This window comes from Mustela erminea, chromosome 15, assembly GCF_009829155.1.
Source record: "Mustela erminea isolate mMusErm1 chromosome 15, mMusErm1.Pri, whole genome shotgun sequence".
In the NCBI taxonomy this organism is placed as follows: domain Eukaryota; kingdom Metazoa; phylum Chordata; class Mammalia; order Carnivora; family Mustelidae; genus Mustela; species Mustela erminea.
The window spans coordinates 13,139,428-13,200,375 of record NC_045628.1 but is presented as its reverse complement, the minus strand read 5'-3'; the positions used below and the strand labels follow the sequence as shown (position 1 = coordinate 13,200,375).

The following is a 60,948-nucleotide window of genomic DNA, read 5'->3' as shown; positions in this document are numbered from 1 at the left end:
TGGGCCTGGCTTCCGCGGACTCGCCTTCGCCGCCTCGGGAAGTGGGCAGAAGGGACCGTGCAACGCCTCCCTCAATATTCTGATGCTGGAAACAAAAATTCGCCTTACTGTGTTTATGTTCGTTCCCTCAAAAAAGCTTCTCATTATGTTTATGCAAGATAAAACCAAAACTCGGGAGTACTGAGAGACTGCGTAGTGTGTCAAGCAAAATCCCTCACCGAGACCTCCTTCTGGGCCTCGCCCGTTAAGACTGCTCTGGCCCCGCTAGCATCTTGTCTCCCCCAGATGCCGAACGTGGGACTCTCAAGTTGACCAGGTTCCGGGCTCAGGCAAACGAACTGCGCATGCTCAGTACGCAGGCCTTGGGGTTCGACGGGGCGTGCGGGGTAGGCTGTTGCTGGGTGGCAGAGGAGGTTGTTTATCTAAGTGCGAGCGGAGGCTTCCGCGCGGCGCAGTCTCCCGGGAGCGCGCGCGGCCGGTCGCCTAGACGACAGGGAGCAGGGGCGGGGCTGCGCCGCGGAGCCCCGCCTCCTGCCGCCGGGCCCCGCCCCCGGCAGCGCTGCGGCTCTCGCTCGGGCGCGCGCTCCGGCACCCGAGGAAGCGGCGGTGGCCGTGGCGGCGGCGGCCGCGGGCGGGGAGCTGGGCGTGGAGGCGCGAGGGGCGGGGCGGGCGGGCGGCACTGCGGGCCCGCGGCTCGGGCGGCTCCGGCGGCTCCGGCGGCTCCGGCGGCTCCCGCTCGCTGCTCGTGCTCAGTGCCTGCCGGCGCCCGCGGGCCGCATTGCCGCCCGGCTCGGCCCATGCCCAGGGCTGCTGCTCCCTCCGCCGGCGCCCGGGGGGCCGCGGCGGCCGGGAGGTGGGGGCGGCCGCGGGAGGCGGCGGGGCCGGCGGCCGACGCAGGGTCCGGGGGCGCAGCGCGGCGGGCGTAGGTCTATGTCGCGGGCGGCGGCGGCGGCGGCGGCCGCGGAGGGACGATGCGCGAGTACAAAGTGGTGGTGCTGGGCTCGGGCGGGGTCGGCAAATCCGCCCTGACCGTGCAGTTCGTGACCGGCACCTTCATCGAGAAATACGACCCCACCATCGAGGACTTCTACCGCAAAGAGATCGAGGTGGACTCGTCGCCGTCGGTGCTGGAGATCCTGGACACGGCGGGCACCGAGCAGTTCGCGTCCATGCGGGACCTGTACATCAAGAACGGCCAGGGCTTCATCCTGGTCTATAGCCTCGTCAACCAGCAGAGCTTCCAGGACATCAAGCCCATGCGGGACCAGATCATCCGAGTGAAGCGGTGAGCGGGCCGTGGGGGAGCGGGCAGGGCGCTTCGCGGTGCTGCCGGCGGCCGACGTCCCGGGGCCAGAACTCCCCGTGCTCTGGGTGGCCGTGGGCAGGGGGAGCAGTCTGGGGAGATGGCTCTGGGGTCTCGTGCGCTGTAATCTTTTTTTTTTTTTTTTTTTTTTGCCGGCATCACCACCATCATCCTCTTGAATCTCAAATTTGAGTGCTTTGTTTCACAACTCAAATTTGGCATCCCGTGAACCTACAGAACAGCTCTTTGTCTCTTGGATATTATTAGTAGCACTTGTGCAGAACCCCAAAGGAAACAAAGTTTAAAACTTGCAGTGGGGGAGAGGGTACATGGGTAGGTTTGTGTTGGGGAGAGGGGAGCTGTGCAGGCATAGGGGAGACATTTTTAGATTGAACAACAGCAAAAAATCTACCTTGGCAATATTTGACAGCAAAACTTGCTCACATGTATATGGTAAAAAGGTCAAGTCCAGAGGAAAGAGACCTTTCTCCTCTCTTAAAAGATTGAGTGGTGCCAGGCGTTTTACAAAAATGAATTGTGCCATTAAGACGAAAGTTTAAAGACATTATTATTTGAAGACATCCTAATAGTTCCCTGAGATTGAGAGAGTTATAAGCATAGAGGAGCACTGATATTCCATCTGCATTAAAGAATGTGGCTTAACTTTTTTTTTAATCCAACTGCCTTACCCCTTAAAAAAAAGAAAGAAAGAAGGAAAGGGGAAAAAGCGTTCCTGGAAACAACAGAAGTTTTTTCAAATGTGTAACCAAAGTACTAGCTAATTTAAAGTTAATGCAAACAAGCTGTTTCCTAATATGAACTTTTTTTTAATGTGTATTTTGCAAATACAGCTAGTAGCTTAAATGGCTTAAAATGCTTGTTTTCTCTTAAATTAACTGAGTTTATATTTTCCTATAATTTCAGGCATCAGAAATGTAATATCTTAGTTCAAAGTTTTAGCAAATTTGTCTAATTACTACACATTGTTCTGTATGATTCTTATTATTAGCTAATAATTGCTAGTAATTTTGATTTAGTATAATTTTTTTCTTACCTCATATTAGCTTTAGCCCTAAATTTGAAGACATTTACTGAAAACATTTACTGAAAGATAGTTGTTAGTGAACTGTAGACACAAGCACATTGTAAGTCAGAGTCACTCATGTTAAAGAGCAAAGACCAAAGTCACGTGTACTCAGTAGGTACTCAAAAATTCATTACAAGAGGTGGATTTTTAAAGCAACATATGAGATCAAAGGCCCTGTCCCCATCCCCTTTTAACTCATTGCACATGTATTTTAATAGCTAAGCTAAGGTTTTGTATATTATTTCTTGTTAAATTTCAAACGAGAATGAAGTGAATATTTTCATGGTCTCTGTTGCTGTTCCAAGATCTGTAAATTTGATTGATAGCTTTTTACTTCTCCAGTCTCATTTTCTTACAAAGTTAATTGCTGTGGATTAAAAAAAAAAAGAGCAGTTTTTGTGCTAAATTTAAAAATGTGTACTTAAGGGGCTACATCGAAGTAACTCAAATCCTTAATTAGTATGTCCATACCACTAAAAAAAAAATATATACATATATATATATATATATATATATATATATATATACACACACACAGAACAGGGCAATCTAATACATTATCACATGTCAATCTTAGGCCATATACATATATCAAATAATAAAGTGAATGCTCCAACTACTCCATACTTTATTTACATTTATATGTATACATATAATTCAAACATTGATAAAAGGCACACTTCTTGACAAAAGCCTAGGGGATAGAATATAGCAAAATAGCCTCAGATAGCTGAGTCCACATGATTTTGTAGTCTTTTATGATTTAGTGGAGATTACTAATAGTGGGCTAGTCTGAACTTGGAATGCTGGAAAAATGTATTTGTTTGCACCACGACCCAGAGAGAAAAAAAAAAAGTAAAATTCTACTTTCCCAGGTGTCATTTTATTCACTAGTCTCAATTCTTGATGTAAAATAAAAAAACATGGATCTACTGAAGTCAAGTTCATAAACTCTTTTCGTTGGAATTCATCCATTGTGTGGATAAAGGACCCCTTGAGCCCTTCTGTGTCCTGACATTTGATTTCTCACCCAAATTTTATCAGCTGGCCTCCCAGCCTATAACATATTATAAATAACTTGCATAGAAAGAAAGGATCTGTGTATATTATGTATATTACAAGATAGTAGATAATGCATATATGATACTAAAGTGGCCATTAAATGTGCTAGTAATTTCACTCCTCCCACTTAAGGAGAATAAAACATGATTTTCAAATAAGTAAGTTTTCTACTCTTTTTGGGACTCAATTTTTAAATGAACCAGTTGCTCTAGGAAGTATCAAGTAATTATTCCCTCCCTCTGCACACTAGCTGCTTTACATATGACAACAGTTGTTTGGGGATATTTAATATCACCAGAATGTCAATGACAAAAGTGAAGTGCAGAGAGGTTTGGTATTTTACCCAAGACTGGCCACTGATGGAAGGATTTAAACCAAGATCTGTTACACTCCATGTACTCTTCTATACCAGGCTGCCTTTGAACTTGTTATTACTGGCAAATTCAGTACCCAGTTTTTGGTCTAGGATGGCATTGTTCAATACAAGTATAATGTGAGCCACACATGTAATTTAAAAATTTCTAGTAGTTTATTTTTTTAATTACAGCAGATAAAGTTTATAATGCACTTTTTAATGCACTATATAAGATACTGCCATTTTAACATGCAAGCAGTATTCAGAAATTGAGATACCTTACTTTCCTTTTTATTCTAAATTTTCAAAATCTGATGTGTCATTTACACTCAGCACATCTTAATTCAAACATATTTTCAGGTGCTCAGAAGGCACATGTGGCTGCAGGCTACCATATTGGGCACTACAGGTCTGAAATGGGTGTATTGCAGGGAAACAGTAGGCCTCAGTTTCCTTATCTGTGAAAGAGATGCACCTTTCAAAGTCTTTAGTAGGATTAAATGAGATATTTTGTTTTAAGGTGTCCAACACAATACCTTGAACGCAGAAATTACTCAAACATTCCAGCTGTCCTTTTATTAATAACCTTGTCACCCTACCTTTTTTAAAAATTTTATCCTTGAGATAAATATAATTTTAGAGGAGATAAATTTGTGACTGCCTTTTTGGAATTCATTACCTGGTGTAGACAAGATGAGAATAAAAAGCAACGGGGATTAAAACAACCCTTAGGAAAATTTCACTCGTATATTCTCAAAATATTTTCCCTTATTAAGGGCCTTATGGGAAAGGGGAGGAGACTGAAGATTTAACTTCAAGTATAGCACCAATTCATGGCCAGACAGCAGGCTGTCCAAGGCCTATTGTTCTCATAATAAAGCCCAGAAATCTGCATGACCTTCCCAGGCCCAACAGGCTCCTGCTCCTCTCTGCCTTTCCGGCCTTACCTTTTGCAATCTTCCTCCTCCCTTAGGTTCCAGCACCCACTCCTGCTTTTAGTTCCTTGAAAGTACCTGTCTGGGCTTTACTTGTACATGGAGCAGTCATTTACCTTTTGCACTCCATCCCTACTCTGTCTCCCCTACTTACAATATTTCCTCCTCAGGGAAGCCTTCTTCTCTTCCCAAACTGAGTTAGTTAACTTCTTCCTGTCTTCCCACACTAGATCAACATCATCCCTCAGCCCTTCCCTGAAGCATGCATACCCCAGACATCTTGCCACCCTGTACTCCCTTGTCTTGTAGCACACACCGAATTTGAATGACTTGTGTGATGATAGACGTGCAGTCCGTCTTTGTCATTAAACTCTAGTCATATGTCACTAGCACAGCTCCTGGCACAGAGGAAATGCTCAAGAAAAATGTGTTGAAAGAAAACTAGTGTTTGGAAAGCTAACTATTTGTATTGTCCTTTGGCCTCAGTTTCCCCAGACATCCGATTTTATAGAGGGAGAGATGATTCTTCCAAGTCCCTTTTGCACATGGAGTAGATGGTGTGTCATAGTACTTGTACCCAGTTAGGGTAACAAGGGAAAGGGTGACGTTTAGTAAGAGTTTACAAGGTCTTCCAGATGGAGGAAGTGGCATGGGAAGCTCGTAGAGTGTGTTTGTTGGCTGTTCAATAGACCAGATTGGCTAAACTAGGAATTCATTTAGAAGTTTGAGAGAAGGGAGGCCAGGCTAAGAAATTGTAAAGCTAAGAAGGTTACATTTTGATCTTGTAGTAAAGGACCATGATCAAAATGGGTATAGAAATGGTAACGTGGAGGTGATGTGATAGAAGGGTTAGTGGCACAGACAAGAGTCAGGGGGAATAATCATGCAATATTGTGATCATCTATCTAGTTTCCAGGTGAAGTAGAACGATTCTGAATTAGCACGGTGTCTGTAGGAACAGAAAGGAAAGGAGGGATGCGATAATATTGTAAATTACTGTCAAAATAATACTGTAAAGAATGAACTAAACTTAGTTGAAGAGGGAGGGGGAAGGGTCAAAAGTAACCTTGGACACTTTGAACCTGAGTGAGCAGGATTATGAAGAAATAGCAGGGGTAGGGGGCATTATTTCTGCCTTGGCAGTGGTCATCATGCACATAGATGCGTGTAATAAGTAATTAGAATATTTGAATAAAGCCTGAACAGTCACTTTCATTGAATGTAAGGGCTCAGGATCATCCCCAGAGTTCAGATGTGGAGAGTAGATGAGACCTCATGGGTACGTTATGTAGCGAGAAATGAATGGATATGGCCAGAAATTGTAGATGAATATGGATGGCCAAGGAGAAACTTGAGAGTTGTAAGATACATAGAGGAGGCTTCACACATTACTGTATGGGCTAGAAGGCCTGGGGCATTTCAAGATTGGGAAAAAGAGAATGGGAAGAGGCAGCTGATTTGACTACACAAAGCGAAATTAGTAACTTTTTTTTCCACTTTTATTACTAATTTTTCTGTATCATTTAAGTGATCACTTTTAAGTGACCAAACTGATCATTTGCACTTTTACTCCTCACGATAAGTCGCCATAAAAACCTTCTCTAAAATAGAGGCAGGTGGCCAGTTACCACACATAGATCTTGACCCTCAAACAGATTGGTGCGGTGGATCCGAAACCCAGGAGTGTATCCAATGTTTGTCCCAAGTAAGTGACATTTCTGGGGTCTCCCACCACTCCTTCCTCCACAGATGCCCCCTTCCCCAGGTGGATACCTCCAGGAGCCAGAATTGTTGTTGGAAGCTGGGCCTCCCAGATACAGAGAACCTAGAAGCCATGAGTCACTTTTTATAGCCCCAAACGGTGTCTTCCTGAGGGGGAAACGCAGATTTGCCGCATTATAAAATTAGAACATTACAATACTGGGCTTTTCTCTTTGCCATCCCGAGACTGGAATGAAGTTCACTCTGCAGACAGAGCAGACGCTCTCCCTTCGGCGCCAGCGCACGGTCCTTCTCCCTGGTGGGAGCCCCGAGGGAAGCAGCGGGCTTTAATACGAGCCTTAACGAGTGAGCAGCCTGTGACCCGCAAATCTTGCCTAGTTAAGATTTGCTGATAATTGGGTCCGTGAGATCTGTAATCAGAGGGATCATTACTGTATGTATATATATTTTTGTAAAGGGAGAGGGGGCAAAAGTAATTTAAATAGGCCACTATTCCACTGTACACAGACAAGATATCACCTGTTACTGCATATGGATAAACTCCTCCGGCAGGAACAAATGGGGGATTTGAAGGTGACCAAATGGGGGATTTGAAGGTGACCTCGCTGACCATGCAGTGGGAACTACTCAGGTCGCCAGGCAAGTGGATGACGTTGCCTTTCTAGCCCTCCTTTAGGAAAAGGTCAAGTCATGAGCAGGTGGATACCAGGAGGAGATGGAGGAACTGACAGTGTCTCTAGATGACTCAGCCGACAGGAAGACCCAGCAAAGCTGGCATCCTTTCTCGTTTGTTCAAGTTTTCCAGTTAGTAATACATTTGAGTGTTTTCTGTGTGTCCTCTTCCAGGAAGTTATATATGGCACACTAAAATGCATAGATTATACATTTATATATGTATTTCTCAGCAATGAACTTTACATAAAAGCATGTACACCATACTTAATTTGTGAGGGTTTTTTTGTTTTTTGTTTTTTAATTGAGGGTAATTTTTGTCACACGTTTTTTTTTCTTAGCCATTGTCTTCAAACCTAAACCTCTGGGGAAGGACGTGTGATTCTACTCTAGGTTTTTTTGTGTGTGTGGGTGGGTTTTTTTTTGTTTGGTTGGTTGGTTGGGGTTTTGGTTTTTTTTATATTTTTTTTGGCTTCTCTTTTCACTTTTCCTTGTTACCTGTTTCTCTCTCTCTGTGTGTTATTAAGTACTATTTTCTTAGGTACTTACATCTATTTTCTTAGGTAATTACATTTTTTTTGGCCTATGGGATAAAAAGAATTGTGAGTACTCTACCCTTTTCTGGAAAAATATTTGGGTTTGGATATGAGTAGATTCTAGTATGAGATAAAACTGAGAGAGACAGAATAAAATGTCTTGCAACTAATGAATCATTGAACACTACACCAAACACTAAAAATGTACTATATGTTGGCTAATTGAATTTCAATTTTAAAAAATGAAATAAAAAAATTTTTTTTAATGTAAAAACAAGTATAAATGTAGAGATACTATTTGGGTAGAAAATGGACCATGAAATTTTAAGAGCATGCAGAAATACATCCTATGTATTTGCCTTTTTGTTACTTTCACAATTGTGGGGCATTATATTAAAAATTATTCTCAGTCTGACAGAGAAAAGTTTCTTAAACATACCTTTACACTTATCAGATCCAACTGTGCCTTTCTGTAGAATAATACCAATAATGGTAATGCTATGATTTTAGACATCTACATTTCCATAGTGTATAAGTAAAATGTAAATATGTTAGTAAAGTTTAAGGTTATCAAAATATCTAAAAATAGCAGATCCCTAGTTGCGACGATTTTAGCAATAGATTTAACTTTATACTTCCAAAAGATTGAAACCTCTTTGGAACTATTGGGCCCAATATTCCAACTACTTCACCTTTTATTCTTGTAGGAAAACCCGAATAAAACACCTGTGTTAGCCGGATTTTTAATACATTTCAGTTTAAATTGAAGGTCACGACTGTGAAATAAGAATATTTTAGGCCTGTGAGTCAGAATAAAATTATTGGGTATCTGAATCCAATAGCAACAGCATATTGAATTGAAATCAGAGTTTGGTAAGTCCAGTAACAAAGCAACATTGGGAGTCTTGGAATCTGGTTCATTTCATTACTTAATGTTGAAGATATTGCACATTGCTCAAAACTCTGTCTGAATAAGCTATTTAAAATAGATGACAGTGTGTAAATTAAGTACACTTTAAAATATACATTCTTTTTACTCAAAATGCTCAAAAACATTTATGGTCAGAATTGGGTAGATTGTTGTTTTCAATTTGTTCTGTTTTTTACTTTCTCTGATATCTTTTCTTAATATGTTTAAGGTTTGAATACATACCAAAATTGATACTTGAAGGGACAATAAGATGATTTATAATTTTTGTGTTTTTTAAAAATTCATTTTTATTGAGATATAGATGACATATAACATTTTGTTTTAAGTTTTTTCACTTAGAATTATGTGAGAGGAACATTGTGAACTTTTATTTAAAATGTTTAGAAGTGTTACTCATAAAATGTAATTTGATATGTATATACATTGGAGAATGATGACTACAGTATATTTAGTTAACATCCATCACCATTCATCATTGCAATTTTGTGTGTGTGTGTGTATGTGTGTGTGATGACGATTTTTACAATGTTCTCTTACCAGGTTTCAGATATATACCACAGTACTGTAACTATAGTCACCATGCTGTATAATAAACCTCCAGGACTTACTTATCTTAACTGGAAATCTGTACTTTTTTACTGCCTTTACCCATTTCTCTCGCTCACTCGCTCTCTTAGAACACACACACACACACACACGCACGCACGCACATCCTGCGAACCACTAATGTGTTCTCTGTGAGTTCAGGTTTTTGTTTTCTTTGGTTTTAAGATTCCACATGTAAGTGAGCTCATACGGTATTTGTCTTTCTCTGACTGATGTCTCTTAGCATAATGTCCTCAGGGTCTATCCATGTTGTCTTAAATGGCAGGATTTCCTTCTTCTTTATGGCTGAATAATAATTCTGTTTGTGTCTGTGTGGATATGGGTGTATACAGACCGACACACCGTGTTTTCTTTATCCATTCATCCCTCCGTGGACACTTCGATAGTTTTCGTGTCTTGGCTACTGTAAGTAATGCCTCAGTGAACATGGGCTGCAGATAGCTCTTCGAGATAATGATTTTGTTCAAATAAATACGCAGAGGTAGAGTTGCTAGATCATATGTAGTTCTACTTTTCACTTTTTGAGGAACCTCCATACTGTTTTGCATGGTGGCTGTACCAGTTTACGTTCGTACCAACAATGCACAAGGATTCCTCTTATCCACACATTCTTGTCAACCTTGTTTCTTGCAATTTTGTTAATTACGATTCTGATAGGTGTGAGGTGTTATTTCATTGTGGTTTTGAGATGCATTTCCTTGATGATTAAAGCAGCATCCCCATATATTTGTTGCCTATCCATATGTCTTCTTCGTAAAAATGTCTTTTCTGATCCTCTGCCCATTTTTTTTTTTTTTTAAAGATTTTATTTATTTATTTGACAGAGAGAGATCACAAGTAGGCAGAGAGGCAGGCAGAGAGAGAGAGAGGGAAGCAGGCTCTCTGCTGAGCAGGGAGCCCGATGCGGGACTCGATCCCAGGACCCTGAGATCATGACCTGAGCCGAAGGCAGCGGCTTAACCCACTGAGCCACCCAGGCGCCCCCTCTGCCCATTTTTTAATTGGATTGTTTGTTGTTTTATTTCTATGGAGTTGTATAGTTCTTTATATACTTTGGATATTAACCAGATCTATGTTTGAAAATATTTTCTCCCATTTCATACATTGTCTTTTCATTTTTGTTGATGGCTTCCTTTGCTTTGTAGAAGCTTTTTAGTTTGATATAATCCTGCTTGTTAGTTTTTTGCTTTTGTTACCTTTGTTTTGGTATCACATCCAGAAAATCATTGCCAAGAGCAGTGTCAGGGAGTTTATCCCTTCTATTTTCTTCAGAGTTTTACGGTTTCAGATCTTATATCCAAGTCTCTAACCCATTTGAGTTGATTTTTGCATATGGTGGAGATACGGGTCCAGGGTCATTCTTAGGCACGTGGCTATCCAGTTTTTCCATACTTCCACCAAAGAGACTGTCCATTCCCCATTGTATAGTCTTGGCTTTGTTGTTGTGAATTAGTTGACCGTGTATGCATAAATGTATTTCTGGGTGTTCTCGTCTGTTCCATTGATCTGTGTGTCTGTTTTTATGTCCGTGCCTACCATTTTGGTTGCTGTAGCTTCGTAATGTAGTTTGAAATCAGGAAGTGTGATGCCTCCACCTTGGTTCTCCTTTCTCAGTGTCGCTTTGGCTATTCAGCATCTTTTGTGGTTCCACACAAATTCCAGATTCATTCTATTTCTGTGAAAAATGCCATTGGAATTTTGATAGGGATTACACTGAATCTGTAGATTGCTTTGAGTGGTACGGCTATTTTAAGAGTATTCTTCCAATCCAGAAGCACAGAATATCTTCCCACTTATTTGTGTCTTCTTTAATTTCTTTCATCCATATCTTGCAGTTTTTTAAATTGTTATTTCTGTCAAAAAACCAAAAGAATTGAAAAAACTAGCCCATCTCTCTACTTCTGTGTATTCCCTTAGTAGTGGCTTTCATGTTTTCTTAATCGTGGCCCTCAGTAAGAATTACATTTTATGTTGCGACACAGTACACACAGCCTAAATATAAGTTTCATGAAATAATAAACTTGTTATGTTGCTACTATATTTTCCATTTTATTCTTTTTATTTTATTTCATGGTTTTTATACATTCCTCTTGAGCCACTCAATTGATCTCATCACACACAATTGGAAAACTGCTATACTAGAACATTTGTACTTGAAGAAAAACAAATAGAACTATCTCTGTAATTGTCGGAAATAACATTTATCTTTTCTTCCTGCCTTTCCAGTTTCCAACAACCCTATATAAATGCTGCAAAAATGAAATGCTTCCTATCGTGAGTTAGTAAATCCTCTCTCCATTATAGAGAAAGATAACATTTAGTCACTAAACAAAAAGACATGTAAAGTCAATCTTTTGAAGAAGCATTTACTTCTGTTGGTTGTGCATATTAGAGATATGGGAACCTATTTCTCAAAATGAATTTTATTCATTCTGATAAGACAGGAGAGCTCCTTCCTTGTGATAACCTAAAACAGGAAGAGAAGTTGTAGGAGTCAGCCTGGGATGTGGGCTTATTACAGGATTAGCCATCACTAAATTATTAGAGCTTTGCTGCATCTGACATTGACTCAGCTCTGCCTTTGACAGTAGAAATAGATGAAGATGGTCTTAATTATATATATCTTAATATCACTTAGTAGAAGTACCCAAGAGAAAGATCATAAACATTTACTTAAAACATTAAGGAGTATTTCTCATTCTTTTCTAGGAGGAACTCTTAAAAATTAATAATTCAGATGTGGAAATACTACAGTAATTCAGTACATATTAGTATTTTCTTCTTTATCGAGTATCTTTACAGCTTTCTGTCAGTGAACTCTTGGAGTGTTTTTCTGTGTTCTGGGATGGAGAATTTTGTTGTTTTAGTCTAAGTTCTAAATACAGCCACTGTTAGGTTTCCAGTGAGTGTAACAAATACTGCATATATGATAATTGCTCTAATTTAGTATTTTATGCGCATACTGATCTTATTAGGAAGACGGTAAGTGTTAATCTGGTTAAAGCTGAGTCACAGTACTTAGCAGTCACATGATTTGGGGCAAGTTAATGTTATCTGTTACCTCAACTTCCTCATCTGTAATATGGGTGTAATGCTAAGGAGGTAATGATGTACTGTTTCTTTATGTAGTAACTCTAAAATATCCATAGTAAAGTTTCCCCCAAAATCATGCACCTGGGAATGCAACTCCAGCATTTATCTGACTTTATAAAACAGTATAGTGCCACATGATTTCTTAAGAATTAGATTCAATTGCCTTACCATATCTAGATAAACTAACCAATCTGGTAGTGTTTTTCCATTTTTTTCCACTGCTTTCTCATCTGTGTCTGAAGCTTCTAGTACAGTATGTTACAGAAATTATAGCATAGACCCTGAATGTTTTGTTTTTGCCTTCCACTAGAGACTGTGTTAGCTATAAATGGTGACAGTATGTTTTTGTGACTCATAAAGAATTGTGATAATTTTTAGTACATGTATTTTAAGTGTGAGGAATACTTTATAAAAAGTGATGAGACATATAGTATTTGTTAAATACCACGTCTTTAAGTTCATAATGATAATAGACCTTTTTATAAATACCAAAAACTATATATGGGGTGAAGATAATTTTAACACTCTCTGGCCAGTTTAGTTAGATAAATAGATAGAAAGAAAGAAGGAAGGAAGACAGGTAGATAGATAGGCTAGTGTAGAGAGAGAAATATGTTGACAGCTTTTTAATAAATTGATTTCAGAAGTTTTATCTCTCTTTATATAAAAGTCATCACTGTTGACATTAAATGCTGTGGTTTAACCCACTTTTTTTTGCATTACATTGCTCTGAGTGTTATGCAAAATCAGTACAAGATAGTATTTATCCTTCTGGAATGCCAAAATGTTCTGTAATTGAATATATATATTTGACAGTGTTGAGTGAATTGTATATAGAGAGGGGGGCAAAATGCATTAAGTTTCAAAATATTTTTCCACCAGAAAACATTGCTTTTACTAGGCTACCTTTTTGAAGGACTTTTTCATGCACTGTAACTCGTAGAATTAAAAATTTATAAGAGTAATGCCAACAATTTTGTATTCACTTTGTTATGTTTAGTATATTTCGATCCTCCCTGGAAATGAAATCTTACTTTCTGTTTGTATTTGGTTATAGAATGGTTTGAGCAGAATTATTATTTTAGAAAGCTTTAGAAAAGTAAGCTGATTTGTGGAAAATTGAGGGAAAAAACCGTAGAATAGCTAGTCCTCAGGGAAGATAGCTGGGAGCTTAACTAAAGATAGAAGTTGATTATCAAGGATAGTCTAATACAGATTAAGAAATAAAAAATAAGTTTTGTGATTGTTTTAGTATTTAGCAAAATAAATATCCAGATATAGTATATATAAAATTATACTGTCTAAAATACCATTCCCCCACCCAAATGATCCATATACCCTCAAGACCATCCTTTATCTGCTTTTGAACCAACATTTCAAGTGAACTTTGGCCCCCAGTGACGTTGGTACAGTGGGGGGCTGGATGCCCACAGTAGGACAAGGAGTTAAATACATTGATGTACACATACATAAAAGCTGTCTGGAAATTCAGATAACTTTCCTTAGTTTATATTGAAGAGCAAGAGATGAGAAAAGAGTCTCTCCGTGGTTAATTCAGTCCATGCGTACTGACGAATATTATGCTACGACACAGAACTTTTTGTTTGGTGGTCTTGCATGGAGGGTCAGTAAAGTTTGCATAAACTGTCTGTTCTTGCTCTCCAATGGCCATGAGCGAGTTTCAGCGAGCTGATTCCTTAGTGAGGAAGGATCTACACAGAGCGTCCATCTCAGTGGCTGGGCGGGAGGGACCCTCCGGCGGGGTGTGGGCTCAGCAGGGACAGTGCTGTGGCCAGCAGCAGCAGTTACCCTGGGGGAAGCAGCCGGTGTGGCCTGTTTCCATCGGCACCTAACAAGTCAGCACCCTGATTTGGGTCAGCTGCCTCCCAGAGGTCCAGGCACTGGAAAGGCTGCTCTTGGTGACAGTGTTTATTCCTAAGGCCATCCCGACCAGATCGCCGGGTTTGATTGAAAGAAGCACTTGGTTGGAGGTGGATGGAAGAAAAGATGGTTTGGGGGAAGGAGATTTGGTCCAGGACTCTCATCAGCACATCCTAGTAAAATAACACATCTGGAAGCTTTTCTTTTGGGCCATACTGATTGGCTCCGAACAATCTCCTCTATCTGTTCCTTTGATTAAATATCACTGCTTTGATCTCATCCCTTTTCTCCAGTGGTGACCTCGTGTCTCTCTTTAGCGGGACAGCTCATGCCCGTTGCCATGGCACATTTTTCATCAGTGCCCATTTCCATCTCAGAAGTCTCTCTGGGCAGTAGATTCTGTGGTCCTTCTAGACTCTTACCTCAAATTCCCTGTTTTTAGAATCCATCACCATTTAAATCCCATTTTTACATACGTATTTGTGATATCTAGTCTACATAGAGTTTCTTTGACCAGCGTCCTTTTGTATTCCATTTGTTGATGGGGATCAGCAAATCCTGGTAACTGGAACTTTTATTCAGTTTTTAAAGATGACATCATTTTCTCTGAGCACGCTAGGTTAAAGATGGCTGCAGAGTCTTAGCTCAGCTTCCATCAGGAGGAGGCTCTGCCTGGCCGCTCCCCGAGTCTGGACTGGCCCATGACCACTTTGACCAACCGAGGATGGCAGGGTGATACGAAGCAAGTTTTGGGCCTAATCACGGAGAGGACTAAGCACCTTCCACCATGGTCTTTTGGAGCCCTGAGCTGCCATGAGAAAAGTCCAGCTACCATGCTGGAGAACCCATGAAGAGGGCTGAGACCACGAGGGAGAGTAGCCAGCCCACCAGCCTTCCAGGCCTGTGGTAGGATACCCCCCAGAGGTACATGCGTTGGAAAGGCTTTGACCGTCCGCTCAGCCCAGCCCTAACTGAACACCACTGAGCCCAGTCAGTGCCACATGGAACAGAATCGCCCAGCTGACCTCTGCCTAAATTCCTGACCCATACCATCATGAATTACAATTAAATGGGGCCGGTGGATCTGTCGGTTGAGCATCTGCCTTCAGCTCAGGTCATGATCCCAGGGTCTTGAGATCGAGCCCTGTGTGGGGCTCCCTGCTCAGCACAGTCTGCTTCTCCCTCTCCTGCTCCCCCTGCTTATGCTTGCGTGATCTCTCTCTCTCCCTGTCAAATAAATAAAAGCTTTAAAAAAGAAAAGAAAAATAGTAAAATGGTTATGTTAAGCCATTGAGTTTTGGGTGTAGTTTTTTATGCAGCAGAAGTTACCTGAAACAGCATAACATTTTTAGGTACACTGGTTACTTTAGACGTTATTTTGATAAAAGAGTACTGTTGATCCTTTGGATTTCTCTGTGAAGATCTTTAAAAAATATTTATCAAAGATACATGATAAGTGAATGAATTGATGTATCTTAACTCTTAAAAGGTGGCAAATTGATGTGAGCACCTGCCACCTGTCCTCACATTTATCTGCCCTCATAATTTATCTGCCCTATGTCATTTTAGTGTTCCCACCCACACATAATTAACTTTGAGGATCACATTTGATTTTATTGAGAATATGACCTAGTGGGGGCTCCCAGGTGGCACCGTCGGTTAAGTGTCTGACTCTTGGTGTCGGCTCAGGTCCTGATCTCAGTGTTGTGAGATCGAGCCTCGAGCCAGGCTCCCAGTGGGAGTGGAGCCTGCTTGAGATGCTCTCTCTCCCTCTCCCTCTGCCCCTGCCCCCCCAACCAATCCCCCCCCAAAATGAAAAGAATATAACATATTAAAGTTTAGTTTCAGCAGAAAAGCTAAGTATATTTGACATAGACTGCCATCTAATTTAACAAAAAAAAGTTTCCTTCTCTGCGTGCATTTGGTGGTAGACTGCTTCCATCTTGGTATCAGGCACGTGGCGCACAGAAAGTTTGTTGAATTAATGAATACAGGTCTGTTCAGGTCATTCTGTTTTGCATTTTGGCCATTTTACCCCCCCAAATATCTGGAGATACCCCCTCCCCCCATACCACAAATCAGATTAAGCATTTCAGTATCTAATAATATAAGGTATGATAAAGAATAAAAAATAAAATATTCTGTGTTCATCCAAAAATGCTTTTCTCACACTGGTGACCAGGGATGTCGTTTCTGTGACGTTTCCACTGTGGTCCTCATGCAGACTGTCATATCCGAAGATCTTCAGTTCATGTACTTGTCTGTTTTGTATGTCTGTAAAGATCGATTCCAGCCCTGGCGATAAAACTTCACGGGTATAAAACATTCCTATCCCTTGTTTCCTGAGGGCCCAGATGTAACTTCAGAGGTCGCACAGCTGGTGTAAAACAGAAACCAGACTTTATCCCAGAGCTCAGAGCTCCTAGCTCTATCCGAAGTTTTGTCTTGTATTGTTTTCTGTTTTCTTTCATTCTCTCACTAGGGCTTCCGAGCCATGGCTCCTGTCTAATGACTTCGCAGTGTTCGGAGTCAGGTGATGACTGGAATAGGAGAAGATACTTCTGCTTGGAGGAGATGGGCAGTTGCCAGCCTCTGACACTAGAAGGAACTATATCTCTCCTGTTTTTCTGATACTAGAAGCCTCTGATACTAGAAGGAACTATATCTCTCCTGTTTTTCTGATACTAGAAGCCTCTGATACTAGAAGGAACTATATCTCTCCTGTTTTTCTCTAGAATCGAACAGTCTTCCATAGATGGTTAGATGGAGTCGTCCTGGACAGGCGAACAGGAGTGCGACGTAGCGGAGAGGAGATTCTGTGGAACATTCTTTGTACATTTTCACAGATCTCTCACCACAATTAAGATTCCAGAACTGACTTAACTAACAGATGGTTTGAGCGAGCTTAGAAAAGAATAATTAGCATTTCCATAGTGTTTTACAGTATCCATAATACTTTAATGGCTAATTCATGGAAACTGCCTAGCAGTGTCTGGCACCCCCTAAGCCTTGTACAGATGCCAGCTATCGTTAGTAAAATCACCACCATTGTGTTCCCCCAACATAATATCTGAGTATCCTTAATATTTCTGTGTCACAAATAAGGAACCTCCAGCTCAAAAGGTCACCTGACATCCAAGGGAGCAGACCTGGGCTTTTTCTAGGTCCGCTAAACCCCAATGCAGTTCTGTCTCCCTTTGCCAGGGGGCAAACTGTGGTTGACCTTGACTCTTAACCTAGGGATAAGCTCTGTCTAGTCATTGCACAGCCAACACATCTTTTTCTGAAGGAGTGGTCCAGGGAGATGGGGAGAAAACTGTGTGCAGTGTTTGAAGATAATTATTATGGAAGTGGCCTAAAGGTTAGAATACAGAGGTGAGAAACTGGAGGTAGGAGACTGGTGCAGTCCAGGCGTGAGTTATTTTGGAAATGGGAGGGTTTCTGTAGCAAGAATGAAAATGAAGGGACCGATTTTCTCACCTCCAGTAATCCTTGCTCTGTACCTCCTGTACTCAACCCGTTCCAGCCCCTCATCCCAAACCTGATTACTGTTGAAGACTTGGAAGCTTTTTGCTTACCAGCCATTCTGCCTTGCTGGCTCCCACAGAGGTTTCTTAAAACAGTTAGTAATTTCTTTAACTGCAAGTTTGAATCAATGTCTGATGTGTTCTTCCCCCGAGGTCTTTGTGGTTGGAGAGAAGAAATCCTAACTCTATTGGTCTGATAGCCCAAGCTTTCTAGACATCTGATGTGTTAGACTTGGGGGTTAGCTTTTTCTTTCAGTTTTATTGGGTGCTGTTTGTATTGTGATTTGGAAACGAAGAACTGTTTTGCTATCCTACTACAACAGTAGAACAGTCTCCCAGGACTAATACTTCTCTGTTCATCATTTAAAACTTTAATCATCATGGGGCACCTGGGTGGCTCAGTGGGTTAAGCCTCTGCCTTTGGCTCAGGTCATGATCTCAGGGTCCTGGGATGGAGCCCCGCATCGGGCTCTCTGCTCAGTGGGGAGCCTGCTTCCCCCTCTCTCTCTGCCTGCCTCTCTGTATACTTGTGATCTCTGTCTGTCAAACAAATAAATACAATCTTAAAAAAAAAAAAAAACTTCAATCATCATTTAAAACTTTCCTTGAAAGTTTTAGCTCTTCAGAGCTTTGGTGCCTCTTTAGATCTTCTTCATTCAAAAGTAGCTTTGAAACAGTACGTGTAATTGAACTTCAGCCGTGTACCAGAGACATGAGTTTTCATTCATAAACATTTTTGCCGGAAGTTCTGAAAGGAAGAGGTGCCAAGAAGACGTGTTCTATAATTTAACTTGGTATCAATGTAACAGTTCAGAAAACTTGATACTCTGTAGCAGTTGACTCAGTGTAGTCTCTTCAAGTACAATAGTCAGACCTGTTTTTAAATGCACAGATTTCAGGTTGCAACTCTCACTAAAGGTAAAACGCACGTTTTATGTCTGAACATGTTCCTTTGATAGATGAAAGCTGTGTGTTCTTCATATATGCATCCAAGCTTGAATTTTCCCCGCTATTTAAATTATGTAGGAAATCCCATATTTTGCTGACAGATTTTAAAAATGATATATTTTGAACATATATTAAAATACATATTGAAATTTAGTTACACATTAAAATATCAAATATAAACCCATCACTGCTTTCATCTACCTTACTTGGGGTATCTTGAATATTGCGCTTCAAAAAAAAAAAAAAAAGAATCAGTTTTTTTTTTTTTAAGATTTTATTTATTTATTAGAGAGAGAGCAAGCACAAACAGGGGGAGAGGCAGAGGGAGAGGGAGAAGCAGACACTCCGCTGAGCAGAGAGCCGAATGCGGGACTCGAACCGGGTACCCTGGGATCCTGACCCAAGCTGAAGGCAGACACCCAACCAACTGAGCCACCCAGGTGTCCCTAGTCAGATAATTTTTTGCATTAGGTTTTTAATTGACAAGATTTTAGGCTTCTGTCATAAACATTCCTTTACAAATAACACATTACTGGGGTAGAAAATCTCCATTTCTAAGAAATTAAAAAAAATGTGTAGTCATTCCTGTATTTTTTCTTTTTAATAGAGTTATTTGAAGTGCTGTGGTTATCTTGATAAGCCTGAAAAGAACTGTGGTCAGATGGATCCAATTTATAGATCTGAGAGTGAAGAAAATGTTCAAAATTATCATTTTTTATTTCCAATGACATGTACTTTAGTATTAGTATTCCTTTCACTTTCAGTCTTTAGCCATTTCTGAATATAAATTAAACAGCATAGAACTTGGACAGAAATTTGAAATTGATTAACGCGTTCAGCTGAGTAATGAACTTAACTGATTGGCTGACTCAGGTGCTTGATGTGCCTTAAACCCCGTAGCTAACACACACGCTTGCTCAGTCTGCCTTGAAGGTTATCTTCTGTTCCTCTTTTAATGCAGAAATCATTTGGATAATTATCTGATTTATTGATTTTTTTTTTTTTTTTTGCAGTCTCAATTTACTTTTTTTATGGAGGTAACATCTCTAGGCAGTAATGTGTATCCATCTCAGGCGTCCAATGGGACGAATTCCTGGAGGAATGTGTGGGACAGACATTTGCAGCAACACAGCAGTTTCCCTCGTGCTCTGTCTCTGTCACTTCTGTGCTCAGACCAACAGCTTAGCTGTGTCTAGTCCCGAGCTGCCGGCTTCTGTCCTTCTGCGTCCTGTGAGATCCACTCATGTCGATTAGAACAGTAGTTAATCCCTCCCTGAGCTGTGGTCTTCCCCTTGTAGGTATACACCCTGGTTTCATTCTTTTTCCCAAGCATGCTTTGGGCAGTCCCTAGATGGGGGCTGTTATGGTCAATGACACTGTGAACATTCTAGCCCGTCTCTTTGGCCGCATACATGGACACTTTTGGTGTATACCTAGGAGTGGAATTCTTGGGTTATAAATGCATACGTTCCGCAGTAGTAAACACTGCCCAGAGGTTTTCCAAAGTAGCTGTATCAATTTCCTCTTCCACGGATCCTGGCAGTGTTTAATTTTAGCTAATCTGGTAAGATTCTGGCGGTACCTCATTGTGGTTTTAGTTTTGTTTCCCTGCTGTGTAATGGTGATGAACGCCTTTTCACGTGCTTACTGACCATTTGGCTGTCCTCTTATTTTTTCTTTTTTCTCCCTCTCCCTCTGCCTCTCCCCCTGCTTGTGCTTGCTCTCTCTCTAATAAATAAATAAAATCTTTAAAAAAAAGAATTACCTGACTAAACCAATTGATTCTTTTTTTTTTTAAGGCGCAATATTCAAACTTCAAGGTATAAGCACTTAAACCTACTTTGTGCAAATTGTTGTTTTCTTTTGTAGAAATTCTTTATACATTCTTGATAGAAGTCCTTTGTTAGATACATGTATTGCAAATACCTTTTCCCAATTTTTGGCTTACCTTTTCACTTGCTTAATAGTTTCTTTTGATGACCATCAATTCTTTCTTTTTTTTTTTTTTTTTTTAAGATTTTATTGATTGGGCCACCTGGCTGGCTCAGTTCGTTAAGTGGCTGCCTTTGGCTCGGGTCATGATCCCAGTGGCCTGGGATGGAGTCCCACATCGGGCTCCTTGCTCGGCAGGGAGCCTGCTTCTCCCTCTGCCTCTGCCTGCCACTCTGTCTGCCTGTGCTCACTCGCTCTCTCTCCCTCTGTCTGACAAATAAATAAAAATCTTTAAAAAAAAAAAAGATTTTATTTATTTACTTGACTGACAGAGACCACAAGCAGGCGGAGAGGCAGGCAGAGAGAGAGAGAGAGAGAGAGGAGGAAGCAGGCTCCCCTTGGAACAGAGAGCCCGATGCGGGGCTTGATCCCCAGGACCACAGGATCATGACCTGAGTCGAAGGCAGAGTCTTTAGCCCAGTGAGCCACCCAGGCATCCCATCAATTCTTAATTTTAATGAAGTCCAGTTCATTAAGCTTTCCTTTTATGGTTCTTTTTTGTGTCCCATTTAATATCATTTTCTAAGACTCTTTGAGAGTTTATTAAAGTAATAATTTAGAAAGAGCTAAACAATGTACATTTATACTGTTGCATAATTTTCATTCACAAACTTTCCAAAATAAAGTGTCCAAGTGTTTGATAAGAGTTGAAAGCTAAAATATCATTTTCTTTTTAGTAATAGTAATTTGAGAGTATATTGGAAGATCTGTGAGAAGGTAAAATTTGAGTGGCAGATGATTTTTATCTTACACAATAAAAGAAAAGTTTGTATGTGAAGACAACGTAAGTCTTTAAAGAGACTCACATTTATAGTCAGTAAATGATAAGGTGGAAATCCAGAATAACGTTAAGGTAAACATGAAGTAAATAACCTGGGTAGAATTTTTTAAAAATTAAACTTTTATAGGCCGAAAATTATCATTTTGTAAACTTGAAGCTAAGAGGAGATGGTCTTTAATGTTTATTAAGAACTCTACGATAAACCAAAATCTTAGTAAGAAGTAGTGATTTGATAACCAAGATCATTTTAAACATGGTCACAGGGAAAGTGTATTAGAAACAGAGTAATAGAAGCCATTTGGTAGTTCCATCTGGGGTCTTACCATTCTTAGTTCATGAGATTAAAACTATACTTATAAAAATACCTATGAATCATTTCTGAATTCTCTATCTCTCTCATTTATTTATTTATTTATTTATTTGGTCAAAACTACTGTCTTTCAACTGGTTTGTTAGTATGTGTTGTTAGTACAAACTCCAAATATATTTTATATCTTAAGTCCTTTTCACTGTCGTTGCCATCATACCAGTTCAAGTCCTTGTTTGTCTCATGCCTAGAACACTGCAGGTATGCCCTGTCCTCCTGCTACTCTTGGGCCCCCAAAACCCATTCTCTGTATGTCCGCACACATAGGCTTTGTAACTTCCCTGCGGAAAAGCCTTCAGCGGTTTTCTCCTGTTCTTCGAAGAGTGGCCGTCAGTCCTTTTTATCCCTCGTGCCCTGCCCTCTTGCTCTTTATGATGTAACCATCCCTGCCTCCTGTTTGTTCCTAAATAAGCCTGTTTCTTTCCTACTGCCTGTATTTTTACATTCTCTTCTTAAATGTTTAATTCCTGGTTTTCCCCATGGTTCATTCCAAATCTTCAAGCTTGTGCTTAGATTTCTATCTTCCCGGAAATGCCTTCTTTGATCACCCCATGGAATTAATTTTGGCCTGCCCAAGTTACTACATAATAATCAGGGTTGGTTTTCTTTGTAACCGCCATCACCATCTTTAGTTACATTGTCTGTCTGTTCATAGTGTTTCCTCCAACTTGAATATAAATGTCAGGGACCTCATTTGTCTCCTATACCCCAGTCCCTCACACAATGCCTTGTGGATACTCAAGAGAGAGATTAATGAAAATCTGTGCATCCCAAATTCCTAATGATATGAAGTGTAAATAAGAATTCAGACAAATGAGCTTATTTGTTACAAAAGTAAGGGAAGATTTTTATTAAAAGAGATGAAATTATACCTGACCTTTGAATGGTAGTTAGAATCTGATTGCTGGGAACTGATGAACTCCTAAATTCTGCACCTGAAACTAGTATTACACTGTATATTAACTAACTGGAATTTAAATAAAAACTTGAAAAAACTATAAGATAATAAAAATAATAACAATTTGGTGGGGGCCACTATAGTCAAATGACCGCCATAACCAAGGAAACAATTTGGAGCAGAAGATTCTCTCTGGAAAGTTGTGTAAAGTAAGGTTGAATTAGATATAAAGGGCAGGAGTTTGCTAGCTGAAGAACTAAACAGAGGGTTTAGGTACAATATGGTTAACAGTGGAAAGCTAATGTCAGCCCTTGAGGAGGGGCTGTGATTTTTCTCTGACCTGCTTTAACTGTATCCCACAAATTGGGGTGTGTTATATTTTCATTTTCTTCCTAGTTTTCCTTGTGATGTCTTCTTTGACCCATGGGTTATTTAGAAGTAGATGGTTCAGTTTCCAAATATTTGTAGATTTTCTAATATCCTCCCATTACTGATTTTTAATTTCATTCTCTTACAGTCTGAGAACATATTTTGCATTCTTTGACTACATTCTTAGACTACATTCTTTGATATTTGTTATGGTTTTTGTAGCCCGAATATGGTCTATCCAAGTGAATGTTCCCCACACTTTGGGAAGAATGTATTTCGCTTTTGTTGAGTGGAGTATTCTATAAACATTAATTAGGTAAAATTGGCTAGTAACCTTTTGCTCTGCCACACGGTACTCAAAGCTGTGGCCATCTTCCTGGCAAAGTGGGCAGAGAGGAAAGAGAAGGAAAAATAGGAGATTTCCCATATAACCCCGGGCCCCACACATGCATAGCCTCCCCCTTTTTCAACAACCCCCACCAGAGTGGGGTTTGTTGAACAAACATTTGTTACAATTGTACATTTCTTACAATTGATAAACCTACGTTGATACATCATAATCAGAGTTTACTCTTACCTTCAAGTCTACTCTTGGTGTTGTACATTCTGTGGAGTCAGATGCTTAGTAACTTGCATCCATCATTGTGGTATCCCACAGAGTATTTTCACTGCCCTAAAAATACTGTATCCCACCTATTTGTCCCTTCCCTCCCCCCATCCCAATTCCTGGCAACCACTGATCTTTTAACTGTCTCCATAGTTTCGCATTTTCCAGAATGTCGTATAGGTGAAATCATACTATGTAGCCCTTTCAGGTTGGTTTTTTTCACTTAGTAATGTGCATTTAGGATTCCTCCCTGTCTTTTCACGGCTTGATAGCTCATTTCTTTTTAATGCTGAATGAAATTGCATTTTCTGGATAGACTACAGTTTATCCGTTCACCTACCGAAGGACACCTTGTTTGCTTCCAGGTTTCAGCAGTTAGGAGTAAAGTTGCTGCATACATCCACGTGCAGGTTTTTGTGTAGACGTAAGTTTTCAATTCCTTTGGTAAACACTAAGCATTGCTGGATTGTATGATAAGAGTATGTGTCGTTTTGTAGGAAACCACCAGAGTGGTTTTAACAGCTCACATTCTCACCAGGAGTGAATGAGAGTTCCTGTTGCTTCACGTCCTCACCCGCATGTTTGGTAGCGGCAATGTTCTGGCTTTGGGCCACTCTCATAGCTGTGTGGTGGTATTCATTATTGTTCTGATTTGCATCTCCCTGATGACCGATGATGGTGGAACATCTTTTTATACGCTCATCTGCCATCTGAGTATCTTCTTTGATGAGGTGTCTGTTAAGGTCTTAGTGTCCTTTTTTTATTGGGTTGTTTGTTTCCTTTTGTTGAGTTTCAAGACTTCTTTGTATATATTTTGGGTTATAATCCCTTATCAGATGTGCCTTTATCAGATGTAAAAATATTTTCTCCCTCAAATAGCTTTTTAATACATTTAAAATGCCTGAGTTGCCTTGTCATGATTGGTTGGTCCCTCACAAACTATTAGGAATCCATTCTTCTGATACAGTGTCAGCTCTTGATTTCCTGGAAAGCAGATTATCTTCATTCACCTTGGTATGGAGTATCCCCAATAGCTTTGGATATCTTTTTACTCTCCTTGCTTCATTTTTTTTTTAATCACATTTATACATTTCTCTCAGTTCTTCTTCAGCGTGCATTCTGAAACCAAGAGAAAGAGAGGAGGATTGTGGTTTCCTTTCAGTATTCAATCTAAATTACCAGACATGCCCTTTTACGATGAAATATTTAGTCACTTCAGAACAAGTCAGTCTGGAGGAAGAGAGCAGCCTTACTTAGCTCATGTTTTCCATCCTTACGAGAAGTGCTGATGTTTCATGCTCGCAAGATGTGGTAGGAGCCATCACCTCCTAGCCAAAAACAAACCTTTTTCTTCAGGACTGCCATAGTACTTTATAGAAAGATTAAAAATATCAACCCCAAGGGCGGGGAAATAGGCACTCTTAATTTAAGCCCTATTAAGCACTGACAACTCCCAAATTTGGGGATGTCAGTTAAGACTGTGTACACAACAGTCTGATGCGCTAACTTAGAAATGGGATTTTTGTGGTTCAAAGATTATACCATACACACACATAAACACACGTATATACCGTTGAGACGGAAATCACACTTCTCGGTGTTGTTCATCAGATGGCTGTTTGTGTTAGTTAAAAATAAAAATGGGGCATGGGAGCCCTTTGTATGTACTAATAATAGGGAAGGAATAATTACATTATAATACAGCTATAGTATAGAACCTATAAAATGTAATACTTCTTAGTCCTTAATAAAATGTATATCGTTTATTGAAGTAGAAATTTTCATGATATCAGTGAACATTGAAGCTACCAAATATACTTTGTATAATTGCCTTTTACAAGAATTTATATCTATGTTTATATAGATTCATATAGGAAGATAGTCTGGAAGGCTGTCGACCAAAATAGATTGTTCTCATGGAGATGAGACTAAAAACATTTTTCATTTTCCTCTTCACCTATTTAAATATTGCTAGAGATTTTTGTCATTATGTATTACAGTCCACCCTTGAACAACACAGGTTTGAACCGTATGGGTCCACTTATATGCAGATTTTTTTCAATACAGTGTAGTTCTATAAATGCATTTTCTTTTTTATGGTTTCCTTAACATTTTCTTTTCTCTGGCTTACTCTATTGTAAGGATACGGCATATAATACATATACAAGATACGTGTTAAACAACTGTTTATGTCCTTGGTACGGCTTCCAGTCAACAGTAGGCTAACTCGTAGCTTTGGAAGAGCTAGACGTTCTATGCGGTCAGGGGCCCACTTCCCACATTGTTCAGAGTCAACGGTGCTTACTGAATCTGACCAGGGAGAGGGGAAAGAAAAGCTATTTTCATTTGGAGAAAAGAAAAGATTTCTATATTCAAAAGGGTAAAAGAACTAGAACCTCTCAGAAGGGCTAAGATGGTACAAATGACGGCTCATGAGATCGGGATCAAGTTTTTAACATTGACTTTTTAACACTAACGTTTCACAGAGCTGACAGAAAGGACAGAACGGGTTGTTTGAGATGGGAGTTCCGCATCACTAATGATGTTCAAATATAACCATTTGGTGGGGTTGTCATGGAAGTGATCGGAGCATCGAGTGGTTTGACATTTTGCCTTGAGACTTGCTCAATAGATGGGATTTTTAACACGGGTAGAAGGTTGAGTAAGGGAACCTGTAAAAATCTTTCTGATGTTCTTTCCTGAATACAGAGAGAATTATGCTTTAACCTGCTTGTGAAAAAGTGACTTAAGAAGAAAGCATGATAAAATTTCACGTGAAACATGACCTTCTTTGACTATGCTACAATACAGCACCCTGCGAAGATAGTTAAAGGGGCTGACACGAGTGCTTTCTGTCTGCAGCTTCTCACTGGTGGATCAGTGAAGGGAAGGAGGAATTGATTCTGGACTTGCCACAGTGGGAGACTGTCAACTGTACAAGTACAATATTATTTGGGGTCACGAAGCAGCAGACCAGGCCAGTGATTTTGCAACCCTGCTGAACCTCACCATTAGACTTCAGAGCTTACACATATAGATACATATTTTTAATAGGCTCTTTGCGGGTCCTGACCCCACAGATTCAGATTCAGTAGCTCTGGAGTACAGCCTGGGGATCGGTATTTGTTCATTCTCAAGTACTTTCGGTGATTGGCCAAGTTTCGACACAACCACAAATTAGAGGTACATACACACATACACACGTATCAGGGCAGTTACCAAATCCCAAAAAAGGAGAAAACAATAAGGACCATTGGAAGGTATCAGATGTTTCAAACTGTCTACAGAGTTGCCTCCCTGAGAAGCCTGTCCATGGCTAGGTGCTGCCGGGGCCTGTGTTTCTGGTGTTACCTTCAGTGCATCAAGCAGACCTGCTTAAAAGAACCAGTTTTATTTATCAGTATGTTACGTAATCCTGCTCGTGAATACGAGAAACAGTATGAAAAGACATGTTGGTAAAACGAGTTGGTCTGCAGCCTCCAGACATAAGTAAGATTACTTGAGCTGCATAACCGTACCCCTGGTTGTGCTCATAAAGAAAAATGTCAAGGAAGATCTGCTCGAGTTGAAGAGAAAGCAGCTGGTGTGTAAGACGTGGACAAGGTGCTTATCCTCATGACCAGGTTAACAGCAATATGGCCACTGAATATTTGTTGGAATTGTGCATCTTCGGTTTCACTCCCAAATGATGTTGTGGGGGGTGGTGGCGGGGGAATCGAAGGTGACCTGTAGGACTGTTAACAAATCTCGGACAGGGAACTGCCTTCACCTGCTACCCCACCACCTCGGCTTCCTAAATAATAGAGTTGACCCTGTCGTAAATGTCCCATTTGTCTTCCAAGGCCACTTCTGCCACCCAGGTTCCCAAGTTCTCTTTAGCCTCCAGTGAGCTAGTTCCCTGCAGTACAGGGTTGCTTCCATACTGTCTGCTCCAGGTCCTTCTGGAATGCTCTTTCCCAGCAGCCACTAGGCAAACTCCCGACTCCCGTCACATTTTTGCTCCCAGCTTCGCGAGGCTTACCCTGGTCATCTAATTTCAAATCGCACCTGTGCCCCAGTCCCTGCCCAGACCTACATTTTCCTTCCTCCAGTGCACTTGACCCCTTTCAGGAATTATTTACTGTGTTTATTGTCAGATGTCTGTCTCCTTGGCTAGATTGTCATCACTGTGAGGGCAAAGATCTTTGTTGTGCTCATTGGATGTATCTTAAGTGTCTTGAACAGCGTCTGGCACGTAGTAGGCTCTTATCAAATAATTGTGTGTTAAGCGGATGCATCAGTATATGATGCCTTGATTGTTTCTCGCTAGTTCTTGACGCTGCTGTGGCCGGCTTTCAGTAGGGCCTTCCGCAGTCTCACGGCTGAGACTGTCCCACAGCTGAGGTTCCGAGTCCCAGCTCACTGGCCAGAGTCACTCCACTGGTAGAGTTGGAAGCCTCTACTGCTTGGTCTTGTCCCCACCAAGATCTGAGGTTTCCCTTACATTTCGGCCTTAGTCCTGTTGTGCATTTCATATCCCTTGTAGAGATTGGCCTGTCGGGGTCATGGTGAGAAGAGTGCTGAGCTCTCAGCAATTGCTGGGTAAATGACATGGGGTGATTATGGGAGTAGCCCACTAGGTTCTGATTTTTAGTTCAAGAGCCCCTTAGAAATGACCTAATCCAGCTCACGTCATGGTTCAAGAAACTGGAGAGCCACGGGATAAATTAATTTTCTATTTATTCATTTGACAGAGAGATAGAGAACACAAGTAAGCAGAGCAACAGGCAGAGGGAGAGAGAGAAGCAGGCTCTCCGCTGAGCAGGGAGCCCGACATGGGGCTTGATCCCAGGACCATGGAATCATGACCTGAGCTGAAGGCAGCTGCTTAACCAGCTGAGCCACCCAGGCACCCCTGAATTAATTTTCTAAACTCACAGAGCTAGTTGGAAGCAGTTCTGGGACTGAGTCCTGGCCTGGCGTCATTTGCTGGTGTTCTAGGACACCGTTTGGACCAGCCGGTGCGGACGGTTTCCCCACGCCCTCCTCGACTCCATCAGCGCAAGGCTCTGCTGCTTTCCCTCTGCCTCCTCACCTGCCTGCCTTCACGCGGATCCACGTTTCTCTACATCTCACCCCACACGTGGCACGCATTCTCCCATCCCAACCCGAAGGCTCACGTTCCCTTCCCCTATGGATACCTGTATTTGGAGAAGGCTTTCCTGCTTTGCTTGTCCCCAGTTACCCTCATGCTGGGCATGGGGTCCAGAGACGGGGAAGGCTGGTGGCAGGTGGCTGCTTCCATCTGTGACCCCGGGTCAGTCTATTCTGCCCGTGGGTCCCCAGGAGCTCCTCACCCCCATCAGCTTCTCTTGTTCCGACCCCAGGAGAAGCAGGGGGAGGAGGGGAGAGAAGCGCCGCCCTGCAGGGGTGGGGTACTCACTTCGAGGGTGTCTCTTGAGCTTCACAGCAGCCCGCGCGGTGAGTGGGAACAGATACTCTTTCTCCGTCTTTACTGACAAGCAAGGGAAACGCAGGTGAGGAGAGTGAATGGTTTCCCCAGTCTCGCAGTCTCCGCAAGCAGGGCTGGAAGCTGAGCCTCCAAATCCTGCTTTAGAATCTTTTCTCCGGTGTCATATTTTCATGTTAACAGAAAGAGACAAAAATTTCTCACCGTCTGCTCTTCTGGAATGTACATAATACCTTTCCCCGAAGACCTTATTTAGTCTTTGAAAGTCTTCTGAGGATATAAGTCTGGATCTCTCTAGCATTTTTAGCGTGTTGGCTCTTAGAAAAGACCACTGACTGTTCAAACGGCGATACGATGGACAGGCTCCCTGATACTAACTTGTCATCTTCATGTGACAGTCATCAAATGTCGTTACTTAGAGACCTATGTTCGCAGTGTTCTGATTCACCTTTGAAGAATCTGTTGGTAACATTAAGATTCTTGATTCAAACTGTGTATCATACAACTGTTAATGATTTGGTATTTTTACGAATTTTGAAAACCCACGTATTTGTGGGGTTTTTTTTGTGTGTGTGTGTGTTTAATATTTTATTTATTTATTTGACAGAGAGAGATCACAAGTAGGCAGAGAGGCAAGCAGAGAGAGAGGGGAAGCAGGCTCCCCTCCGAGCAGAGAGCCTGATGTGGGGCTCGATCCCAGGACCCTGAGATCATGATCTGAGCCAAAGGCAGAGACTTTTTTTTTTTTTTTAATATTTTATTTATTTGACAGAGAGAAATCACAACTAGGCAGAGAGAGAGGAGGAAGCAGGCTCCCCGTGGAGGAGAGAGCCCGATGCCGGGCTCTATCCCAGGACCCTGGGATCATGACCTGAGCCGAAGGCAGAGGCCCTAACCCACTGAGCCACCCAGGCACCCCAAAGGCAGAGGCTTTAACCCACGGAGCCATCCAGGTGCCCCTATTTGTGGTTTTTTTAATGAGTGTAAGAAATGCCTCTTTACAAATAAAACACGATGTATTACTGTATTTAAACTAAAAAATATTCTCTTAAATATGTATTGCTTACCTCATAACAGAAAGGGATGTCTTATCACTGTCCATTTTGTTAAGTCTTGTAAACAGAGGTTGAAATTTACTTTTAACCTAATTAAATTCAACTAATACATTAACCAAATTGTATTAATATTTATGTTAACCTCACTGCCAAACTAAGTGTTGTCAAACATACTGTGGCATCTATACTCCTGAGAAAAATGAAACGCAGTTACATCTTTGCAAGTCACATAGGGGAGTGACATTGTCCTGCTGGGACTGGCGCTGGGAGCTCCTGCCAGGCTTCTCCACACACTGGGTCGGGAGGGCTTGTGTCTGTAACGCTGCTTCCTCTTGCTGCCACTTGTCCTTCCTAAGGCCATAGGCTATGCAGAGATATTTGTAGGTAAGAGTCCTGGAAGGTGTGAAAGACTCTTGTGTCCTGTTTTCAGAACCGCTCTGTAGGACGACGACACAGTCGATGCCCTGTAAATTCATACAAAGTCCCTAATAGAAGTGGGAATTGTCCAAATCCATTTCCTGCAGAAATGCTACCCAAGCTCTAGATTAACTGTCAATACTGTTATCCCCACACATGTTTCAGTTGTTTTTATGTTCCAGATTGCCATGTGGCACGCTGCCTGGAGCGTGCCCTCTTGCTGAAACCGCTCTCCATGCCATCTAGTGCCCAGAAGAAAGTGAGCCTTTGCTGGGAATGTAGTTAACTTTACAAATTAGAGTGAGGGGAGAAACCCGTTTGAGCAGGATGGTAGAGCTGTGCAAGTATTCTCACTAATCGGAACCACCGGCCCTCAATCAGTTTCCTGAATGATAAAAAAAATAAAAAATAAGACTCTGAGTCTCGACCACCTGACGGTTTTCCAGCCGATTTGCTGTGTCCAGTCACGGTTGTTGTCACTGGTGTGCAGTTTTGCAGTTTGCTTCGTTTATTAGAGATGCACCCTGCTTAGGGGACAGCACACACACACACTGGCACGCATTGATTTGTACTGTGAAATCACAAGAAGCTTGTAAAGTGGTGTTTAGAGTAAAAACGATAGCCTTATGAAAATATATTAGCAACATTTCTTACAACAAATGTAAACAAAAATAGTCAATAAACATGCAGCATAGCACCATGTATTTTTAAACGGGGAGTGAGCATCGAAAAGAGAATCATCTTTAGGTGCCAATATGATGTAGGGCCTTTCTTCTTGCTTAACCTTTCATATCATTTCTTATCTTTATTAATCGATCCTGTTCATCTTGTAACTCACAGTCACCTTATGTTAGTCTGTCTGGCTCTATAACAAAAATACCATAGACTGTGTGGCTTAAAGAACAGGAATTCATTTCTCATGGTTCTGGAGGCCGGAAGTCCAAGACCAAGCCGCTGGCAGATTCCAGGTCCAATGAGGGTCCGCGTCCCTAGTTCATAGACTCATCTTTGTGCTGTGTCCTCACACAGCAATAGGAACAAAGGAGAACTCTCCTATCTCTTCTAGGTACAAAAGGGCACCATTCATGACCTCATCACCTCCCAAAGGCCTGAACTTTTTTTTTTTTTTAATAATTTTCTATTTTTTTATTGACATATAATATATTATTAGCGCCAGGGGTACAGGTCTGTGAATCGCCAGGTTTACACACTTCACAGCACTCACCATAGCACATACCTTCCCCAGTGTCCATAACCCCACCACCCTCTCCCGACCCCCCTCCCCCCAGCAACCCTCAGTTTGTTTTGTGACATTAAGAGTCTCTTATGGTTTGTCTCCCTCCCGATCTCATCTTGTTTCATTTATTCTTTTCCTACCCCTCAAAGCCCCCACGTTGCCTCTCAACTTCCTCATATCAGGGAGATCATATGATAGTTGTCTTTCTCTGATTGACTTATTTCACTCAGCATAATACCCTCTAGTTCCATCCACATCAGGCCCGAACTCTTAAATACAGTTCAGTGGGGCTTAGGTTTCTACTTCTGACAGGGAGGAAGGCGACACAAACCTCCTGTCTATGACCCACCCATTCTGTTCAAGAAGGAAAAAAAGAGACAACATCAAATAAAGCTAATGATTGAAAGGTTTAATCCTTATCAGGCTGAAAAGGATTTTCATGATGGTCTTTCAACTGGCCAATCTACAACAGTTTAATAAAGGCATAGAGTGTAGTTTTATTTGATAGTTTCTCTCCTAATGATTTCTCCTATCTTTTTTCACATTCCGGAACTATTTTCACATGACCAGTATGTCTATGGAACAGAGTAAACTGCCGACAATTATAAATTGTTTGTTTACTCAGTAGAGCTATTACCTCATCAACTGAATTTTGAGTAAGCTTCTCTTAGAATGAAAAAAATTAAAATTAATCCACCTAACAGGACTTACTCTGAGATTCTGAGAATGATTTTCCAAATATATCTGGAAAGGTAAATTGATTTTAAAAGATGTATAATTGATGAATTAACCTCATTTTCAGAAAACCCATTTATGATCCACTTCTGCTGCTGAATGCCCTCAGGTAGATGTCAAGCCAAGTGAAGCAAAAAATTTTTCACTCAATGAAAGGGAATAATGTGTAGTAGAATAGAACGAAAAAAGAGAAAATGTGGTTTGGCCGCTGAACTTCCTGCTGACTTCCGCACTTCATGTGTGTCGTTTACTGTCTTGCAGGTATGAGAAAGTGCCAGTCATCTTAGTGGGGAACAAGGTGGACCTGGAAAGTGAGAGAGAAGTGTCATCTAATGAAGGCAGAGCCCTCGCGGAAGAGTGGGGCTGCCCCTTTATGGAGACTTCCGCCAAGAGCAAAACAATGGTCGATGAACTCTTCGCAGAAATCGTGAGGCAGATGAACTATGCGGCACAGCCCGACAAAGACGACCCGTGCTGTTCTGCATGTAACATACAATAGCATTCGAACACGGCTGTCCTGGACAGGACACACAGGTGACATTGCCACCACAGGTGACACACACCTCGTCTGCCTGACTGCGGAGCACGCAGGATGTGTGGTGTGAATCCACAGTGAAACAGCCCCCCCCATTCAGCATCGAGCAGTGGTTGTCAGTTGATATCTCTGAGTAACATTTGGGTTCAGGAACTCCGGTCTTCACCACGGTCCTCCGTCTCCTGTGTGCACCTGCAACTTTAAGGCATAGCCGATCGATCTACAGGGTGATTGCCTCCAGAAGCCGTGATGGCATTGTCGCTGGGTTGACAGAAGCAACTATTGTATAAATTAAAAGTAACCATGAGAGAGAAACCGTAAGAATCCCTATGACCGCTTACAGTTAAAATATTTTGTCTTCTTAAAAAAAAAAAATTAAGTAAAGGAGAAATATTTTCCTAGGAGAGTACTGAATTTCAGGACTGGAGATAGTGCTTCTAACCAATGTATCCCGTCAAGTAAGTTAACAACAGCTGGCCTGCCGACAGCATTACAGGGAGTGAATCTTCCCTCAGCTGACATACTCCCGTTTCTCAAAATTGATGCTTAATTGTAGATGTTATCCTAATTTGTGACGCAGAACTAACCCGCGCATCAGTCCTTGACAGAGCAGAAGTCAGAACAGGTCGTGTAGAAGAACAGAGTCTGGCTTTAGAATGTGTAAAAACCACCTGCTTGGCCGCAGAAGATGGAGGCTCTCAAGAGGGTTTGATCCCCATTAAAACCCCGAGCCCACCCTCTGTTCCTGAAGCAGGGGTGGTCTTAATCACTTTACTGAACAAGAAGGAAGCAACTGTCACGGGAAGATTGCCTAGCCTTACTCGCAAGATGTGTTCTGGTCGATGAACTAGTACCATCGCGTAAGGAAAATGAAGCCATGTTGCATCCACACGTTCCCATTTGCGGAAACCTCACAGGACAGTACAAATATCTTGCATTTTTACATTCGTCAAAGCAGCAAACTCCTTCTTGCCTTTAAGGGCTATGGTTGTGGTGTGATTCTTGGCTAACCTGCTTTCAAAATCAAGTTTCCTGTAGCAGAGCTTTACTGCAGGCACCGAAAAATTGAATAACCATGGGAAATAATTTGGGTTTAAAAGTAGAACGTAAATTATAGGGTGGAAGGCAAGGGACCAAAAAAAAAAAAAAATCCCATAAAAAAACCTTTTATCTTTAATTTTTCTGGGGAATTATATAAAGATTTTCTTATAACAATTTTGCCCTGATTACTGAAGTGGCCAATAAAGCTAGAGTAAGTATTTTGTTTTGAAAAGGTGCTCCGAGCTCTGGCACTTTTGGTTTTCATAGCCCTGAAGTAGTTATCATTTGCATGACTAATGGCATAGGAAAAACCTATTCCTAAGTTTTTACAATCAAGCATAGAAGGGTTTTCAACCAATTTCAGAGTTGTAAATGCTGAAGAGCGTACCTTGAGCTTAATCCTCTGGAGAGAAATTTGGCCTTCGGAACTGCACTGTCACTGAGCCTGCGATCCCCGTACTTGCCTCACGTTCTGTTGGCTTCACACACTTGTGCAAGTAACCTCTGGTCTTATGTGTGTACCTGAGCGAAGAGTGTGTGTTTGTGTGTGCATGTGTGTTTATTGTTCCTAAGAATTTGGCACAAGTCAGAGATAATTGCCTATACTCAGACTCCGTACTGCAGGATATAGTGTATCACAAGCATTTTTTTTTCCTTTTAAATTATTTGTGTAGGGTTTTTTTGTTTTGTTTTGTTTTTGTTTTTTACACATTATGGAAATCATTGCTGGCCCCCAAGTGTTTGGTAAACTGGCATTGAGTTTAGAAGATAACAGAAAGGTAGATAGTACTTTTCACAGATGAGAAAACAGATTCGTGGATACAACCAGGCCGTGATCGTGAAAGATGCTTTGAATTGTGAATATTTGCATTCTTCAGTGTAGTGTTTTCTTACAACCCCCAACGGGGGAGCACCTCGTTTACAGGACAGAAAGTTCCAACCTGTTTTCTTGGAACCAAGCTCTGTATGTCACAGTTGATTCAACTCAAAACATTTAGAGAAATCCGAGATTCAAGAAGTATGATTTGTCCACAGAAATAGAAATATTTGCTAGTGAATCGGCTGAGATTTGAAGCCTCTAACTTCTCAGAATGATTTTTTTTTTTTTAGAATTCCATATTTAACAGCAATTTATGACAACTAAGATTAAGTATTAAAAACATCTAAAGGACTACAGTTTTACATTACGGATTGCTATGCAGACAAGAAAAAGAAGTTGATACGAAAAGAATGTCAAAAACTTAAAGTGGAAAAGATTATCTAACCCTTCGGATTTTCGTTCGGAAGTGTTTGTGTCAGACAAGAAGGCGGGCTTTTACTGTATAGACGTTGCAAAGAACCAGTCTGGCTGCCTGATCAGTGTTTCTACACAGCCCTCCGCGCTTAGTGACAGAGCCTCAAAGATCCCCAGAAACATGGGAACCCTCTTGTGCTCTTCCTGTTGGTGTTTCATCGGGTAGGAATATAACTGGGTTTGAAGGAATGTGTTTGTGGAGATGTTACTAACAAGCTGAAGAACAGGAGGGTCAAGTGACATGACGTCACAGTGGCTACAGAGAAAAGTCGGTGACCTTGTGTCGCTGTTGGTTTTATGCCCTGATCAGACGAGCAACTAGTTACGTGAACGTTTTCTAACATGCCTTAAAAAATGTTATGGTTTGATCCAAAGACCCACTTTTTCTTTAGCTGTTTGTGATAAGCTTTTCTTCTGTTTTCATTTTGTCTTGTTTCACTTCCGACAAAGGCAGCGTTTTTTAGAAGGTTTTTTTTTTCTTTTATGATGCATCTTTTTTTTTTTGGGTGGGGGGGTGTTTTTAAGCTGTGATAGTGATGGTAACTGATGCCTTTTCCTTTCGTTCCATTTACACCAAACAAGCCAGCATTGATCAAAAGCATTACATAAAATCTTAAACTATTGAAAGGTGCTTCGATGATTTTCTCCTTTGGTTTGTAGAGTTAGAACTGAACTTTTGACTAAGCATTTAGGAGTTGCCATCACTTTTCTGTGGTAAAACTACTGATACTTGCTTTTCTTTATAAGGAAATGTTGCCTAAGGATGTCTGCCGTTTGTTTTCAGGAGTTTTCCAGTGGGAATGTTGTCAGCGTATGTCTGAATGTGAAAAGTGCATATTGTTTGTTGCTGTTGGTTTTCTTGTCGGTTTGTTCTGTTTTTTAGTTGTTCTCACTAGTCTTGTGTTCGCACTGTTAAGCTTTACTTGTCTCCTTTGCCAATCAAATGTTAAAGACTGTGGGGGTCTTTTTCTTTCTTTCTTTCTTCCTTTTTAAATTAACGTGTCATTGTGCATCTATTAAATCTTGATCAGGGTTTCAAGAATGACTGCAGTGGGTTTTGGAGACAGACTTATCATTATTGATTTGGGGTTTCCCAGAGATATAGTTCACAGTTAATTGCTGAGCTCTAATACAACTGACCATTTAAAATTGAACAACAGTTTATTGTTTTGTAACAATGTCAGTTGTTAAACCTTGACATTTCGATTAAAACATGAATTGTAGTTATAACTCAATGCAAATTCAACAGTTGTATTTGGAGTTAAATTATTTTAACAAATAAATTTATTTAATGAAACTTCCTTTGGACTTGTGTGATTTGGCTTGGTTTTGTACATGTTCGTGAGGGAAATGTGTTCAAAATGTAAGGAAACAATCCAAAATGGCCATAGAACAAATTTAATACTCTTGATACAGAAGTATTCACGCTGAATTAAATCAAGAATGCAACAGATAAAAAGGGAGGTTAACCGATCGTGTTCATGCCCCTTAAAAATAACACAAGAGAAACTTTAAAATCAGAAATTACTAATATAACCTTCTCTCCATAACCAGTGTTTTATATTTTTTATGATAGTTGGCTAATTTGAAGCCTCCGTGCTAATGTGAACAGAATTGTTCTAGATAATTAACATTAATTAGCCGTGGCCCTGTGGTCCTGCTAGTATCACTAGAATGTATCAGTCCAGTGATGGGTCTGGACTGTCTTTTTGTTGAGGTCGGGTGGATCTTAAGGTGCCAGAAGCTGGAGGTTGCTGCCTGCGGGGCTGGAGGGCCTGTCTGTTCTATATGGGGCCCTGTGAATGTTGGCAGATGCTGTTAATTATGGACAGCCTTCAGCTGCTCTGATAAGGAGCCCATTCATTCCCTAAGCCAATTTAAACTATGCCTTTTGGTTAGGTCGCCTTCAAACTCTGTTGAAATCCGCTGGCAACATTCCACCAGTTTAGAGGCTTCATTGTTTTAGACTATCAGAATAATTTGAATGAATATAACAGGGGCACTGTAGACAGAATCTCAAATATTTAAAGGAAAATGTGCCTATGCTTTGGTATGATAAATATATGCCAGTTCGCTTCATAATCTCATTTGAAGCATTTGTAAAGTATTTAAACCTATTGCATTCTAATTTCAACTGGGAGAATTTCTTTATGGCTGCAAAGCAGTATTTTAAGCAAGTACTTGGGAGCAAGTGGCACTTTATTGATTGTTAGAGGTCCGTGAATGGAACTATAGGTAGCTGGAGAATTAAAGCGCTACCCAGTTTGGAACCCCTCTGACCCCCCCCAGGACTTGTAAAGCAGAGAAATGGTCACAGACTCCGTAAAAAAACTGCTAGCTTTTCCCCTAATTTTACATGTAAATGCTAATAAAACGGGAATACCTGGGTGGCTCAGTCGGTTAAGCATCTGACTTGATTTCAGCTCAGATTATGATCTTAGGGTTGTGAGATAAGCCCCATGTCAGACTCCATCCTCGGTGTGGAACATGCTTAAGATTCTCCCCCACTCTCTTTCTGCCCTTTCCTCCCACTCACCAGCCCCCCAAGTTGTGTTTGCCGCATGTGCACTCTATCTCTCTCAAAAGAAAAAAAAAATTAATGAGACATAGAGACACCTCATTTGTTAGGTAAACTGGTTTCACATTTTGTAATATTAACTTTTCTCCTGTTTTGTTTTGTTTTTATGAAATAATAGGTTTTCGAAAGATTTGCTGCTTCTCCAGGTAAGGTGATATATATATTTTTTCAATGTTTTCTTAGAACAGTGGTCTCCAGATTACCTTCTACAGATTCCTCCAAGACTTATTAGTAAAGAAAAAGGTAGAAGATTATGTGCTTAAAAGAGCAAATACAAAGATCTATTTAGTTAACACACGAATTAGAGAAACTGAAGGAATGATTACTTGGTTTGGTTTATGGGAATTTTTTTTGCAAATACCCATTTCAAAGGCTCAGAAATATGAAAGATTTCATTGTTTTAGCATATGATTACATGTTTACATGGACAGTATTTAGGGTATGGTTTACATTTTTATCTTTAAAAACCAGATATTTCAGGGGCGCCTGGGTGGCTCAGTGAAGCCTCTGCCTTCAGCTCGGGTTATGATCTCAGAGTCCTGGGACGGAGCCCCGAATCTGGCTTTTTGCTCAGCGGGGAGCCTGATTCCCCCCCCACACCCACCTGCCTCTCTGCCCACTTGTGATCTCTGTCAAATAAATAAATAAATCTTAGAGTATTTTTAAAAATTAAAAAAATAAAAATAAAAACCAGATATTTAAAAAAAACATATAATTAAAAAAATACAAAGAGGGGAAAAGCCACTCAATTTCTAAATCTCTAAAACAACCACATTGACATTTGGTGTAAATGTCTTTCTGGGCATACGTACATGTGGAGACACACACACACAGGTAGAGGGATAAATGACTCCATGTCACTTTGAGAAACGCGCTAAGTACTAAGAATGAATCACCCAGAGTTACACTGATAAAGTGGCAGGGTTGAGGTGCAGACCCAAGTTCTAACTTTAGATCATTTTTTTCCCGCTGTTCATTCTTACTCTTGAATGGTGTCCACTGATTTCAGGTTCATTCAGCTATTTTTTTTTCTTTTAAGATTTTATTCATTTGCAAGAGAGAATAAGCAGGGGCAGAGGGAGAGGGAGAAGCAGACTCCCCGCTGAGCAGGGAGCCCAATGCAGGGCTCGATCCCAGGACCCCGGGATCATGCCCTGAGCCAAAGGCAGACACTTAACCCACTGGGCCACCCAGGCGCCTCAGTTCACTCAGCCGTTGTTCATCAGGGGTAACTCTTACATCAGATGCGGTGCAGTGATACATAGACAGACGAGACATCTAATCCCTGACATCCAAGACATCTCAATTGCCCTACCCCATTCAGGCTGCTCCAACAAAATGTCATAAACTGGGTAACTGCTACAACCAACGTTTATTCCTTCCAGTTCGGGCAGCTGGGGAATCCAAGATCAAGATTGGCAGGTCTGATGTCTGGTGAGGACCCGCTTCCAGCTGACTGCTGACTTCTCACTGTGGCCTCACATAGTGGAAGGGGGAAGGCAGGTCTCTGAGGTCTCTAAGGGCACCAATCCCATTCGTGAGGGCTCCACCCGTACGCCCTCATCCCCTTCAAAAGGCCTCCCCACCTCATATCATCTCCTTGGGGATTCTGTTTAAACTAACAAATTTTGCAGAAACACGGACATTCAGTCTATAGTACCAGTCTCATCTACTGGCCTTTCCCTTTCCATCAAGGCAGATACAGATGAGTTCCCTGGCAAGAAATAATTTATTTCCCTACTTATAAATACCAGAACTCCAATAACCTGGGCCACACCAAAGTCCTGGGCACAGCCCGCAGAGGCCGTAGCTGGCTCCGTTCTTTCTTCCCAAAGCCTGTGCGACCAGCCTGAACTAATCCATCCTGGGAACTTTGAGGAGTCGATGGATGAGGGTGGATGGCGGTAGGCAGGGCTCTGGGGCTCTGCTCTTATGGCGTGTCTACTTCCCAAGGAAATGCTTAGGCTTCCAACAGGATCTGCAAGGGGCTGGCTCCAGGAAGGTGGGCCTTGGGAGCACTGTGCTAGTTTGGGACACCAGCAAAACAGAAAGGGGCAGAGGGAGCTGTAGTTCAGATACTACGTTGAAAAATGCTGACTCGCCAGTGTCCTTGACCTTGGCCCATGTCAGGAAATGGCGAGTTAGGGGTGTCATTGAAAGAATATTGTCCAAAATATCCAGGAATCCTTGAATTCCATCCTCAATCCACACCACATCATCCCTGGGGGGAGGTGTAAGTTTGTGTGAAACCACACTCAAACTGCGACACAGGCACACAAACTCACACACATATGCGTGCACACACACACACCGTAAAACACCAGGGGGAGGGAACAACAATTACTTCCTCGAGCTTTCCTTATAAAGCTGCAGTGCTGAGCTCTGGTATGCTGCCTGGATGCCAACAGACCTAGGTCTGCTAGAGGAGCCCAGAAGGAGAAGCAGACCAAAGGCCTCTGTCAGCATCTATCTTGAAGCCCAAATCCACATCCTGACTCTTGCCTGCACAATGCATTGGTGAGAACACCTCTGCTAGTAAGAAGAACCGAAAGAGGAAAAGCAAGTTTGGTCCACAACCTAGCACGGTGCTCCCCTGGCCCATCCCCCCCACCCCCCAAGGGTCTGACTGGGGGAAGGGGAGGCAGCAGACAGGAGGAGGACACCCTGGGGGAACTGCCTCCAGACTCCTCCCACTTCAAAAAGGGAGAACAAGGAAGAGCGGGGAGACCCTGGCCTTTATCCTGGAGGTGCCATCATGGCTAAAGGGGGCTTGATCTGACGTCCTCCGGCAGCCATCCTCCTTTTGGGCATGGAACAGAGACGGAAGTGAAAACCAGCATGAGTTAGGGGGCAGTTTTTTCTCCACTAGAGCCCAGTAACCCCTTTATTGTAAGTACAGTTTAAATATGTTTTCCCTCAATTTATTTCATTTGCTTCATTATTCACTATGTTTCAGTTCATTTATAATCTATCAGTTATCTATAGCTGTGTAACAAATGACCCCAAAACTTAGCAGCTTAAAACAACAAACATTTGTCATCTTGCAATTTCCATAAGGCGGGAGTCTAGGCATGGCTCTGGTCACTCGCAAGCCGGGAGTCAAGCTGTGGGCTGGGCATTCAGGCATCTGGAGGCTTCACTCAAGGTGATCAACCTCTACAATCTCTCAGTGGTTGTTGGCAGGATTCAGTTTCTCTACGGCTGAGGCCCTTACGTCCTCGTTGGCCATCAGCCAGAGGCTGCCCATATGGGCCTCACCACTGAGAGCTCACAACATGGCAGCTGGCTTCATCCTAGTCGGGAGGTAAGAGCAAGAGAGGCGTATGAACAAAAGAGAATCACTGTCTTGTGTGTTATCTCGGAAGGTATACCTCGCCACGTTTGCCCTATTTGCTTAGTTCAAATCGAGTCTATGTTCAGCGCACACTCAAGAGAAAGAAATCAGACAAGATTCTCAGGGAGGTTAATTTTATGTGTCACTGTGACTGGGCCATGGGGTGCCCAGATACTTGGCCAAACATTCTGGGTGTTTCTGGAAGGGCATCTTTGGATGAGATTAACATTTAAACTGGTAGACTGAATATATCAAGATTGCCCTCCCTAATGGGTGTGGACTTCTTCCAAGACACTGAAGGCCTGAACAGTACAAAAAAAGCTGACCTTCCTCCAAAAAAAAGTGAATTCTTCCTGCCTAAGAGGCTTTGAGCTAGGATATCGGCTTTTTCTACATTCAGACTCAAACTGAAACATTGTCTCTTCCTAGGCCGTGGGTCTGCCAGCCTTCAGACTGGAATCATACCGTTGGTTGTCTTGGTTCTCAGACCTTCAGATTCAGACTGGCTCTGCTTGGTCTCCAGCTTGCTGACTCAAATGCAGGTCTTGGGTGGGACTTGCCCATCTTCATAATCTCATGAGTCAATTCCATGTAATAAGTTTCTATATAAGTAGGTGATAGATACATACATACACACATATCTACCTATATACATCCTATTGGTCTGTTTCTTTGGAGACCTACAACTAACACAGGTGTGAATATCAGGAGGCAAGGATCATTGGGTGCCCCCTTAGAAGGCTGCCTACTACATATTATTATGAATTTTATTCCATATTATCACCCTACTTAGAAAATTATGACCCATAATCCTAAGAATTTTAATGTGTGCTCTTTTTTTCCGCATTTATCTTGATTTCAACTCCTCCCCTACTATCATGTATACTGCTATATCTAGGAAAAACTTCCATTCCACCACAGACATATAGGAAGCCCTTATCAACCATAATGCTAACTAGAAGGACAGGAACTAATTATGTATAAGTATGTAATATTACATAGACATAAGTTAAATTTAGTTTTCTGATTAAAGTAAAATAATTTCCCAAATACCCATCGGGATATTTGTCAACTTGTTTTCCCAGATCAATTCCCAAATACAATTCCCACATGTACCATACCAGTACAGTTTTCAAAGGAAATTGACTGGTCTTCATTAAATGATAAACTAGCATTTCAACAGAGTATTCTTCCATTGGTGGACTTTAGAAGCTATTCTGCTATTTGCAGTAAGGGGATGGGAGGGTTGAGTTTTAACTTGTTACCTTTAACCTCTCTTACTCAAGACTGATAGACAAAATAATAAAATTAAATTTTAAGAATTGTCAATATCTGATTTTTTTTTCTTTGTAGACTTGGTTCGTAATTGTCAATAACAAAGCAGGTTAAGTCTAACTGTCAATTCATTGCATTCACCCGGTTGCGGATTAACTGGTTTGGTTTATGCACTTTCCTAACAGGCCCATGAAATAAGATTATTTTCCTTCCTACAGAGACTCTCTGTCAGAGAGCCTTGGTAATTAAGAAGCAGCTGATAAGATCTGGTGGTAGATACTTGAGTGGGAGGAACTGTTCTAATTAGGACTATTAGACCTGGAGGGTCCTTCTCTTCTCCCCAGACCAGAAGCACCCAAGTTTATTTTTTCTGCTGCAGAGGACTTAATCAATGCACAAATCAGTTCTACTACTTCATTACCAGCCCTGCTCTCACCCCCCCTAATCCCAGGAGATGACAATATCACTGGTCACCATGGGACCTTACCCAAACCAAATAGTCTACAAAACAGTTTCTGCAATGGGCTAATAAAGAATTTACAGTGTGAGGTGTGTTTGTTTTTTAACTGACCCATAACACACCTATAGTAAAATGACCCAAACTTGTCCTTATACCTCAATGGAATTTTACCTGTGTTACCACCAACCACGTCAAGATATAGAACATTTCTTTCCCTCCTGAGGGCTCCTTCGTGTTCCTCTCAGTCAATACCTACAGCCCAGAGGTAACTACTGTTCTGACTTCTTTCACCTCAGTTTCAAGAAGGCTACCTTTGCCTTCTTGAACTTCATACAAATTAAATCATATAGAATGTACTCTTCTGTGTCTAGGTTCTTTTGCTCAACATTATGTCTGTGAGAGTAAGTCTTGGTGTTCATGGAGCAGTAGTCTGTTATATCTTATCATTGTATAGTTTTCTTGTTTATGAACACACTTTATTGATAAAATCTGCAGTTAACGGACCTTTGGGTTTTTCCTAGTTTGGATCTGCAATGAGTAAAACTGCTATGAGCATTCTTACCCTTAACCTTTGGTGGGGAGGCAAAGTGCTTATTTCTCCCAGGTAAATACCTAGGAATGGAACTCCTGGATCCCAGGTAGGCTTGTAAATTAGCTTGGGTAGACAGTTTTCTCAAGTGGTTGTACCAATTTACACGTTAACAAGCAATGGGTGACAACTTCAGTTGCTCATGTCACAGGATAGGTTTGTTGGGATGCAAGATATGTGACAGAGCTCGGGTGTGGAATCTTTATTAGGAAGTGCCCTTGGGATCTCTCACTTCTACAGGAGAAAATAGGATTGGACAAAAAGGAGAGGCTGAGCTGCCATGCAGGGTTAACAACAACCTGGGAGAAGGGTGGGGAATTAGAATTGTCCCAGCTTAGGTCAAGTTGGCTAATCCTTTATGCCCTCCATCCACCAGACACAGTGACCTTGGATGAGATGCAGCCTAGATGGTCTCTGAAGGACTGGGAGATGGAGGCCTTTAGCACCGTCAGCAACTGGGGCAACAATCGCCTTATTGAAGGAAATCCAGGCGGTGCCTCACAGCATCTACCAACTCCACACACCCACACACATACCTAGTGCTGTCAGTGTTTTTCATTTGAGTCATTCTGGTGGGTGTGTAGCGGTATGTCATTGTGGCTTTTACTTTGCTTTTCTCGAAAGCCAATAATTCTCATATGCTTATTGGCCATTGGTTATCTTTTTTTGTGAAGTATGTGTTTAGGTCTTTGCCCATTGTTTAAATGTGCTGTTTGTCTTTTCCTTGTATATTTGTAGCTCTTTATATTTCTTGGATATGTATCTGCAGATATACCATCCTCATCTGAAGTTTGCCTTTTCACATTCTTATTAGAGTCTCTCGACAGAAGTCCTTAATTTGAATGAAGGCAATGTACCAATCTTTTCTTGTATAGCTATGTTTATTCTTTAAAAGACATCTTTCTTTACTTCAGGGTTGTTTTGACCTGTTTCCTCATTGGTGTGCTGAGTTGACCTTATGTGTAGAATCACCGTAGAATAATTACTTTTCTTTTTTTTTAAGTAGGCTCCACACCCAGCGCAGAGACCAACATGGGGCTTGAACTCACCATCCTGAGATCAGGACCTGAGCTGAAATCAAGAGTTGATCACCATCCCTAGGTGCCCCTAGAATAATTACTTTAATCATACAGAGTTTGTTGAACGAGTAAAGATGGAGCTACCATCATTACTTAGTCTTTTTTTTCATATTATTGATGAAGTATTGAAATATTTAATTGGCAGGTTTGGCTCTTGGCCATTGTATCCCCAAATGTATTTTACCAAGTTTGTGTTACTAAGTCTGTGTTAGATAGAAAAAGAATTTCATGATCAAATAAGTTTGAGAAATACCCAGTTAAACAAAGTGAAGCAGGTTTTCTACTACAGAACTCCTTGGAGTCTTTAATTTCCTAATGTATATTATATAACTTAAAGAGAGATGTTAGATTCATTCTGTCCCTAAATTATTTGATCATAGAATTTTTTTTTCTCAGAACATTTCACAGGACTAGTGTTTCACAGGTCACTAGATTAGTAAATATATCTAAGAGAAAGGGTATGATGGTCAACAAAAAAGAAGTAAAAAAAAAAACCCAAATCTAAGAATCCATAGTGACATATTAAAATATCACTAAAAATAAGGGGGAGTTGACATTTTTTAAATAGGAGGATCTAATTAATAAATATAGAAAGACTGATAGAATCAAGAAGTCATCATTTTGCAATTTTTCAGATAAAAGTGGAAACAGGCAAGGATCCAAAATGCTAAGACCATTGGGTAGAAAGGTTATAGGGAAATGGGCCTTTCAAATGGTCTCAGTGTTTCATTCCACAAAATACTTATTAATTGTTAAGGGAAAGAATTCACTTTTCAGTGGAAATACAAGCTGACAGGAACTGAACCAAGCGATCAAACTTACCACCCCCCACAGTGGGGTGAAACCCATCGTGGGCCCCTACTGTGAGGCAACAGGAAACACCCTGTTTCACCTGTATGGAGTTCTTGCCACAAACATCCTGAACCTACTCATGGGAAAGTAATCAGGCAAATCCACATTGTGAGACATTCCACAAGAACAGGTCTGGAGGCTTCAGAAACATTCGTCTCAAAAGACAAAAATAGTAGAGTGAGAACGAGATGCTACATTTAAGAAGACTAGAGAGACATCTTTAAGAAGAAAAGAATGGAAACAGTGCCTCAACATTTTCCCTGTCTCCTTGTTCTTCACCGGTACAATGTGATCTCATTAGCAACAATGTATTCCAGGGGCACCTGGGTGGCTCAGTCTGTTGAGCGTCTGCCTTCGGCGCTGGTCATAATTTCAGGGTCCTGGGATCGAGCCCCGCATTGGGCTCTCTGCTCAGCAGGGAGCCTGCTTCTCTCTGCGTCTCTGCTACTTATGATTCTGTCTCTCTCTGTCAAATAAATAAATAAAATATTTTAAAAAAATGTATTCCATACAGGAAGTCTGGGCAAAAAAAAAAAAAAAAAAAAAGGAAGGAATGTAGAGCTCCACCCCTAAGGAATGCAGCAGAAGGTCTGTGTGGATATGTGTAGGAAGAAGCTGGTCTATCCCCTGGTCTGGAAATTCAGAAACCTTCTTCCCTTCCACCCGCTTCCTGCTGAGAATCAGTGAATTAAGTCAGGGCTTTTCCTTTAACGTAAGTGATGCTCCTGTAACATTCCCTGCTCAAATTGTCCAACTTTTGCCACCCTTATGGCTGAACAGTACAAACGAAATATGTCCCAGGGTACTACTGCCCAGTGGCAAAAGAGAGGGCATATACGATTTACAGAGTTTATACCCTGTGAACCCCAGTAAAACATTTAAGATAGATCATCAACTGTCCCCATAAACCAATTCCAAATTTCATTATCCTCCCTCCCTCCCCCTTTTCTCTCCCCTCCCCCTTCCCTACTTCCCTCCCCACCACGCTTTTGTCTCCTTTGCCACTGATGTGGGAAACAAAGGCAGAAGAAAAATTATTAAATGTCTTTACTACCTACAGCCCACTGACAAGTCTTTGAAACAGGCAGAGTGACATTCCTCCGGGGGACACAACTGCCTCAATGTTGACACTTGCTAAGGGCAACAGGCAATCCTAGCCTGAGGGTCTCCCCTTCCCTCAGGATCCAGTGTCTACTTAACATATAGAAATTCCTTTGGAAACTTCCTTTATCTCTAAATCCCCCAAGATACACGTTGGCAATCACCCCCAAGGCATATGCCCCACCGATATACATCTGAAAGGATCTCATGACTGGGTTTCTACTAAGCAGTGATAACCTTTCCTAAAAATAGCTAGCCCCTTCTGGATCCTGGAAACCTTGTTTCTGGAACACCTGGGAGGCTCACATTATCCCTATCCCCTCCCAACTTGAAAGAATATAATGGGCCACTCCAGGGCAGTTCTTTTCTGTCCACAGGTCCTGTCCCTGTGCTTTAATAAAATCACATTTTTGCACCAAAGACACTTCAAGAATTCTTTCTTGGCCGTAGGCTTCAAACTCTAAAGTCCTTCCTACAATCACCACCTGAATCTCTCCCAGACCCATGCAGCTGGCTTTGCCCTACCTCCTAAATCCAGACGATTGCTATTTAAGTCTTGAACAGATATTCCCTCTTGAGAATGATTTTGGTCCGGTGGTTGCTCTGGTTGCTTTTTCGTAATAAATGAGTTCATTTTAGCAGCTCTGGGTGTTTTCATTCATCACTCAGGGACATGTGATTTACAACTAAAACAAAACAAACTAAAAATTTTCTACACTTCTTTCATTCACTCATACAAGTAGTATTTTGTTGTATAATAGTGTTAAATGACAAACCGTTTTTCATTGTTGCCACAAATAATCATGTGCAACAAGAGATTTCTCGTCATTAACTTTAAACCAGGACCGGTAATTAATATTTGTCCTAGTGCCTGTCGGGACTCCTCTGTCGTGGTCTCCCGAAGCTGCCATGGCCATGGCCTTGAGGGGAGGAGGGAAGGGCGGAAAGAAACCCATAGCCCATGGGCAGGATTGGCTGGGATGCTGGAACCTGCCTGGGGAAGGAGGGTAGATGCTTCCTAGGACTCGAGGGAGGAGGGTCTTTGGAGTATAAGGACTGGTAGGATCCCTCAATGGGGAAATGTCATACTAAGAAGTGCTAAACCCTAACATAGTGGCCAGCCTTCTCACCACTCCTTGAAGGAATTCCAACGAGCAGCAAAAGAATACGTCTTTTCTTTTTGTTTTATTGTATCTGCAGAATTCCTATTGCTTCTCCAAGATGACTGTGTCCTCTTTTCTGTCTTCCTACAATGACTTATCAGCCTCAGTTCTGAACAAATACTGTCTGACATTTTAGCACATCAGTGGCTTAGAAAAATATAATTAAAGGTAAAATGTACTAGAACTGAACAGTATAGTTCCCCTAGTCACTCACTTTTAATTACATTTGGATGGATCCTCCGTTGCCATGGAAACTCTCTCCTTGGGAAATATTGGAGGCAGGGATCTGCTCCAAATTTCACAGTTCTGGATCTTACAGAAATTTCTTGTTCTGCTTAGAAGTTTAGAAGCTATGTTGCCACCATCCACTGGGATATCACGCGAAGTTAGCTGCTGTCATTGCTCAAAACAGTTCATATAAATGGCTTTGTTTGTTTCTCATTTTTGCAAAGTGTTACAAATTCTTTCTATATGGAACTATTTTCTTTATGTGTAGAGGTTGGTTGATTCATTAAACTTCTGTGGCCAGTATGGCAGCCATTTGTCATATCTGCATGTAGCTGTTTAAATTTATGTTAATTAAAATTAAATAAAGTTAAAGTACAAGTTTTTAAAGTACAAGTAGACCTACTTGAATTTCAAGTCACATTGGCCACAGTTTAAGTGCTCAATAGTGGTAGGTAGTCCATGTGTAAGGGCCTATTTAGCCAGAGCGGCCCCATTCTGGGTTAAACAGTGATTGTGTTGTTTATGCGGTAAAACTTAAACTGACCCTGCCCTCCCCCCTCGCCCCGGGAACCTACTTAAAAGCGAGTCTGGGAAAGCAGTCCCAGGTATCAAAGCCCAAATACAAGGGTGGGTCAGGTCAGGTAGAGATAACAGAGCCCGGATGCGCGGATGAGTCCGGCCAGGTGGAGACATCCAATCAGTGGAGTATGCATACAGTCTCCCTAGCTACCAAGGAGTGTGGGCCCCGCCTTTTGGGTGCGTTTTGGGTGCCAATTCTGACCAAGGTGATAGGCTAGTTCAAATAGCTACTACGGGGTAAATTGTAGTTCAACTGGCCACCCGTGTGTGACCTAGCATGGCTGTGCAGTTTTCTCTGTGTGTTGCAATCATATTGGCCACCTGTGTGTGGCCAGGCCCAACCACATGGCCTTTGCTCTATAAAAGTTAGTCTGTGAGGCAGGGAGGGGTCACCCTCTCTGTAAGAGGCAGCCCCGACCGGTCTGTTTGATGGTGGGTTTGATTCTCGATGCTTGGCACGAAATAAAACTTTGCTTCACCATTTGCTTTGTATCAGTCTCGCTCCTTTAATCACAGACCCATTTTGGGAGAATCTGACAGATGACTATGTATTAGGCTGGATAGATAGATAGCAGAAATTTCTATTCAACGACCCTGCAATAAAATAACAATCGTTTGTACCAGACCTGTTCAATTTTCTTTGTTCAGAAATAATAAGAGTCTAAGAACACATATGCAAGGCTAGTTTCATGGGCTTGCATTCTGCATCGTCCTAAAGGGACTTGCACTTAAGAAGGACTCCATGTTTGATTTACTGTGTTGCCACAATCTCGCAGTTCTTAATATACTTTTGAGAAAGGGTCTCAACACTTACCCAATAGGCTTTTCAACTATACAGCCAGTCCTGCATCTATGACATGGAGCTTGAATATTGAGTTGTTTCCCTTCCCTGCAGATTGGTTCATTTCCAGCATCCTCTCCTCTGGTCCTTGGTGAGTGAGAGGGATCAGCTGGCCCATCAGGTAAAATTCAGGTGCCTGCAAACATTTAGGCGATAGATTCAGCCTTTTTGTTTGTTTGCTTTAAGATTCTATTTTTAGGTTATCTCTACACCGAACTGTGGGACTTGAACTCACTACTTCAAGGTCAAGAGTCACATGAGCTACTGACTGAGCCAGCGAGGTGCCCCAGGGATTCAGCTTTAAATATATCTGTTCACAGGAATGCCAGAAAGCCTAAAGCTCTGTCCCAGCACCTCCAACATTAAGAGAAAGCTGGGTGCTCTTTTGAACAGGTGTTTTCTAATATGGATTCGGAGTTGCCCACAGTGGAACGTCCTTCCCTTCAACAGTCTTGCCAACGCTTCTATTGAAGCTTGAGCCTCCTCAGCTACTCATTCCTTTATTCTCACACTCATTCATTCAACAACTGTGAAGCATCTATTATATATGAGACACTGTTACAGATCTGAATAAAAAATTATAGGACATGGACCTACTGTTGCCATCCGGTAAATTATGTACTGCGATCACCCAACATTAAGAGCAGGTACCAGACGACAGCAAAATCAAATGCAGCCTGAGTATTATCCAGGATTTATTAGCTGTTCCATGTTTCCATGGTCACCTTAAAACAAAAACAGTTAAAAACAGGATGAGTGTAGCAACATTCAGACTGATTCATGTACTGTCTTATGAAGTTTTTCTTCCAGAAGAAATTCATCACTGGATTATTTTTTCTTAAAAATACGTACTTATCAGAAAATGAAAAAAATAGCATAGGTAGTAACAGTGTTAGTGGTAAATAACCAAGTCATTTTCACTTGCTTCTGGAATTCACCACATGACGCGCTTTTCTGACAACTTTGATTCCCGATTATGCTTGAGTTAAAATAACTTTGCAGTGGTGTTGCATTTCGGGAGCTGATATGACCCAGGTATGTACCAAAAGGCAGAGGGAGGACAGTAGGTAATGAAACTGTCCAAAAAAAAATTTTGCAAAACTAGAGACACTCATGCTGAGAATTGAACCGTCATTTTAAAAAGTAATACACTCTCCTTCGATCTCTTGGGGGGAGTCTTGCAGGAATCATACCAAATAAATTGACTAAGAAATAAAAGCAAAGGGAATATAAAAAAAAATTAGAAAAAAAACAAGGGTACTGTTATTATTCACAATGAATGCCAGATGCTCCTATGTTTCTAAAAGCTAAGCTCTTCATACTTGATGTTGAGGGTGCAAAGTCAAGAGGAAAAGAAAACTATAGGATTCAAAACATCCTTAAGTTAATCTCCAGAGAGCTTCTGTGGATTCCTATACAGGACACATTGTGTGGTGTACCAAATGTTACCATCAACCACATAGCGGGGGCTGTTCTGTGGTTAGTCTTGTGATCCCCACCACTTCTTCTTTTCAATGCTCAATGTTTGTATGATAAATTTCTGGATCTTCGGCAAAAGGGCAGGGTTTCAAATAATCCTATGTAGAGTATCACAGGAAGATGAGGGTTTTTGTTTTAGGCACAGCAATATTACCAATGGATGGCAAGGAGCTTTAAAAAAAAAAAAAATGGGAGCCATGAAGAAAGGACCCTCATGAGGTGCTTCAGAATGTAGGGGTTAGGCTGTTTCACAGAAAGACCCTCCTCAGATCTGTCAGTGCAGGGAAAATGTGTGTGATGAAAGTGCAGGAATAGAAGAAGCAGAAGGAGAGGCAGCAAGACTGATGAGGGAAGAGACAACTGTCCCCAGGAATTAGCCCCATTGGGTTCCGAGATGTACACCATGACACGGAGGATGTCCCTGAGAAGATGCTAGACATTCAGCAGAGGCAAACTGGAGTCCATGTGCTCTCTGGGCATGACATCAGGGTAGTGCTTGGTGGTTACTAAGTCTAGATGGACTGTGTGTGTGTTTTCTTTTCTTTCTTTATTATTTAGATATAATTGATATATAACATTATATGTATTTTGCATTTTGGTAAGAGTCTTAATTTTTTAGAGTGGTTTTGGGTTCACAGAAAAAATAAGCAGAGGTATAGAGAGTTTGCATACACTCCTTGCCCCCGGCGCATGCATGGTGTCCCCCAGGATCAATACCCCACACACGAGTGCTGCATTTGTTACAATCAATGAACCTATATTACATGTCATTATCACCTAGAATCCATAGTTCACAATTGGGTTCACCCCTGATATTGCACATCCTATAGGTTTTGACAAATGTATGATGAAATGTATCCACCACTACAAGCCTATATTTTTAAAATTGAGGTATAATTGGCACATAATGCTCTATCCGTCCCAGCTGTATAACATAATGATCCAATATCTGCATCTATTGCAAAGGGATCATCACAATAATTCTAGTTCCCATTTGTCACCACACAGAGCTACAAAATTTTTATTCTCGTGGTAAGAACTTTCAGAATCGACTAAATAACATTCAAATATGTAATACAGTATCGTTAACTGCAATCAAATGCTATACATGACTGACTTATTTAAAACAGGGGGTTTGTATCTTTCAGCACCTTCACCCATTTCATCTACCCCCACCCTCTGCATCTGTCGGGCGACCAAATATCTGTTCTCTTGTTTATCGGCATTTTTAAGATGCCACATATAAGAGATACCATATGGTATCTGTCTTTCTCTGACTGATCTCACTTAGCATAATGCCCTCGAAGTCCATGTGTGTGGTCACAAATGGCAAGATTGCATTCTTTTTATGACTGAATAATATTCCATTATATATATATATATATATATATATATATATATGTTATACACACACATATGTGTGTAACATATAACTATTCCATATCTGTATGTTATACACACACACATATACATACATCAGATTTTCTTTACCCATTCATCCATTGATAGACAAGCCTAAATATTTTTATCTTCAGAAAAACACAGTTTTCTGTAATTTCATGCCTGGGTGGCTCAGATGGTTAAGCATCTGCCTTTAGCTCAGGTCATAATCCCAGGGTCCGGGAATAGAGTCTCACAATAGGCTCCTTGCTCAGCGGGGAGCCTGCTTCTCCCTCTCCCTAATTGTGCTCTTCCTCTCTCTCTCTCTCTGGCAAATAAATGCTCTTAAAAATTTTTTTAAACAATATATATTTTAATATATAATATAATCTATATATTAAATAAATAAATAAATTAAACTATATAAATATGATATATGATATATGATATAGAAATATATATATGTATATATATATATTATCATGGTTCCTTATAGTCCTGTGGCTAGACTTTACCATGATGTCATCAAAAGCTCAGGATTCAAGAACAGCCAGAACCAATTCCTCTTGCTGTATAGCAGAAATCAGTGGGTTCTCTAAGGCACTGGAGTGAGATAGATGGTGGGCTTTCAGTTCAAGACATTTTTTCTGGTTAACTCCAAACCTGACTTCCTCTAGTCCAGGTCTAGAAAACTATACATTCTAGTGGGAGATGGAAATAGCATGTATAATGAAAAATAATGGAGTGTGGGATAAATTTAATTAGGAAAAGCCAATTATAATTTTACCTCAGAAAACTGAGATGCTTAGAAAAGTGAATTGCATTTTTAAGTTAATTAGGCAATAATATATTGTATCATTTGCTGAGAATCTTTCTAAAATTTATGTGTTCAATTTCAGAGTTACAATAGCAGCAAGTTTTTAGGTCCATATACCTGTTTTTAATTCCCCATTAAATTGGCCATGAAAATACTGAAAACTAAAACTGACAAAGTGCCAAAGTCAAATAAATAAAATTAAAAATTAAGAAAAAAAGTGCCAAAGTCAAGGTGGGATTTCTACCAACTGCATTATCTCTATGTTTTACCACAGTTAAACACACACACACACACACACACACACACACACACACACACACTAACCTGAAGGCAAAATACTAGAAATAATTCCATGGCAGTAAAGGAAAAAAAAGAGATGTTTCTTTTAATTACTGTATCATCAATATTTAATACTGCTCTGGAAGTTTTATTCAATGACATAGAGAAAGATAGATGAGAAAGAGAAATTAGGAGGGGGTGCCTGGGTGGCTTTATCAGTTAAACTTCTGACTCTTGATTTCAGCTCAAGTCATGATCTCAGGGTCGTGAGATCAAGCCTTGTGACCAGCTCTGCCCTTGGCTCGGAGGCTGCTTGAAATTCTCTCTCCCTTTCCCTCTGCTGCTTCCCCCTCAAAATAAATACATTTTTAAAATCAAAGAAGAAAGAAAGAAATAGAACCTAGAAAAAAAAACAACATTGCAAGTGCACATCATCTATTTGGAAACCTTAGAAAATTAATTAGAAAACTATTATAACTAATTATAATAAAAAGGAACACAAATGTACACAATTCAATGTTAACTATAGTCAATCAAAATACAACAAAGGAAAGATCCCACCCATTATTGGGGTGAAAAAATAAAAGCAAGCAAAGCAAAGCACCTAAACAGGGACGGTCATAAAGATATGCAGAAGGAAACCACAAACGAAATAAGGTGACTGAGAGATGTCTTGACATGACATTGCTGAAAAGCCAGTACTATGCAGACGTCATGCTTCTTAAATGTAATGTATGCTCTTAACGCAACATCAGTCAAATGCCAAGGTTGAAGGAATTCATAAGATGATGATATAGTTCATCTGGAAAACAAATGGTAAGGAAGAGATCAGAACCTTTTAATAATGAAGAGAAATGTTGGAAGGTGTGAATCTTGGGTACCTGATCTTAAAGAATCGGATGAAAAATACATAAATAAAATGTTATATGTTTTGGACTCAGACCTGGTTGAAACTGTACCAACTACTAGCTGGGTTATCTTGGACAAGTGGCTTAACTTTTCTGAGATAATTTTTCTCATATTCAAAATTATTATTTTATATGTGTATGTATACATAGGTATACAAGTATTATTATATTATTATTTATAACATAAACTATATTATAATTATATTTTGTATTTTCATATAATATATTTTATATATCTATATATACAATATATAATATAATTATAAATATATAATAATATTATAATATAATATTATATTATTATTTTATATTTGTATATATGTATACGTATATATATTGTATGTATACACACACACACACACACACACACACACAAAGTGTGGTTAGAATTAAGAGATTATTTTATCTCTTAGCACAATAGCTACCACATGTTCCCTGTTATTACATTAGACAACAGAACCTTTAGGGAAATATTCCATGAACCAAAAAAGAATTGCTTTTCAAACACGATAAAGCAAATAATTTACAACACAGCCAGACTGTGACTCTTCACAGACTACGATAATACCCATTGCCAGTAATGGTGCGGTGAGGTAGATCCTGGAGTGAAGAACGATGCAACATTACTGAGGAGTAATCCTCCTGGGGATTACTCTCCCCATGGGGAACCTCAAAAAAAGGCTTCTGTCTCTGACTCGATAATTCTCTTTTTAGGAATCTAACCTAGAAAAAAAAATAGAAATAAATATATTAATTGCTGTGTTATCACAGTTGTTATCAACTCAAATATTAAAAAAAAGGAACTACTAAGTAAAATATACCCACATGAGAATTTTTAGGCTATCTATACTCATGCAAGTGAAGAATTACAAATGACATGATAAAATAATCACAGTAGAATAAAGAATATATATACTGTATAATCTCAATTTTGTAAGTTAAAATCATGTAGGTACCTATATCTATTTATGACAAGAAGAAAACATAAATGTATCTGTGGTTTGTTGAATTTCTGTTCTCTACGTTTTCTAAATAGTCTACAAGTAATTATTTGTTTACAATAGAAAATGTTACGAAAGTAACATTTATAGACTAACAATTAGTCTAAAAATCAAGAAATTAAAGAAAAGCGTGAAATCTCAACCTTCTTTAAATGAATTGAAATAGAAAAGACTACTTCCCTGTGTTAATATTATTTAGTTTAATTAATGTTTTGACATTGATTTGAATTATTTAAAAGCCTTGGGTTATCTCTGAAAATATTAATCATTCTATAATACTTATAATATTAGAGAATAGAATGTTAGATCTAATATGTTTCTGGGGAATGAAAGAATATTCCCTGAAATTGTATATATACATGTTTATGTTTTAATTGCTATTAACAAAGTCATCACTCCTGTAATTTTTCTCTCTCTCTTAAAAAAGAAATTCAATTAAAAAAATAATTGGGAGTCATAGTTATCTGGATTCTTGTTAATGAAAATTCTATCAAAGAAAATTAGAGAGTACCTGTATATAATAATTTCCTATACTACTAAGGCATTGAACATGTCCCTCAGAACATGTCAGATTTTGGTGAAAAATCCAATTTACTCACTTGGTAACTGTAGATCTTGACTTTGTCCACATTAGTTCACCTCTACCAACCTTGGTTATCTCAACTAAACAATGAGGACAATTGTTAAGAGTTGTTTTGAGTAATTCCTGGAATACCTGTGGCTAGCACTGGAAAACCCAGGCTTTGCCTCCAGAGAACTAAATTTCGGGGACAAAATTTTGAAAAGATAGAAAGCAATGTGCAATTTAAAGATGTGTCATATTTAGAATATAAAATATACTCTCGCAGCTGCACAAATAAAACTAGGTTAATAATAGAGTTAGAGAAAAAACAAATAGCGAGGGGTGCCTGGGTGGCTCAGTCCTTAAGTGTCTGCCTTCAACTCAGGTCATGATCCCAGGGTCCTGGGATTGAGCCCCACATCAGGTTCCCTGTTCCCCAGCAAGCCTTTCCCACTCCCCCTGCTGTGTTCCCTCTCTCGCACAAACGCTCTCTGTCAAATAAATAAACAAAATCTTAAAAAACAAACAAACAAACAAACACAAAAACAAACAAACAAACAAAAAAACCCCAAATGGCTAAAATTGGAATTTACAGACCAGGGAGTGTATTCAAAGCTTGACTTGCTGGTTTGGCTCCTTCAAGGTTTTCCTGCCCTGCCCTGCTGGCCCCACCACATTCCTCCTTCCTCCCCAGGAGAGTGAGAAATGGAGTTTTCTGGTAAACTGGATATTCTGATACACCAATATTACCATAAATACCAAAGACAGTGGACACATCTCCCAACTAACTCAAATCTCTTAATAAAACGTTCCTTATCTGAAAGTGCTCTGAACGTAATCTCAGATTGTGAATCATAGACCATATCTGAATCTCTGTAGATACCAATGGTGGTAGCTCAAGGTCTCACGGTGTCTCAGCTTGTCCACTGAACACTGGCATTAACATCTGGCATTAAACAGTGAATGAAAGCCCGGTCGTTTTCATTTTACGGCTCTCTGTATCCTTTTGGAGAAGACTTCGTGACAACAAATGTTATAATGACAGCTATTGAAGAAGCATAAATTACAATACTTCGGGAATCTTCTGTACCGGATCAGAAAAAAATTGGGGCGGATTTTGCGGGGCACAGTGACTATGTGGATATACAAAAGGACTTGGATATTTCAGATGAGCCTGTTTTGAACAGTTGCCTTGAAAAGTGAATAAAAATCAAATGCTGTGGTGTTTTTATTTTGGGTATTTGTGTTGTAAATGTACACACTGACCTTTAGAAAGTCAGAAATCTCCTGGGCTTGGGCAAATAAATAGGATATGGCAGAACAAATCCTAAATTCACACCCTTTGTTTTTACAGGGTTAAAGAAGATAGAAAGTAGTTAGGGAACTCAAGGGGAAGAAAAAAAGGAGACAATACACATAAAATATTCATAAGTCTGTAACAAAATTAATTTTAAGAAGAAGAACCAATATGAAAAGCTCAGTATTATTTGGCACTGATCTTTCTGACTTTTTTTTTTTTTTTTTTTAGCCCTGGGCAGAGGGACAATGTTGATAAAGGAGGAGCTAAAGCATTCACTGCTGGCATCTAGATGTATATTTTGGTCCAAGATTGTGGGAGTTAATCGTCCAGGGGGAGGAAAATGATAGCATTTGGTTTTGGCACAGAGAGCTATAGAGTTTGCAAAGTGGAGGGCCTGGACAGTGGAAACATTGGCTCAAAGGTGGAAGGTGGAAACTAAAACACCAAAGAATCCAAGGGTTGAAAGAGACTTGAGAAATCTTGTTTATCTCTTAGAGGTAAATGAGGTCATCAATCCACCAGGCCTGCCCTAGTTGAAAAATTTCTTGATAGTCATTCCCAGGCTCTCTTAGAATCCAGCTGCAGATACTAAAAGAATAACGTCCAGCTCAGTTTTGCAATATGTTGGACAAGAATCGAAAGACCAATCTGCTAAAGATAAATCAATATATTCACTTCAATTTAAGCATAATTGGCACACACCATTTTGCAGAGTGGAAGAAGGCATCAGAAAACTAGATATTTTAATAAATCAAAACCCAGTTGCCTTCTTGCTTGTTGATGACTGACCATTGCCCCGTTTTGTTTTAAGAAGGCTCCTTGCCCAGCATGGATCCCAGTTCAGGACTCGAACTCAGGACCCTGAGATCAAGACCCGAGCTGAGGTTAGGAGTCCTACACCTAATTCACTGAGATACCTAGGCACACTGAGCATTCCCAGATTTTAAACTATTGTTGGACCTTGGTAAATTCTAGTCTGCTTCGTCCTTAATCATTATGCTTAGTATCACAGAACTTGAAGGTAACCTGGAGCTCACCTAGTCCAAACCCTCAGTTTTACCCATGAGCCCAAAAGTTTATAACTGCCCAGGACCCATAGATGTTCCCCCTGAGCCTCAAAAGCTTTATGTCCTAAATAGAGCTCACTTAGGTACAGAAAATGTGTTCCTTTTCTTATAGCTTTTATTGTAAATAATAGTGAAAGCATTCTTTCAGTTGTCTTAACTCTATTCCTTAATCTCAAATTTTTAAAATAAAAAATAAATAAATTTTGAGCTTTATCTCTAAATTCCTGTAACATATTGCATAATTAGTGGCTTTTGGATTTTTATTATTGAAGTATTGTTGACATACAATGTCATATGAGTTTCAGATGTTCAACAGTAATTTGACAATACTCTACATTACTCAGTGTTCACCACAGTAAGTGCAGTCACCTTAGAACGTTATTATAATATTATCAATTCTATTCCCTATGCTGTATTTTTCACCTCTGTGGCTTACTTGTAACTGGAAGTTGGTGCCTCCTTCATCCCAAATTTTATCATCTACCCATTTACCCATCACTTATTTCACAATGACTATGTAAAGACACATGCACGGCTCTCTGGACATAAGTAGAATACAGACTCTGTTTTCCAGACTTCAGACAAGAGAAAAAAAGGCTGATGTGGGAGACCCAGGCAAATCAAGCATTACCCTCCATTGATCCTTTTGGTAGAAGCAGGTACCTTCTTTTTTGCTAGAGAATGCGAGTGGAAGGGGCATGGATGGGTTTAGTTAGATTTTAAGTGTTGACTTCAACTTTCTACAAGGTGTTCCAAACCAAGCAAGTGAAGAAATGTTGTGCCATTATAAATGCTTTCTTTTTTTTTTTTTCCAGATCTTATGGTTTGGTTTATGGTCAAAGTATTTTTGCTGACATCTTCAACTTCCTTGTACATGTTCTTACTTCTCACCTGTACCTGCCTGAATGACCTTCAGTTGTCTACCCCTTCATCCTGGGGCTCTGAGTTCTCAAAGTTGAAAAAGAAAGCATGGACTTGGAAGAATTTTCCCACTTGTTTTTTGACACATTATTTGAGTGTGATTAGTGTCAACTAAAGATGCTCTCTATTGCAACTGTAAACTTGTTTTAAATCAAAAAATCTTTAGCTCTCCCAAGAAAACCAGTATATGCTCATTATAGAAAAAGTAATCCAAAGTCTTTTTCTCCTGATTCTAAGCACATTAAACACATTCATTCTAGAAGACTCTCCCAGAGTAGAGGTGCTAAGGACCTGTGATAGTCTATTTACTCTCATATCAAGGGAACCTACAGAGAGAACATAAGGGTCTTGATGGGAAAAGTCTGAGTTAGTCACAGCTTGATTGAAGCTAGCTGCCCTGTGCTCAGGTTGATAAAAGAAGGCCAAGCTTACAGCTGAATTTTCTCAAGTGGCTTGATTGTAAATTAAATGTAGTTGTGAAGACATTTGACTTCCAGCTCAAGCTGTGTTTTTCCACTCTCATGAAGGTCAGTACTAGGCCTTTCTTGTTCACAGCTGCCTTCTCTAGCATAAGACACAGAGTGAGTATGGGCACTTTCTACCCTTGCTGACTGACAGTTGAATTAAACCAGGAATTATGACACAATATGAAAATCTCTGCAGAGCATACCAGGTTTTGATGCCATAAAGGACCTAGTGGTCCTTTAATTAAAAAAAAAAGGAGGGTTCATCTGGGAGTAAGAGGTCTTCCAAGCATAACCAAGAAGATTTCAATACAAAAGATGGTAAGGAAAGTTTCTCATTCAATAACAGTAATAGTTAATGCCATAGAACTTACTATGTATCAGGTACTATTTCAAATATTTTGCAAATATTGACCAATTTAATTCTCACAGCAGCCCCTATTTCAGAGATGAGGAAACAGACTGGTGATAGTTAAGCCATTTTGCTTAAGGTCATATCATGGTATGTTCTGAAGGTCGCATCACACACAGCTGGGATGGAACACACAGCTGACTCCAGAGTCTGTCCTTTACCACCAGGCAAACCACCTCTTTAAGGAGCCCCTGATGCTAAAATCTGCCAGCTAAACTAAAAGCTGCAAGTTGTTTCTAGAAACTATTCTAGAGTCTGCCCTCTCCCTTGGGGTCTACAAAGCTGCTTTAGAGCTGTGCTTGGCTTGAGAGTCAGTGGTGTTGAGTTGCTAAGGCTCTGTGAGTTCTGCCTCACAGAGGCAGAACTGGGACCGTTTGGTTTAGTCATACTCATGGCCCTATAGATTGGCCAACACATGTCACACCCTGCAAATCAACATGATATCTATTTGAGGCTTATGCGTGTCTACTCTTGTCGGGAGAACACTGTATTCAGGGGGATTCAGTGTTTGGATGATTCAACAATTAGAGATGCTTTTGTAAGAAGCTTCTAGAAGTCTCTCCAGAGACTTTGGGCTCTCGGTCAGAGAGCACAGTAATGGTGCAGCCAACAGTCTGCCTCTGTTTCATCAATCAGTGACTGCACAGAAACAGATGGTACCAACCAATGAAGATTATCCAAGAAGATTTATTTATAAGGTGAGAGGTACAAAGGTGTGGGTAGGGTGTAAGGGAAGCACAGACAGAGGGCAGGCACCAGAGCTCATAACGGCAGCCCTGTGTCTGCCCCTCGACCTGGGCAGAGATGAGAAGAAGTGGCTAACAGCATCCAGAAGGCTCAAGGC

At 40.6% G+C, this 60,948-nt stretch overlaps 1 protein-coding gene and 1 long non-coding RNA gene across 3 annotated transcripts; one reads left to right on the top strand and one right to left on the bottom strand.

The window, feature by feature from the left end:
- The first annotated feature begins 941 nt into the window (after nucleotides 1-941).
- On the top strand, nucleotides 942-36,736 carry RAP2A (RAP2A, member of RAS oncogene family). The gene is made up of 2 exons (XM_032314727.1): nucleotides 942-1,285; nucleotides 32,827-36,736. The coding sequence occupies exons 1-2, from the start codon at nucleotides 972-974 to the stop codon at nucleotides 33,062-33,064; spliced, it is 552 nt and encodes a 183-aa protein (XP_032170618.1). The 5' UTR covers nucleotides 942-971; the 3' UTR covers nucleotides 33,065-36,736.
- Nucleotides 36,737-40,850: 4,114 nt separating this feature from the next.
- On the bottom strand, nucleotides 40,851-50,234 carry LOC116574423. Of its 2 annotated transcripts, none has more exons than XR_004279285.1 (3): nucleotides 50,112-50,234; nucleotides 49,488-49,650; nucleotides 40,851-41,306 (listed from the first exon to the last, which is right to left on the bottom strand). It is a non-coding gene; the product is annotated as an uncharacterized LOC116574423 (long non-coding RNA). The 2 variants fall into 2 exon arrangements; XR_004279286.1 differs by lacking the exon at nucleotides 40,851-41,306 and adding an exon at nucleotides 49,181-49,267.
- Nucleotides 50,235-60,948: the final 10,714 nt, after the last annotated feature.

Coding starts and splice junctions, on each gene's coding strand:
- RAP2A (XM_032314727.1), top strand. CDS start 972: ATGCGCGAGTACAAAGTGGTGGTGCTGGGCTCGGGCGGGGTCGGCAAA. Junction 1,286..32,826: donor CAGATCATCCGAGTGAAGCG/GTGAGCGGGCCG, acceptor ACTGTCTTGCAG/GTATGAGAAAGTGCCAGTCA.